General features: G+C 41.2%; 1 protein-coding gene across 1 annotated transcript; it reads right to left on the reverse strand.

The window, feature by feature from the left end:
- Positions 1-3,315: 3,315 nt before the first annotated feature.
- LOC135476350 (mucin-2-like) lies at positions 3,316-38,003 on the reverse strand. Its single transcript, XM_064756348.1, has 9 exons — positions 37,532-38,003; positions 24,671-24,812; positions 22,726-22,831; positions 15,380-15,467; positions 8,753-9,052; positions 8,252-8,377; positions 6,767-7,825; positions 6,042-6,216; positions 3,316-5,002 (listed from the first exon to the last, which is right to left on the reverse strand). The coding sequence occupies exons 1-9, from the start codon at positions 37,593-37,595 to the stop codon at positions 4,891-4,893; spliced, it is 2,172 nt and encodes a 723-aa protein (XP_064612418.1). The 5' UTR covers positions 37,596-38,003; the 3' UTR covers positions 3,316-4,890.
- Between the last annotated feature and the right edge of the window lie 12,855 nt (positions 38,004-50,858).

Raw genomic sequence — 50,858 nt, forward strand, 5'->3', positions numbered from 1 at the left:
TGCGTAAAATTAGAAGCAAGCCCATGCAAAAATGACGTCCTGAAAAGCATTTGACCAGCGGGGGAGATAGCTATGTCTCATCCCTCAATCGACGTCCCGGAGAGTAGAATATATCCTTATGTGACTAAACGTGACGAACTGTACGTCTAATCCTTCCCAGGTGTAGGTCTAAACTTATCTTCGGCTTGAACTAAATGCGCTGAGGTGAAAACAATGATGCCTGTGAAGACATGAATTGCTTTTTTTCTCTTCTTACCCCGTATTACAAGCTCGCAACACACACTGCCATTGCAAGTCCATGACGAGTTAAAATGTGTACACAGGAAAACTACAGCCAACATCACACACATATGTTTTCCCCGCCGGCTATTCGAATTCTGTGCCGCATAATGCGTCTGTCTTTCATCATGTCTATAAGAATTGGATATTTAAAGAATATAAAATCACATCTGCTGTTTTTATTTTAATTTTATCGTGTCTACATGTAGATAGTTTTACATTTTGTTGCTCGCAGGATACCTGGATTGGTCAGTATTCTTTTTGTGAATGATTTAATGTTAAAGCCGAAACTTTGCTGAGGCAAGGTAGATTGGGTCAGACGCTATTACCATGGTGACGCACTGTATAGTTGCTAGACGTTACGCTAGGCGGCAGTTACGACTGTATTGCAAGACTTTTTGACGGGACTGAGATTGACCAGTAATCCGAGATTTTGAGGTCTTATGCACGACAAACAATGTCACTCCACACATGGTGAGACACAGAGGGCGCGGGTTCAAACCCGGGCTTCGACAGGGTAATTGTGCCCCCCTCCCCCCTCCCCCCTCTAGGACACGTCGAAGAACGTGGACAAACATAGATTAGTTCATAATTAACATGTCACAGCTCGGTAGTTTCTGCCATCCATGAAAGTGGCGACCATCGCATAAAATTTCTTAAGTATGGTGTTCAACAAAATCAAATGAAAGAAAACAAATGGAAGGTGATGCCTCAAAAAAGTGTCATGCCAACGTCATCAGACAGGACACCTCGTCTAGCCTTAGTATACACTGACACCCGAACTATTTCACAAAGCGGCGATACATTTTTATATCGAGCATTTGTCGTACGATATTTTGTTCGTAAGTATTAGCGTACCATTGTGTATATGTGTGATTATCGTACATGTACGATATCTTTGTGAAACTGGGCCCAATGTCGAGTGCTCTTTGTACGTATTTAATTGTTTGTTTAATTGTAATTTAACACCAGACTACGGCGGTCATTGCAGTTTTATGGGTGGCGGAAACCCAATGTCCCCCGGTATTAACCTCAGACCTTGGGCAAGTTAATGGGGAACTTTCAATCGGGTACCGGCCCGGATAGCACAGTTGGTAGAGCGTCCGCTTCGGGACCGGTAGATCCAGGATCAGTCCTTGATCGAGTCACACCTAAGACTTTAAAAGAGGAAGTTGTAACCTCCTCGCTTGGCGTTCAGCATGAAGGGGATAGTGCAACGACTGGTTGACCCGTATCAGTATAATGGCTCGGGCGGGGCCGCTTACTTGCCTTCGGTAAGTCGTCTCAGTGAAGCAGCACTAAATAAAAGAGCGGTGGTCCGCTACAAGGAGGCACATTACACGTACATGCACCCTAAGGATTCCTTCGTCGTCATATGACTGAAAAATTGTTAAGTACGACGTTAAACCCCAAGCACTCACTCACTCACTCAATCGGGTTATGTTTGGGCCAATCAGGCGCGAGTTATTTCTATAACTGGAGAACGCGTCTCTTTCCGCTTACGTCACTCGAACTCTGCTTTGCATTTCACCCTATGTGCGTGAGGTAAGAGTGACAGTGGGGTAAAAGTGACGGTGGGGTAAGAGTGACGGTGGGGTAAGAGAGTTACAGGTTTGTAAGAGTGACGGTGGGGTAAGAGTGACGGTAGGGTAAAAGTGAACTTAGGGTAAGAGTTACGGGTTTGGTAAGAGTGACGGTTTGGTAAGAGTGACAGTGAGGTATGAGTGACGGTGGGGTAAGAGTCACGATGGAGTAATAGTGACCTTGGGGTAAGAGTGACGGTGGGGTAATAGTGACCTTGGGGTAAGAGTGACGGTGGGGTAAGAGTGACAGTGGGGTAAGAGTGACGATAGGGTAAGAGTGACAGTGGGGTAGAAGTGACGGTGGAGTAAAAGTGACGGTGGAGTAAGAGTGACGGTGGGGTAAGAGTGACGGTGGGGTAGGAGTGACGGTGGGGTAGGAGTGACGGTAGGGTAAGAGTGACCGTGGGGTAAAAGTGACGGTGAGGTAAAAGTTACGGGTTTGTAAGAGTGACGGTGGGATAAGAGTGACAGTGGGGTAAGAGTGACGGTAGGGTAAGAGTGACCATGGGGTAAAAGTGACTGTGAGGTAAGAGTTACGGGTTTGTAAGAGTGACGGTGGGATAAGAGTGACGGTGGGGTAGGAGTGACGGTAGGGTAAGAGTGACGATAGGGTAAGAGTGACGGTGGGGTAAGAGTGACGGTGGGGTAAGAGTTACGGGTTTGGTAAGAGTGACGGTTTGGGAAGAGTGACGGTGGGGTAAGAGTGACGGTGAGGTCAGAGTGACGCTGGAGTAAAAGTGACAGTGGAGTAAGAGTTACGGGTTTGGTAAGAGTGACGGTTTGGTAAGAGTGACGGTGGGGTAAGAGTGACGATGAGGTAAGAGTGACGGTGGGGTAAGACTGACGGTGAGGTAAGACTGACGGTGGGGTAAGAGTGACAGTGAGGTAAGAGTGACGGTGGGGTAAGAATGACAGTGGGGTAAGAGTGACCTTGGGGAAGGGTGACAGTGGGTTAAGAGTGACCTTGGGGTAAGAGTGACGGTGGGATAAGGGTGACAGTGGGGTAAAAGTGACGGTGGGGTAAGAGTAACGGTACGGTAAGAGTGATGGTGGGATAAGAGTGACGGTGAGATAAGAGTAACGGTAGAGTAAGAGTGACGGTGGGGTAAGAGTGACCGTGGGGTAAGAGTGACAGTGGGGTAAGAGTGACGGCTTCGTAAAAAGTTCTTGTCAGAAGTTGATTTATAGAGCTAGAAAGCACTGGTTTAGGTCTGTTTTCACCCCTCTTCCTAGCTCAGGTTATATTATTTATGGTCTTTTCCAGTGCAGCTTTTGAACCTAAGACCAGTGCCGCAGGTTGAGACTCACCGCTCATTTTACCACTGAGCATTGTTCCAGTCTTCCTTTTCCTAACACATCCTTAAACGTCAATCAAGAAATCTGTTAATCCCTGGTAGATCAAGGGCAAGAAAGAGGCGAACACAAATATACAGTAGTCAGAATTTCTATGGGCACAAAAAGAATCAACAACGTACATGTACATTGTCGCTGATATTATATACGTTATAAGGGCATGCGAAAACAGGATGTAGTCAACTTCACTTGTACCGATTTAAGCGAACGAAACGGCCCAAAATTCGAATTGGTTTTGTAACTTAAAAACTGATTCGTGACTGACTAACGGACAAGGTGTAGACCCAGGCTACACTCTCCTTCGGTTCTGGGTGGGAATTACAATATACAGTGTTAAGAACTACAACGTGCAAGCGTATGTTCATCACATCATTTGACTACGCTGATTATTTGATAATTTAAGGGTAATGAGGGTACAAGGTTATAAAACGTAGTAAACGTGTTAACGAGGGATACACAAGGTTTTAGCACCGTTCAATACATATATAAAAAAATAATGGGGGTTGCAAAACCTCGTCTTTAGTTATAGAGAATTACTGGACTTGTAAACATCATTGGAAGAGAACAAAAACCAAATCGCAATGGAAAATCTTCTGCATGGTAATGCTGACCAAAATTATAGCGCGCTGATCGTTATCCTCAAATGAAATCTTTTTTACCAGCGCTAGGATTCACGGTGTAGTTTTTCTCCTGTTCATTTGCTATCTGTTGTCATTAACTCACTAATCGTCAAATTGCGGTATCAATGTGTATTTATCTATTATTTGTTATCATCTGTCATTTACCTATTTTTGTTGTCGTACGTTTCAAGGTGTACTTTTTTACGTTTTGTTGTCAGCTGTCATGAACCTAAATTTTGTATTTTTGTCTGTCAAGGAATACTTTTCCACTGTTTGCTAGCTGGTCTTTGTTGTATTAAAAAGGTACCAACGTGTTTTGTTCAGACACTCGTTCAGACATTTAGGACATGAGAATGATTTTTGATCATTTGAAACCAATGATAAGTCTACATGCATTCCGTATCTTACTCTTGTAAGTCTGCACGCATTCCGTATCTTACTCTTGTAAGTCTGCATGCATTTCTTATCCTACTCTTACAATGTGTATAAGTCTGCATGCATTCCTTATCTTGCTCTTGTAAGTCTGCATGCATTCCGTATCTTACTCTTGTAAGTCTGCATGCAATCCTTAATATACTTAAGTGATAACCGGACCAACACTCTAAGCACACGTCTTCGATAAATCCATCGACAAGTTTGCATTTTGGTCTGTTGTTCTTTGCAGCCAAATCCGGATTTATCACCTCAAATGTGATATGAAATCTTTCATTTCCAAAGGCAACGGACCCATGCACTATTTCCAATTTTCATTCCTTTAAAATGTAAATAAAACACAATCTTCCTTAATCCGTAGATTAAAAACGCAGAATAATACATGTAGCCTAATAAGGGGACAGATCAGCAGAATCAGCAATAATGGTGCAAAATCAGGCAGGAAAACGATTTCCAGTTCTGTAATGACATGTTGCCCTACAAACACTTTCCTTCTCTTGGAATATTATTTCACAACTGGAGTAAAAATCTATTTCCCAGCTCGTTGAGCATATCCCACAGATCACAGTTCTTGGTTAAATAATTTAAATTTCTAACTTTTCTTTGTGTTGGAATTTCTCGTGCTATCTTGGAACGCACTGAGCAATCATTGGATAAGAGTTGGACGGGACAGGAACTGCTGATTGGCGAGTGACGTTTGCAGGGGTGGTAACCCCTGCATGACCAACTTTGGATCTGGAAATAAAAAAAGTAAAGCATAAAAACTTCACCACATACACTACCTATAAAATGAAATGAACGATGACCAGGTGATATTTATTTATATATTTATCTGAATAGTATTTTTTTTCCTTTGGATGTCGCACTAAAGAATAATCTACTCATACGGTGTGAAGCCGGTGGAAATACCCGACTGTCTACTGCAGGTCGTTGATAGACCTTCTCACGCACGACCAGTGAGGATTTTAGCAAGAGCTTGAACTCACAGCGTCCGCATTGATGAGAGACTCTTGATTCGTTGTGCTTCTCTAGCAAGCTTGAGGAAGTAGGCTGACAATGAGACAATTACAGCTTTGCTCTTCATCGTTTATATTTATATAAATAAACAAGTTTTGAAAGCTCACAGACAGTACACAGGCCTAGTGAACCTATAATGGACCATTTTCCTTCGATCTTCTGCCTGTTTCATTGCTCTTAGAACATGGATACAGTGAATCAGAACAGAACGGCATAAATAACAAAAACAGTACTACATGCTGGATCTGCCATATAAACTTCATAATCCGGAAGTTTGTTCACGTTTCACGACGAAACATAAATTCGACTGGTAGAGTTATGTCCCTTGCAATAGGGCCGTATGTTGGCCATAACAATGTGTTGTGTACTTGTGTGGGGTTCTAAAGAAATATAAAAAAGATATAAAATCAAGATGTTTTTATTTGTTTTTCCGTATTATTTGCGAGCAAAAATAATATAGCTCTGACGGTATTAAACATTACGTTACAAAAACCTCACCAAATAGTTCGGGTCCTGCAATTGTTAAATCAATGTGTCTTTCTTAGCAGGCATAACAATTGAGTTCCAAACAAGAAAAGAGTTTCTGTTTTTACAACACTGATAAAAATAACATAAACAATGGCGGCGTCAACAATTTTCGGAAAAGATATAAATTAAACGTACTGGTACAAGAGTTTCCCTGTTCAGCTAGAACTTACTCAAATGGCACTCACAAAAACGAAAGATCTGTATAGATCACAAAATCAATCATTCTTACTTGATTACTGCGCAGTACACGGACACGATGACGACAGAAATGACAACTGCAGCAGATATGCAAATGAGGACAATAACGTAAACCGGAAGCACTGGTCTGCTGCCCTCCCTTATTGCCCGGACCGGATGGTGCTGATTGGATCGCGTAGACGGATTATGATCTTGTGACGCCGAGTCTGAAAAGATACTGCAGTAAATTTCATTCAGTCAAACTTTGCGAGTTTCTTACTATAGGCCTATACCGACAACAACTTCAACCCATCGTATTTCAAAATTAATTTCTTCTCCAGAGTCCATCGATTATATTCCTTTAAAATAAACGGCAATCTATTTTATGACCAAAACACCCTTTGTAAGTCAACAGGTCATACAGAGGCTACTCAACTCAGATTTATTTATTTATTTGATTGGCGCAAGAATATTTCACTTATACGACGGCGGCAAGCATTATGGTGGGAGGAAACCGGACAAAGCCCAGGGGAAACCCACGACCACCCACAGATTGCTCGCAGACCTTCCCACGTATGGCCGGAGAGGAAGCCAGCATGCGCTCAACAGAGAAAAAAAGCATATCAGTTAATTTAAACCAATGTAGCGACGACTGATCGGCTTGTAAAGTACATATACATGTACTTGTATGAGAAATCTTCGTCCTGTGCGTAAAATATTAGTACAGGTAAGCTGTGAAAGCTATAAGTACATTTTCCTAAAATTTGAAATGCTAACCTTTTTGAATAATACGAGAACGAATAGTTACATCCAGATTCATCTTAGATGACTGGGTAGCTAAACTGGCCACATCATGATCTGGGAGCGACTTCTCTTTCGTAACATGTTTTGAAGCCGCCACTGATGTTCGCACTTTCTCAATCTTTGGATATCCGTTGTTGCTTGTTGTGGCTGGTGGAGGTGATGACGTTGTTGTTGAAGAAGTTGTTGTCGCCGTGGAAACATCGGTCGTCCGTGTTCTCTGTGAGGTCATTCCAACATTGGCATCGTTGAGAATTGGTTTTGTAGGAGTGGGTGATGGTTTTTTTCCCGTTGTTCCGTGTGTCTGCAAGCTTCTAAGTGTAGTGAATTTGTGTAAAGGCGTATGATGAATTTCTCCCTGTTTTTTCGCGTAACTTTTCGGCGTTAAAATTACAGGTGGATTTCTTTTGGGATTTTGCCAAGGGCGCGTAACCCTATGCTGGTAAATTGGACTTGGTCGTGTGCGATTTTCGACGGATGCCACAGCTGTCGTCTGCTCCCTCCAGTTGCGTCTTGGTGGATTTGTAACAGAAAAGTACCTCTTGGAATATAGCATCACTGTGGTTGATTTCGTCGGCGTTGTCATGGTAGTCGTGCGGCGTCTCGGATAGGGATGGCGGTGTTCAACGGGCAGCCTTAGAAGTGGTCGATAGGTTGCCTGGTGGCGGTAGTACGTCGGGCGCGGACGTCGTTGACGCCAGTCGTACCTGTGACGCCTCTGAGTTGTTGGATAAGAGGCGTACGGCCGACGAACGCGTGGCGTTGGTGAGGTTGTTGGGCGATGCCACTGTCTGGTGTCTGGAACCCACCAAGTCCTAGCTGCGGCTGTCAACTTCATTGGCACCGACGTTGTCGTAGGACCAACCTGTGTACGCTTTTTGGCGACGTAAATTGTTGTCAATTTGGCGGACTGTGGGATAGTGTTAAAGGGATGTTTTGTAGGAGAGGAGGTGATCACTCTTTGCAGTGTTACAGGTGATGACGTGACCAATGAAGAAGTATATTTGTTGAAAAGTCTTAAAGGTGTCGTAGTTTCTACAAAAATGAAGAAAAGAAGAAAATTATCCTGTTTGCAGTCAATGTATATAATTATTGAAATCAACTATAGGCCATCTGAACGATCATACTAAGCTACATGCAAAATGGTTTTCTAGATTTTCGTTGCCGATAAAATGCAGAAAAGCCGTGATAATATGGCCAAATGTATGTTGAATTCAGGTGCTAAAGTCGTGTTATGCAATTTAACTTCCTACCAAAGAGTTTGGCTGAGTTGTTAATATACGTTTAGCAACAAAGTTGTTCAAGTGAAACATAAGCCTTACAACTTTCTCGTATCTATACTTGCATTACTGGCAATCGTATTATTAACCATAGTATAGCCTATTAACCATAGTATAGGGCACATGTTGTTTATCGAAATACACTTTATTGTCATTTTCAGTGCTAGCCTTCACTTGTTACCTGGCAATGACGTCAAGATCAGCGGCGGAAGTGTCATGCTGAATCTCACTGTCGCGTTTTTTTTCCCGCGCTTTCCAGCATTCGCGTATAGGCCTACTGTTGGTACAGTTGTGGTGGACTCCGTGACTGAAGTGAAAGAGACAGGATTAATAAACAAGCGACAAGAGTGATTCGAGTCCTTTTTATTTTTGTAACTTGCTTTCTTTAATGGGGGAGTCTTCAAAAGTCAAGTATTTTCACGGGCATACGCAAAAAAATAATCTCAGTGACTTTCAATGCCTTTAAAATCTTCGGTCAAAATTAAAATAATTTCAAGGATTTCGAGGACCACTGGAAATCCCGCTATAGCCTATAACTCGCTTATAGGCTACCACTGGACTCCAACAAAGCCTTCATATGCAATCCAGGGCATGCTGTCATCTCGGTGATAAAAAAAAGCCCAGACCTAGTATCTATCCTGGCGAGTAATCAACGGCGATTGGCGGATTGCATTCGAGTTACCTTTTCGTGTCGTTGTTGTAGATTCGGTCGTCATTTCTGTAGTTGCCGTTGTCATTTCTGTCGTTGTTGTTGTTGTTGTCGCTTCTGTCGTAGTTGGTGCCGTCGTCGCTTCTGTCGTCGTCGAGGTCGTCGTGCACTCTTCTTCAGCACAGGGTTTCTTCTGTTTGATACTCCCAATACACCCCTGTCCCCCACACCCAGGGGGAGGCCTGTCACAGCTCCGCGTTCGAACCCTCAAGCCACCCCCGCACGACAGGGAACACTCACTCCACGGGCTCCATTCACCCCATCCGCCATGAACTGAAGAATATAGACAGGTTGTAAACTGACTAAGCAATCCATTGATTGTAAACATTTTAATCAGCAACAATGTTACTGTTACTATGTATAACATCTTTTTATTTATTCCCCAACGATGTTTTGGTGTAGGTACTGTAAGTACCAGTATCAACCGTGTTGAGCATATGTAATAGTTAACATGAAACACATACATACATCTATTTAATTTATTTATTTTCACGTAATGAAATTTATTTGTTTCGCTCACTCAAGAATGTCTCGCTTTTTCGGCAGTGGTCACGTTTGGAGGAAAGCGAAGAACCCTTCTTGAGTCACTCTGCTTCACTAGGTAGGCCTACCTAACAAACCATCTGACTTAAAGCGGCAGCCGATTAGATCCTGCGGCCTCAATACATGGATGATATGGTGTGGCAAGGACATCTCTTTAGTGGAATGTGGCTGCGAAGGTTGCTGTTATGCATTTAAATTGATATGTTAAATACGCAATGTAGCATTTACGTACACACACAGAGAACCATGTTAAAGATACATATTTCTTTTTTTTTTTTCAAATAAAAAATATATATATATTTTAGTATAAACCTAACTTTTTATGAACTAACGGACCCTGCTCCAACAAAGCGTTACGGTCGATCGTGCATACATGCACGGGCGAATGAAGAGCATCGTGAAATGCTACAGTGTCATGTTTAAGATATATCCATGAAAGCCGAAGGTGCGAGTAAAGGAGTGTTGTGAGCCGGAGGTGAGAGTAAAGTAGTGTTGTGAGCCGAAAGTCCGAGTAAAGTAGTGTTGTTTGCCAAAGGTCCGAGTAGAGCAGTGTTGTGAGCCGAAGGTCCGAGTAAAGGAGTGTTGTGAGCCGAAGGTTCGAGTAAAGGAGTGTTGTGAGCCGAAGGTCTGAGTAGAGCAGCGTTGTGAGCCGAAGGTCCGAGTAAAGTAGTGTTTTGAGCTGAAGGTCCGAGTAAAGCAGTGTTGTGAGCCGAAAGTCCGAGTAAAGCAGTGTTGTGAGGTGAAAGTGCGAGTAAAGCAGTGTTGTGAGCCGAAGGTCCGAGTAAAGGAGTGTTGTGAGCCGAAAGCCCGAGTAAAGCAGTGTTGTGAGCCGAAAGTCCGAGTAAAGCAGTACTGTGAGCCGAAGGTCCGAGTAAAGCAGTGTTGTGAGCCGAAGGTCCGAGTAAAGCAGTATTGTGAGCCGAATCTCCGAGTAAAGCAGTATTGTGAGCCGAATGTCCGAGTAAAGCAGTGTTGTGAGCCGAAGGTCCGAGTAAAGCAGTGCTGTGAGCCGAAGGTCCGAGTAAAGCAGTGTTGTGAGCCGAAGGTCCGAGGAAAGGAGTGTTGTGAGCCGAAGGTCCGAGTAAAGGAGTGTTGTGAGCCGAAGGTTCGAGTAAAGCAGTGTTGTGAGCCGAAGGTCTGAGTAGAGCAGCGTTGTGAGCCGAAGGTCCGAGTAAAGCAGTGTTTTGAGCCGAAGGTCCGAGTAAAGGAGTGTTGTGAGCCGAAAGTCCGAATAAAGCAGTGTTTTGAGCTGAAGGTCCGAGTAAAGCAGTGTTGTGAGCCGAAAGTCCGAGTAAAGCAGTGTTGTGAGGTGAAAGTGCGAGTAAAGCAGTGTTGTGAGCCGAAGGTCCGAGTAAAGGAGTGTTGTGAGCCGAAAGTCCGAGTAAAGCAGTGTTGTGAGCCGAAAGTCCGAGTAAAGCAGTACTGTGAGCCGAAGGTCCGAGTAAAGCAGTGTTGTGAGCCGAAGGTCCGAGTAAAGCAGTATTGTGAGCCGAAGGTCCGAGTAAAGCAGTATTGTGAGCCGAATGTCCGAGTAAAGCAGTGTTGTGAGCCGAAGGTCCGAGTAAAGGAGTGTTGTGAGCCGAAGGTCCGAGTAAAGGAGTGTTGTGAGCCGAAGGTCCGAGTAAAGCAGTGTTGTGAGCCGAAAGTCCGAGGAAAGGAGTGTTGTGAGCCGAAGGTCCCAGTAGAGGAGTGTTATGAATGGAGGCATGAAAGCTTTCCCATGTAGAAAGATCGCTTTACACGGTTTCCAATCTACCGTAGAGGTCCGCAGGCAGCGCAAACACGCGTCCCTTTATTCACGACCTTAAAGTTTGTTTTGACAAGGAAGACCAGCTTTGGAGAAGTGATACGACGAATCTGACAGAAACAATGGGGGACGTATATCGTTCTCACACCCTCTCACGGTTTGTAGATAAATAAACAGTACATAGGGACTGGTTTTGACTACGGCATGGTGTACTCGGAAGAACCATTATACTATTTTCCTTCTCGTCCGTTTTTGTTTATTTGGAACAGTAGCCAAATGTGAGAGTAACATTTTGCTTCACGCAGATTAAAATCGAGTAATATTATAGTCCGACATCTCACTGGGACATGAAGGATCCGACAAAAACCAGCTGCAGTTTTGTTACTTTGGTAACCTCTAGAGGAGTGGGAAGTAACAATGACAAAAAAGTTTTTAGTTCTATCCAAAACAGGCAAAAATCTGAAATTTATAGTGCATCAACAGCCAAAAATGCCTGTGTGGCAGTATTACCCAGTCAGCGCACTTTCCCTCTTCAGTTAGGAATCAAATCTTGGACCCAACTGCCCGAATTGCGCGAATGGCGCATGTGTAACCTATAGGAATTATTCTTGGCATTTTACAGCCAACTATATATAGGTCTTCAATGCATTTCATAAAATTCCAGCAAGAAGCTTCTGTTACTGTAAATCAAGTGAAAAAGTCACACAGAAGCCTAACAGACTCTACGCTATTGTTTAAATCTCTCACATTTCATCGACGGATGAAACCTTGGAGATGAAAGCGGAAGCTGCAACTTTCAGACATGACTGTTGCGAACTCTCTGATAGTGGATCGCTTCAAAGACAGAAAATACCGCCTGCGCATGGCGACATCAGTGTTACCGGAAGTTGTGGAGAATTATGGTTGTAAACAACTTAATCACCCTTCAAAGGATCTGACAGTTTAACTCGGGGAACATGTCGGTGTGTTTATAGGAAAGTACCCAGCCTCAATCCTCTCCTGAGGATGTTTTCACCTACGTTGTACACCCTGGATGGTTAGCAGCCATCTTGAATTACCAAACAAACAATCACAGGCCCGTTGACATGTTCAACATGGACATCGAAACTAAAACACACCGGCATTCTCCAAGAAATGAAGCCAGGATGATACGGGAGCCACAGGATCTATACAGCTCAAATGGGGCTTTCGGGTTTCCGATTTCGAACACCAGTGGACATCTGTTTTCTAGCCTCTGCTGTAGATCGGTGATAACGAGGCGTATATGTCATGTTTTTTAATTTGTGTGGGAGTCGTGTGGGTGGTGGGGCGAAATAATACCCTTAAATACTGGACAGATTTAAATATTTAAACGTCATGTTAATGTAGTGCATGTAATGTAGGGAGATCAATCTGTAGATATGTCACCAAGCTATACCACCAAAATTATTAAGTGATATATATGCTTATTTTGGAGTCGCATTACGCACAGTGTGTTGACAGGAGACTTGTTTAACACCCACGGCTCTTCGCTTATAACAGCGGACACTGCACGGTTACAGTTCCCGACCATTACAGATAGAGACAAATTTTCTTATGCCGCTAAACAGGGATTGTAAGTTCACTCAAAGCTTTTGAATTTTACTGGGAGTATAATTGTCTTGTAAGTGTATTTGGAAGGGGTGACGGACACACTGTATGTTTCACAGTTGTGTCTAACTCGGCTTAACCTGGGAATATAGGCCTCGGGCACAGGACAAGGGTACAAGTCACATGACAGCCTTGGGCACAGGACAAGGGTATAAATCACATGACAACATTGGGCACAGGACAATGGTGCAAGTCATATGACAGCCTTGGGCACAGGACAAGGGTATAAATCAAATGACAAAATTGCACTGGACAATGGTGCAAGTCACATGACAGTCTTGGGCACAGGACAAGGGTATAAGTCACAAGACAACCTTGGCCACAGGACAATGGTGCAAGTCACATGATAGCCTTGGGCACAGGACAAGGGTACAATATGTAGCTTTAATATTAAAAGTTCATGTCCGCCTTAGATTTACTTATTCATTTGATAGATGTTTTACGCCGTACTCTAGAATATTTCACTTATACGACAGCGGCCAACATTATTGTGTGAGAAAAAATCGGGCAGAAGCCGGGGGAAATTCAGGACCATCCGCAGGTTGCTTGCGGATCTACCCATGTATCTGCCTTCGACCGTAGCTTTATAATGATTACGGCATAGCCATGTCATTGTGACTAGTTAGAAACTGGCAAGCCAGCTGGGTAAAACTGTTCGGTTAGAAATTCGAAACGCCTTATCTACTAGGTATGTAAGGGGTCAGAGAATACAATTTACCGTTGAGTGATTTACCACAGCTTTTTTCCGCTAAAGCTATTCGCCACTCATGGTCCTATCTCATGGAATCTGTGAAATGGAATATAGCATCCTGCCTTTCTCCTTGAGTTTTGAAACCCTCGGACAAAGTCAGAGGGCGGGTGTGGCATTCGTGAATGTCGCTTGGAAGTCAAACGTGCTTATCGGCTAAACAAAAGCACCCGTTACCGACGGATTAAGTAGGATTCCGATAACAACGTTAAGAGGAGCGGCACATACCCCGGCGCATTCCTTGCCCCTCAGGAAGGCAAGCCGGTGCAGTGGGGCATGGGGAAGGGTGAAATGCCGACTGACGTTAAATAATGATGTTGACAGTCGTTTTTCAGCCTTGCTCTTCGGGTCCAAGATAAGCCAAAGTTGACAAAAGACTTATCAAACGCCTCGTCTAATGGACTACATAACCGGCTGTCGGAGGGTGTTTTGGGAGGGCTTGCGAGCCAGCGCGAGGCGTTTCTCATATCGTTGATAGTTGTGTAATTTATAGTAGCGTGATGCCGGCATTCCGCGCACGTATAATCACTGCGTGCTGGATAATGTTTAATACGAATTTGGGAAACAAATTTATATAGGTTGTAGACACACACTCACGCCAGTATCACAGCATGAAACGATGTTATGCCTTTTTTGTAGCCCTCTTGTGTGTCTTCACATCATTACCATCTTAACAGGTAACATAGTTCTTAACGGAGAGTATTCCAAAATGAGCGTTTAGACTGATGGAATTTTGACTGTAGTCACAAATGGACTCTCAACTCCAAAAGCTTACAACACAAGGTCGGACAAATAATTAGACTATACTTGTTTTAAAGTAAACTGCCACGTGCATAAAGCTAGAATATTACCAGCAACTTCAACTGTTATTATTATTATGGAAATGATCTGTTTCATGTTGAGGTCAACATTTCACAAAAACTACCGTTTTACGCTCTGTGTTGTCGTCTTTTATATTATATTACGAAGAGCACTGTAACAATCAGTCAGTTGGATAAATGGATATAAGGGATCCGGTCGACTGTTTTAACCAGTATTAAAGTATTTGCTATATGTGTGTGGAGAATAACACTGAAGATATAAAATATGCTAACACTTCATACAGCTCATCAGTTGGAAAGAACAATCCAGTTCTATACTAATTTTGCAAATGTCAGTCAAAGATTGACTGATTGATTGGTTGATTCATTCATTCATCACTGTTTAATACTGTATGTCCAAGAGCTTTTCACAAGACGATGAGGAAAAACATCACCACCCATGGCAAGTTACTGATGAACTTTCCTACGTGTGGCATGCAGGTATATGCACATTATATTGTTAGGCGACCAAGTTGTCTACAAAAGGTACCGGAGCGACGTCGACCGCTTATTGTCATAGCGCCCCTTATACCAACATTGAGAGCGGAAGAATCAATGATATCGCAACTTGTACATTATACTACTTGATCACTTGTTAATCTATACACGAGTCTAGAGCGTCCGCTTCGGGACCGGTAGATCCAGGATCAATCCTTGATCGAGTCACACCTAAGACTTTAAAAGAGGATGTTGTTTCCTCGCTTGGCGTTCAGCATGAAGGGGATAGTGCAACGACTGGTTGACCCGTATCCGTATAATGGCTCGGGCGGGGCAGCTTACTTGCCTTCGGTAAGTCGTCTCAGTGAAGCAGCACTAAATAAAAGAGCGGTGGAAATCCGTCCTGCAACAAGGAGGCACATTACACGTACATGCACCCTAAGGATTCCTTCGTCGTCATATGACTGAAAAATTGCTGAGTAAGACGTTAAACCCCAAGCACTCACTCACTCACTCACTCACTCACTCTATACACGCGTCGAAGAAAGCCTCAGACACTTCACTTCTAGCTTTAAACAGAACTTAGCCAACTGTTAACACATGAACGGATGAATTAAGTTTACACGTATACTTACTAACGGCTGACGCATTCTCTTCTTGTCGCATCCATTTGTTGAAGTTAAAGACGGAATCCCCGCTGGTAACATTGTCATGAAGAACAATCTGGATAAAAAGGGTAAAAATAAGAAAATAACCGTTATCTGTTTGAACTGTTCCATGCAATCAACATTGTGTTGAGGTCAGACCGAATGTTTCAGCCTGAAGTTATTCTATTTGGCCCAGTGAAATTCTTGTCTTGTCATATGTAAGTGCTTTACGTTACCACAAATTCTCATCCCAAATAATACGAGCCCGAGGCCGATTCTACAAACGTATGTCAAAATTTAAAGCATAGCAATGATCAGGGGAAAAAATTTTATTTTCTAAAAGCTCAAAATAAGTTTTGAGACGGTATTTCAAATTTTGATTTAATTCAGAAATGGATTTGTGGAATCGGCTTCAGGTGTTGTTATAAATGAGTAGTTTTAAATACGCTCATATTCTCAACGAAATATTAAAACAGATCATGCTATATACATGTAACATATATGACAACACCTTGTTTTCTGTTCACGGTATACAAAAAATCCCCTCAATGTTTTGAAGAACTATATTAAGTGTATGGTGTGATTCGTTTCTAAACTTCACATATATCCATATTAACCTGCATTTCCCCTCAAAACTTGGTCGCCAATGATATACGTCGCACGTTAAAAACTTCTTGACTGCGGCATTAAAGAAGAAAGAATTGACATGAGCTATAGTTTTATATAGTGATAATTAGAAATAGGGTGGAAGTTAGCGTAAAGATCAGCGACAAAAAACACACACGTTCACTGAGAACGATTAACAGTGAATTGTTCTTAAGAGATAGGAGTAGCCATAAAGTTAGCGCATTCCGATGTAAGGCGGTGCAGGATAACAAATGACTGAATAAATAACTACAAAAATTAAGTAGGCTACATTGAATTGAATTGCAGTATGGACCAGGTAATCTACAACCATGTCGTGTACTGTTACAAGCTTAAATCAACCATTACATCAATCAACCATGACGAGTCAGTTCAGATAGTCATGGCGTTCGTTTAACAGCCACTTTTGTTCAATTCATCTATAATAATCAGTTTTGGAATTAATTAACAAACCGTAACAACTTTCAGCTACAGGATGTACTAACTTAACTTTTAGTGTCCTTAATATCTTAGTCTCCTTGAAACCTTTAACCCTATTGGGACCTTTAGTCTCCTTGAAACCTTCAGCCGTTTTGGAACCTTCAGTCTCCTTGAAACCTTTAGCCCTAATGGGACCTTTAGTCTCCTTGAAACCTTTAGCCGTTTTGGAACCTTTAGTCTCCTTGAAACCTTTAGCCCTATTGGGACCTTTAGTCTCCTTGAAACCTTTAGCCCTATTGGAGCCTTTAGTATCCTTGAAACCTTTAGCCCTTTTGGGACCTTTAGTCTCCTTGAAACCTTTAGCCCTATTGGAGCCTTCAGTCTCCTTAAAACCTTTAGCCCTATTGAGACCTTTAGTCTCCTTGAAACCTTTAGCCCTATTGGAGCCTTCAGTCTCCTTGAAACGTTTAGCCCTATTGAAACCTTCAGTCTCCTCGAAACCTTTAGCCCTAATGGGACCTCTAGTCTCCTCGAAACCTTTAGCCCTATCGGAGCCTTTAGTCTCCTTGAAGCCTTTAGCCGTTTTGGAACCTTCAGTCTCCTTAAAACCTTTAGCCCTAATGGGACCTTTAGTCTCCTTGCAACCTTTAGTCCTTTTGGAACCTTTAGCCTCCCTCAAACCTTTAACCCTATTGGAGCCTTTAGTCTCCTTGAAACCTTTAGCCCTAATGGGACCTTTAGTCTCCTCGAAACCTTTAGCCCTATCGGAGCCTTTAGTCTCCTTGAAGCCTTTAGCCGTTTTGGAACCTTCAGTCTCCTTAAAACCTTTAGCCCTAATGGGACCTTTAGTCTCCTTGCAACCTTTAGTCCTTTTGGAACCTTTAGCCTCCCTCAAACCTTTAACCCTATTGGAGCCTTTAGTCTCCTTGAAACCTTTATCCCTATTGGAACCTTTAGTCTCCTTGAAACCTTTAGCCCTATTGGAACCTTTAGTCTCCTTCAAACTTTTAGCCCTATTGAAACCTTCAGTCTCCTTGAAACCTTTAGCCCTACTGGAACCTTTAGCCACCTTCAATCCTTTAGCTCTATTGGAACTATTAGCTTCCTCGAAACGTTTAGCCCTATTGGAACCTCCTGTCTCCTTGAAACCCTTTAGCCCTATTGGAACATTTAGCCTCCTTAAAACCTTTAGTCCTGTTGGAACCTTTTGTCTCCTTGAAACCCTAGTCTCCTTGGCAATGTGTTGGCAGGCCTATGTATGTAAATACATTTCTAATTTTGGGACTAGTGCCAATAATGGGGCCTCTGGACAAAGGAAAAATAGAATTCGCTTTTTATGCGGAAGTGAACATACTTCAAAACACATTTTTGGAATTCGATACCGCGAGAGAGTATGGGAAATCTAGAAACATGTCACCACTACGAAATATCAGGGAGAAAAAAACATTTTATGTGTGAAGGAGCGAATAAAAAATGATGATGATAATATAAGCGGCTGGAAACAATAGCTAGACAGTGGATAGAACTGCCAGATAAGTATACTTTTATACTAAGGTTCGGTGAGTACATTGGCCACAAACACATCTAGACCTATAGTAAATTCTATACAAAGCCATGTGGCGAAATACTGCTTCTGTGACATATGGCCTTCAGCAGGAATATGAGCGAGATTTATAAAACGTTAAAAAGGGATTAAATAAACAAAAGTTTACACATGATGGAAAATAATAGATTATCAACTACTGGAAAAGTCATTTTCTTGGAAAGCAACGCAACTGTGAGAAAACTGGAAGATTTCTTTGTTCGCTGTGTACGAATAAGCGCTATATAATAACATGACATAATATAGTTTAAAGTTTTTTTAAACTCTAAATACGCACTCAATCGTTTCAAAAAGTTAGGCAACACGTTTGTTCAAGCCCTGATTAGATGATACTGCCACGCAGACATTACTGTTGGATGATAAGAGTGTAATTGTCTGAATTTATACTGTCTGAATCTAATTTCGTCCAAGCTATACGGGTGGTATGGCATGAATGTTTTGAACATATTAGTTGAGTTGACGTTGACATATTTGCTACATCAATCGGAAACAAAACAACCGGCATTTGTAACCCGAAACAAGGCTGAATGACCCGGAAGAGGAATGTTGCCTTTCATCGAGTCATGTGTGGAATGGGTGGGCGCACTCCCGGGGTGTCAAACATAACCCAGACACGTATGTAGGCTGTGGGAAGTAGGTAGACGTATAGAAGCCTGACAAGGACACAATGGTAAAGCGCCCTGACCGTGAACAGTACAGATATACAGGCGCAATTTCATACGTTAGCCTATTATCCTTGCGGGTTCAGTCCAGGGCATGGACAGCGAATTTGTACATCCACCGGCCTTTACTGTTTACGGCGCCTTGGTACCAAAACAAGTGATCGACAAGTGGTCGTTCACGAAAGTTAGACCGCACAAACGGTAAGCCGAGCGTCCACAAATGTAGTGTGCATATGTGGGTCAAACGTGGGCAAGTTCGCCACTGACTTAGCATAGGTCGCTGGTTTATTTCAAGCACTCCCGCTTCCTACACTTAGGAAACTGACTATGCAATAGTGTGAATACAAGCAAAACTTTCTTCAAAATGTCATTAAACAATGACCAAATGAATAAATAAAAACAAATATTACAGAAAGGCTGTAAGTCACAACAAATTTGATTGATCCGATGAACCTATTAGCATATGCTAAATATACAAGGTAGTTTACTGTAAAGTTGTAATGTTAATAGACTTCAGGAATTTTCAGCTAAATACTACTTCGCGCACAGCGTAGATCTGTAATTCATAGCAATTTTAGTAACGCTTATAGATGTCACTCAACCAGTCCATTTTATCTCCGTGTGTAAAGACAACAGTCGATATACCTAAATCAAAGTCGTCCTTTTAAGCTTCCGTACATCGATATCTTTCCGCATACTGCTTTCCACGTATATGCCTAGGTTGACCTCGAATCGTAGGTTCCCTGAGGTACAGTCGTACGGTGTTCGCATAATTCACTCACGCCAGATTTTTGATGCTGTGAGAAACTTAAGGTCTCCGCTGTGTTTTGCCAGGTGTTAATAATTTTGAGCTGTACACAGTAAATCCTCAGCACCTCTAGCCCTGTTGTTATTTTTCTTGTTCAGATCAGCGTCTGACATTTCGGGAAAACGTCCAGAGACTCGAGTATGCCTCTTAACATGCCATAACAATGCACATTGAAATTGAGAGGCGCACATTGAGACTAAAGTGTAAACCAACTGTTTTGATTTCGCCAGACTTCAGTTTGATATACTTCGGACTGAGACAAAACAACTCCCACTAAGGCTTGTCCTATACCCATCTAACAGAACAAGACAGCGCCCCCATCTCATCCTCCTCTATTTCCTTAAGAGTCACCTAAAGTTCAACAAAATACATTTTCCCGCCTTTCTAGATCGAGTGATTCAGGCCTATTCACAGAAATCATGAGTTCGAATCCAGTTCCAGCGGGACTGATTACAGCTTTATGCTATGAAGTTTGCAAAAATTTCTATAAAAAAGCATAACACAAGACAGGAAAGCATCTACATCTCCAACAACAAGCCTATCCCCAAATTTTATTCCTTACTGTTTTCGGATATCAATGTTTCAGTGTTAGTAGGCCTACTAATGCTAATAAACTTTCTCAAATTTACTCATATTAAGGTGGTTCCTTTGACAAGGTTACGTTGCTATCGTGAAATGATAGCTGTTCTCCATTAGAGTACTGGCGTGTGTCAAAGCCCAATCAGCGCTTTAGGGGTCCACTCAAGTTCACGTAAATATCGGCGACGCAGGTGGGGGCTCTCGCAAAATATAACGTAGATAAAAGATTGTTAGATTGAATACATCTATGCAAAATAACGTAGACAAAAGATTGTTAGATTGCTAGATTGAATACATCTATGCAAAATTAGGTAGATAAAAGATTGTTAGATTGTTAGATTGTTAGATGGAATACATATCTATCTTTCGACTCGACGGCGCCGTTGGCGCCTAACGTAAAGTCACGTCTTTTACCTGAGGCAGCTTGTGAGAGCCCCCATCTGTCTCGTCGATATCTGTGTGAACTCGCGAAACCCCTGAAACGCCGACTGGGCCTATTATGGCACGACTCCTACAAATTCCACTCAGAAGTCATTTTATGGAAAGAGTAATGCGGTACGTAAATTGTAACTTAGTCTTTATGTGTTTTAATTATTGACTGAAGTATTTTGATTATTTGATCATTTATTTATTAATTCTTAAAGGTGCATCTCATCTATGCTTGAATATAACGTTTGTTATCGTGCTATGGGAATCTGTGATTACAGCTAAAAAGTACAAATACTTTATCGTGACATAGGTAAACACAATGCATTGCTCGAAACAAGCGTAAGATCAAAGCTGCTGTTGTTTAAGCAGATTTTTCCACTGGAACCTAAAAAGTGACAGGTTTCACGCAAGGATTCCCTCTGGTGGATTTTCGCCGGGAATCCATGACTTCTCCGTCTCCTGGTCCACAAGTTCATTAAAAATCCAGTTCCTCAAACCTTGTCAATGTTTTTGACACAAGACAAACTCACCGCAGCACACGTGGTGTGATTCGCGGTGACTCCTAAAACTGTAACTTAATTTAATGCAGATTCGAGCGGTACACTCAAAATCTGTAACCATATATAAAGAACCGTAGCGGACCTGAACGCGACAGCACTATATGTTAATCATTATTAAAACGAATAGGCGTGTTTCCGTATTGACACTGGCGCCTGCTCCTAATTTGACATATGTACAATAAAACCTAACCTAGTCTTTTTTCAGATTAGGTTAATGCCTTAGGGTGTTTATTTTACAAAAGGAATACACGGGACACTGTGTCTGGACACTGACCTGTTAACGACGTTTTGAGAAGGTCATTATAACATCTGCATGCATTCACGAGAATGGTAACTTGCCTGGATACCAACAAGTTCTAAGTAAGACGTCACTTCAGTTTTAATGCTATAGACAAGAGGCCTGACATCACTGGTTATGCGTGACCATTTGGGGGCTATCACGCTGTCGTCGCTGCTCTAGGCTTACTCTTTATTGATGTGGATATTTTTTATAGTACCACAAAACCACATTCTTATGAAACCATTATGAAATAAACCCGACCATATAATTCATTTGCGTGAAATAATATTCATGTACGTCAAAAATCATCACATAATCAAATATAAACCATATCAAGCAAATCGGGATATAGCTTCTTAAGGATAAGTAAAAGATAAACGTTCAGCGTTGACATGATGGAACACAACTATCCGATGTAATAAAACAATTAACAAGACAAGTTTTTCATTCCATGTCAGAACAACTTTGAGATTCAATTATAATATTTTAAATCAGTCCATGATTACTCTCTATGCCATTTGACGGGCCACCATTGAAGCGCTACGGGCCACCGACAGTTAGGGGTATTTCGTGAAACGGCCATCAAACACAACCGGCGCTTTGTGGAACGACCGCTCAAAGTTACGGTTTTTTTTTTTTCTGGGAAGGGCCATCAACCCCCTAGGGTGCTTTGTGTAACGGTCCTCAAATGCTAAGGGTGCTTTGTTGCATGGCAATCAGAACACTTTGTGGAACGGCCTTCAAATCCTACGGGCACTTTGTGGGACGGCCATCAAACACTACAAGTACTTTAGCAGAAATTTGTATGTATTTATCACTGACGTTATCACCTTCAGCAGAAGTGATAAATATGCAATTTCTCCAGAAGACGAGTCTTAGAATTTTTTTGTTTTAATGTTAAATTGGATGTCTAATAACCTTCACCAAACGTTATAAGACATTCGTGAAATTGCAATTAAACGCCACGAGCACTTTGTGGAATAGCCCTCAAACCCTACGAGCACTTTGTGCAACGGCCCTCAAACCTGCGAGCAATTGGTAGAACGGCTATAAAACGTTACGGGCTGTTCATACATGTATGTAGGCTACAATGTCTCACAGAAACGCAACACAGAGGACACTTGGCATGACGCTTTACACCAGCAACAGCATGATGACCCTAAAGGCAGATTTCCCCTAGCCGGTTATGCAGATTGCCAAGTCAGAGATTTACGAGAAAATGCTCATTTTAAAGTAGTCCATTATATAGGCTTGCCCTGACTCGGAATTTAACTCGAGTCGCCTGTCTGTAGGTAGTTGAAATACTTTCAAGTCATTTTCTCTTTAATGTAATTATGAGCAAACTCACCTGGTCTAGCTGCCAATCTACAAACAGCCCGCCTTCATTGATCATCCACACGGTCAGGTGACAGACGGCGCCGAGGTAATCCGAGGGCAGGGTGAAGTGGTCCGTGCTAAACAGAGGATTGGATAATTGATTGAGCGATTCATGAATTGCTTGAGCGAATGATTCATGGGTTGGTCGACAGAGAAATTTATGGAGTGCTTGACCGACACATGGGTGTATGATGCATGAATTGCTCGAGCGAATGATTCATGGGTTGGTCGACAGAGAAATTTATGGAGTGCTTGACCGACACATGGGTGTATGATGCATGAATTGCTCGAGCGAATGATTCATGGGTTGGTCGACAGAGAAATTTATGGAGTGCTTGACCGACACAAGGGTGTATGATGCATGAATTGCTTGAGCGAATGATTCATGAGTTGGTCGACAGAGAAATTTATGGAGTGCTTGACCGACACATGGGTGTATGATGCATGGATTGGTTGACTGAAGGATTCATGGGCTGGTCGACAGAGAAATTTATGGAGTGCTTTACCGACACATGGGTGTATGATGCATGAATTGCTTGAGCGAATGATTCATGGGTTGGTCGACAGAGAAATTTATGGAGTGCTTGACCGACACATGTGTGTATGATGCATGCATTGCTTGAGCGAATGATTCATGGGTTGGTCGACAGCGAAATTTATGGAGTGCTTGACCGACACATGGGTGTATGATGCATGAATTGCTTGAGCGAATGATTCATGGGTTGGTCGACAGAGAAATTTATGGAGTGCTTGACCGACACATGGGTGTATGATGCATGAATTGGTTAACTGAATGATTCATGGGTTGGTCGACAGAGAAATTTACGGAGTGCTTGACCGACACAAGGGTGTATGATGCATGAATTGCTTGAGCGAATGATTCATGGGTTGGTCGACAGAGAAATTTACGGAGTGCTTGACCGACACATGGGTGTATGATGCATGGATTGGTTGACTGAAGGATTCATGGGTTGGTCGACAGAGAAATTTACGGAGTGCTTGACCGACACATGGATGTATGATGCATGGATTGGTTGACTGAAGGATTCATGGGTTGGTCGACAGAGAAATTTATGGAGTGCTTGACCGACACATGGGTGTATGATGCATGGATTGGTTGACTGAAGGATTCATGGGTTGGTCGACAGAGAAATTTATGGAGTGCTTGACCGACACATGGGTGTATGATGCATGAATTGCTTGAGCGAATGATTCATGGGTTGGTCGACAGAGAAATTTATGGAGTGCTTGACCGACACATGGGTGTATGATGCATGAATTGCTTGAGCGAATGATTCATGGGTTGGTCGACAGAGAAATTTATGGAGTGCTTGACCAACACATGTGTGTATGATGCATGGATTGGTTGACTGAAGGATTCATGGGTTGGTCGACAGAGAAATTTATGGAGTGCTTGACCGACACATGGATGTATGATGCATGGATTGGTTGACTGAAGGATTCATGGGTTGGTTGACAGAGAAATTTATGGAATGCTTGACCGACACATGGGTGTATGATGCATAAATTGCTCGAGCGAATGATTCATGTGTTGGTCGACAGAGAAATTTACGGAGTGCTTGACCGACACATGGGTGTATGATGCATGGATTGGTTGACTGAAGGATTCATGGGTTGGTCGACAGAGAAATTTATGGAGTGCTTGACCGACACAAGGGTGTATGATGTGGGGGTGGGGTGTGAGGTTAGGGGTCTGGGTGCCTCGATTCAGCTACTGACCTTTGGTAAGTCACTGACGTGTACATGTACATATGTACACCATTTTGGTGGAACACGATTCGGGTCGAATATTGTTTTGTAACCCATTCTGGCCCATCAATTTGAAACTGTAAATCGTGTAGTTTTCCTTCTTAATTTATTCACTTTCAATCACGTGAAAAATATAACTAACATACCCTCCATGTTCAAAGTTGTTCCGATTGTTTTTAAGTGGTGTGATCTCTGACCAATTGCCGCTCTCCGCACCGAGCCTCACCTTCACCGAGGCGTCTGTTCCCGCACCCCAGGAGAGTCCCGTTTTCACAGTCAACGTGTATTCTGCAACAAGAAAGTACACGTATCGATATATAGGGTAAAAATATTAGTAATATATTCCGTTGTATATGAGGTATCTAGTATATCAAAGCAAAGAAATCATACGTGTTCTACTTTACAGGGACACGGGAAGCTTGAATTAAGGACAGAATTGTATTTCAGTCGAAAATTTAGAAAAGAGTTGTTTATTATTGCGTTGATTAAATCACCTGCCCTCCCCCCTCCCCCTTTATATCCATGAAATCTTGACCAATCGAGAGCAGGCGTTTTGCCTTACCCACGGTCAGGAAGACACAAATACACGCAGGAATACAATCAATCAAGTAGCCATTCGCCGCATTTGTCAGCCGGCCAGCAGAACTAAGCCTCTATGCCAGCCCCATCGGTCATCTGGAGTATACCATGTCTGTGATGTGTTTACGCTTCACAAGCGCCCTGCTCTAACAAACCAGTCAGTGTATCTATCTTTTTAAATTAGGTGGTCAGATCGAGTATATGTACTACGAGATATGTTCCTCTCAATCTAAGCTAAACTATATCCTCTTTCTCTAACTGGCCTCTGTGAGATAAACCAAACGGCACTCAAAAACGTTCTGTCCACTTTATACCGGGAGTTGCCACCTTTAGTTCTACATGTGGCTCATGTGAAGCGAACTTGATAACATGTAGATGGGTCATATTATGGTTTAGCTAGACCGGAATAACATACGTCACTAAGAGTTTATTACGGCTAAGCTGTTTAAAATTACCTAAGTCTAAATCGCCTACCTAAGTTATAAATCGCCAAGAATTAAATGTCAATAAAGACCAGATAAATTTGCAAAGAAACATTCAACATAAACCGTCAAATATAATGAAAGACTTACGGCATAGAGAGTAAGACCAGAACAGCGACGACAGTCTGATAGACGTACAGCATATAGAGTAAGACCAGAACAGCGACGACAGTCTGATAGACTTACAGCATAGAGAGTAAGACCAGAACAGCGACGACAGTCTGATAGACTTAAAGCATAGAGAGTAAGGCCAGAACAGCGACGACAGTCTGATAGACGTACAGCATAGAGAGTAAGACCAGAACAGCGAAGACAGTCTGATAGACTTACAGCACAGAAAGTAAGACCAAAACAGCGACGACAGTGTGATAGACTTACAGCATAGAAAGTAAGACCAGAACAGCGACGGCAGCGTGATAGACTTACAGCATAGAGAGTAAGACCAGAACAGCGACCACAGTGTGAAAGACTTACAGCATAGAGAGTAAGACCAGAACGGCGACGACAGTCTGATAGACTTTCAGCATAGAGAGTAAGACCAGAACAGCGACGACAGTGTGATAGACGTACAGCATAGAAAGTAAGACCAGAACAGCGACGGCAGTGTGATAGACACACAGCATAGAGAGCAAGACCAAAACGGCGACGTCAGTGTGATTGACGTACAGCATAGAGAGTAAGACCAGAACAGCGACGGCAGCGTGATAGACGCACAGCATAGAGAGCAAGACCAAAACGGCGACGTCAGTGTGATTGACGTACAGCATAGAGAGTAAGGCCAGAACAGCGACGACAATGTTTAAGCTGGCAGATGGTCACACGTAACCGGTGAAATACGGCCTCTTGTCAGTCTATCTCAGTCAGGGTTTTATTCTAACCGTTCATGTAAGTGCATAAATAGTAGTAATTTACACACACCCTTGCGCCATGGGTCAGACAGAACTAGGTAAAAATGTGCAGTGAGACGAACTGCAATTTATTAGGCGTCACTGGTCTAGAATTACTCAAAATGCTGTGTGGCCATCACATTTAGCCTACAATAAGATTAAAAGAACTGAGAAAGTATATATGAAGTAAAACATTAGTATGGGTTCTTTCATACAGTTCTTAATGGTGACGGAAATGACCAAGGAATGTGCTGTAAGCTAATTAATTAAATCAGTATTCTAATCGTAGAGTATACCAATTTATAGCTATAGTCGTTAATCCAATAAATCTATCTCAGTTGCACGTTGGTTTCAACCTTTTACGTATCCAAAGTGCCAATATTATATAGGCTAAAACTATGCATATATAAGCCCCAAGCCCCGGATTATGCAGTATTTCATACAATTATGAAGCGGATCATTTGGGATTCTAGACACGTCGTCCACATTCACTCCCAAAAGAATTTTTTACTCTTTGCAAAATGTAAGAAACTTGAGTGGAAGAACAGTTAACAAATTGGTGATACTTTAAGTATCCACGAGCTTGTGTGGAAGCGCCATACTTCCTGCAGTGAACAGAGGCATTTAGCCTTGAACAGTGAAAGATAATATCATAGCTCAGACAACTTGACTCGGATTATAAAAATACAAGTTTATCTACACCACACTCGTGACGCCCGTCTGCCTCAGCTTCCGGGAACTTTCCCCTTTCCTCGAATATTTACTACGGATTTGTCTTTCATCTGTCACAGACCACCCCGCAGGATTCATGGAGAGTAAAATAAATGATCTGTTCCGGGTCGACCGGACCTGGTGAATGTTTACATATCGTCCTCGTGCAGTAGAGGTGATAACAGATATCTGTAAGCACAGATAATGACCGCTGATCGCGGCAAAGATTTCACTAGTGGCGACAAAGGATTGGAGGGAATTAATAGTTTAAAACTATTTGTTGGAGTTAAATAATACTATCTTATAAGCTTCCATGGTAGCGAATCGGTATTGGACATGACTGCCTAAACAGTCAAAATTCCAGTCAAAAGTCCAAGAATATATTTAGTTTTTTCTTATAGATTTAAATTTTGCGCTCATGCAGCAACTTTTTGAAAGCGTCTATCCCATGTGTAGTGGTCTTGCACCCAGAACACAGACAGTCAGTATTATCTGATATCGCATTTAGAAAGATCATATCACAACAGTTTTAAAACCGTTATTTCCAATGTCACCATAAGTGAATAGTTTCCTGCTTCTGGTGTTAACCCTCTGCATGATTATCCCCACACATTACATAGTTCTGGGCTTTCCAAACTGACAAAATGTTCGCTCCAAATGGCGAGTTTTCATCCTCTTTTTTGAGTAATTCTAGACAAGTGACTTCTAATATATTGCAATTAACATCACTGCATATTTTTATTATATAATTTGATACTTTTTAAGCATTTACATGAACAGTCAGAACAAAACCCTAACTGGGATAAATTGACACGAGACCGTATTTCACCGGTTACGTGTGACCATTTGTCGGCTAACACACTATCGTCGCTTCTTTGGGTTTACTCTCTGTGCTGTACGTCTTTAATTATATTCCAAACACTCCAGTTTGATGTACTCTCACTGTTGTAAACGTTAGTGTAGGGAATTTTTAAAATGAAAGTTCCCTGGATTCTTTATAACAAAATAAAATGAAAATATCATCCATAAGTATTCTAGAGGAAACAGTGAAATTTTATTTTCCATGCAACGCTTTATATTACAACCTCCCATCCAGGTACTGCATCATCAGCAACGTTAGGTTATCGGAATCAATACCTACTGTTACGATAGTTTGCCCAGAAAGACCGAGGTTCGATCCCGAAACTGGTCAAGTCCACGTCAAAACTGTCACGCTTCACTTTTCAGCTAAAGCTTAGCATAAAATTCAGGTTAGGCAGAAATCAGATCGCCACGGAATTGCTATACTACTAGTAGGAGGGGAGACTTATCAAGTATATTAACAGCTGTGTCACAGCCTTAACCTCAGGTCTTTCTTAACCAGTCTCTCTTCCTGTACTAAGATCTAAACTTTCTCTGGCGTGATCATGGAAGTTCGAACATCCATTTCTCCGACTTGTACTCGATGCATGTACCATCAGCAGGTATTTTTTTTATAGCACAGCATAACGATTTGCCTAAACCGAAGTTCTCTTGAATTTTTGTAAAGATGGGGCAGTAAGCATCACATTTTGCAGCCTTCCCTTTATTATTATTCTTATGATTGTGATTGCTTAGCTTCATAATTATGTCTGGCTGCCTCTCCGGCCGTACGTGGGAAGATCTGTCAGCAACCTGCGGACGGGTTTCCCTTGGGCTGTGCCCAGTTTCCTCCCACCATAATGCTGGCCGCCGTCGTCTTGAGTATGGGGGAACACACCAATCAAATAAATAAATACATTAATAAAATAGATGCTGTATACTGGACGTCACTTGCCCAAAATTACTCACGATTGTTCCTAAGGTACACCCTCTTAAATCAGTGACTATGACTAAGAAACTTGCCTTGTACCTCTATATATGAGAGACAGACTTTGCCCTAGCCGCATGACAAAACAATCTCCTTCTCATATCGTGCAGCTGAACTTTGTTAGATTTGATTGATGCTTAACACCATACTAATGTTGGAAGGACTTAAGATATATGTCACTCCTCTCCGGCCGTAAGTGGGAAGGTCTGCGGCCAACCTGCGAATGGCCGTTGGTTTCCTCCGTTCCACTGTTTTCTTTCTTCCCACTATAATGTTGGTCGCTGTATGTTGGTCAATGTGTAATATATATCTTACGTCTTCATTCGCGGGCAACACATTATTCACTTCTCCACGTTTCAGACATCGATGTGTAATATATATCTTACGACTTCATTCACGGGCAACACATTACTCACTTCTCCACGTTTCAGACATCTAAATGTAAACACACAATAGTGATAATTTTTTTTATCGCCCAGTTTTTATTACGCAGTTAAGGATACGTATTTGTTTCTTAAATATTTTGTGGTATCTGCTGAACTCAGCATAGCTGATAATCTATCGCGCAGATTCAACGGACAAGCACGGAAGCGAAAACGGACTTCACTACTTATCCGTACCACTTGATTGTCAGTTCGTTTTTGTTATCAGCTGATGTTATCCACAATGCAGTCTTGTACGGTATCTGTCCCAAACATGTAGACCGGAAGTAGGTAAAGAGGACTTTGCATACCACACTTAACTTCGGAATAAGTATATTGCTTTATTTTTAGTCCTTTGTTGTAATCTGAGGTGACAAGCGGTGTACATAGACCTATATAATGTAATGTGTCAAATTCGAAAAGGCCAAGTTTGCAGAGATTGAGGTCAGGTAAACATGCAGATAGAAAACATATCTCTTGTTGACAGCCTTCTCCAAAGCATGATGTGTAGTAAAACATGTTCATTATTACTTAAAGTCAATAGTAAATACAAACTGTTGATGGGGCTCTAATGAGTATTTTACAATGAATGTCAAGTACCAGAACTTATATGAAATCATGTACTGACTTAATTTATTTATTTATTTATTTGATAGGTGGTTTACGCCGTACTCAAGAATATTTCACGGCGGCCAGCATTATGGTGGGAGGAAACCGGACGGAGCCCGGAGGAAACCCACGACCATCCGCAGGTTGCTGCAAGACCTTCGCACTTCCGGTCGGAAAGGAAGCCAGCATGAGTGCAATGACTTAAGAGAACATAAATACTGTAGGTCGCTCTGGAGGCAAATAAAGAGAAAGCATAGTTTTATACACCAATTAACGGTACCAATTGTTTCACTTGAAAATTTTTCAGGAAAATACCTTCAGTGAGGTTTGGTCTCCATATAGAAAACAAAACTTCGTAATTTGAGCAAATTCTAAACAGTTGTTGCATGTTTTTTTGCCAATTTAAAGTTGAACCCGTATATTATTTGGACCACAGAGATATTGGTAATAGACATTATGTTCATGATGACGGGTCCAGATTTTAATTTTAGAAAATCCAGAAGAAACTGGTTCACTGATCGATTATATGGTTGAATGATTTGTGTTCGTCGTCGTATTTGACAATTTTATACATATACATGTATTCGTGGAGGAAAGAAATCACAATGATTAAAGCAAACCATAGACCGTCGGTATCATCGACTGTCGGCACTATCGACCGTCGGCACTATCGACTGTCGGCACCATCGACCGTCGGCACTATCGACCGTCGGCACCATCGACCGTCGGCAAATACAACACCACCTTTCGCACATGTAGAGCAGAGAGAGAGGGCCTGGTGTTTTCATACACACATGTTTCCATAATTATAATTTGTAAACCACATATACATTACATTATGCATTTCTCATGTTTCTTCTGATTCAGATCTGCTGCATAACTACAAGAAGGTTTCGTGTTTGCCCACTTTATATATACCTGTATGATAAACTGACTCACCAGGTTGGCTATGATCTGACAAACCATAGCAAAGCCGGAAGCCAGATTGTACTAGTTTACACAGAATTATCTCCTCTTGACAGTACTATATTTCACCAGCAATAACCAAGACAGATGGATGTGTCCATAAATTGCTGCTAACAGGACGAATTAAATGAAAGTGAATGACTGATTTCATCTGGAAAATGCTAAAACTGAAAGAATGATAAAGAACGAAGATTGACAAGGACGTGGGTTTCGTCAACTTCTATCGCACGCCCAGATATGGACACTGTAGCACAATAAGCCGAATCGGCATTTTATGTTCACGTAGGTTTAGCCGAAATACAGAGGGGAACTTGCAAGCTAGAAGACGCGAGTTTGCTTACATAGACCACAACCTGCTACACTGTCAAGGTCGCGACACACGAAATGCCAAAAGGTTTCTATCTGGATAAGCGGCGTAATGTTTCAAGTTTACACGTGCTGCGGTAACTGTTTCCAGCCAGCGTAGTGATCTATTTGTACCCACCGATTACGTAAAAAAATAACAGGGCACAGATCTGGGTAATTGTAAATAAAATATCCCCACGCAACATATGGTCTTGACTATCAATTCTCAGTAAATTGGCCCCGTGTTCCTCTGCCATCTGACATTAAAAACAACTCTGGGAGAATTTCGGATTGTTTATCACCGACCTGGCTGACAGGACGTACATCTGTCGAAAAAGAAGGTGGTCGACGGGATAGAGCGATTGCAGCTTATTGTGTGTATGTCAGCAGAAAAGATAAGGCTTGACGAGACCGAGGTAAAACAGTTATCATGAGAGAGACGGGCACATATATCCAAACAGGGACTGTAAATTGAACAAGGAGATAATGATGCAACAGTTTCTAATTCTAATTGTACTGTTATTCAATTCACCTCCTTATGGGGTCATTGAATATAAACTTTTGACATTCAACGATCGCGTGAAACAAAAGCGATACTGAAATTTTTGTACTCTTTCTTGCTTTTTGGTTAACAGACCTTTTAAAGTTTTAACATAAAGTGTTGAGGACCACTTAACGGATTTTTTTAGATGCTATAATTTTATTAATGAAACTGGTCTTTGCGAAATTTGACTTTGAATATTGTTCACGGCCTGGGTTGTGATTTTGATACTTCACTTACTTGGCCAGAAGACTAGGTCTTCATACACCCTTATAACAAGGCTCTGTCCATGAGGGTCAGGCATTATTCAGACACCATTTATTTATTCATTTGATTAATTTTTTGACTAATTGGTTGATTGTTTGTTGATTATCTTATTCAAGACTTTTTGACAGATTTATGGACAGAGAAACTTGAGTACCCGGGGTGACCCCCAAAGTTTGGCGTGATGCTTACTATAAACATTGCCGGACGTGAAGACTTGTACGCCATATTGGTGGAAGAAGTACGTGGTGCTCAGAAGGTCAGAACCCACAAACGGCCATACTAGCGTTGTCGACTGCAGTTATCACAGACCCCACAAGCGATGAGGGTTAAAAAAACTCTACATCCTCTTGGTGTTATACGACGTATAATCAAGAATATATTGCTTATATTGGTATAATTATACTGATTTAATTTACTCCTGTTTTATTTGTAATTATAATTATTTTGCAACCGGATCATTGGCAGGGGGAAACTGGACATAGTGGTTGGAACCTATGGTATCTAAGGCCAACAGTAGATGACTTCAAACACCGAGATTTAATTGGTCTAATGAACTCTGGTGGACTCGAAGATAATTAAAATTTTGGAGATTGGCTGGAATGTCACTATGCCGTAGCTTTAACATTTATTTAGCACCCAAACAAGGTCAATGTCGGTGGAAATCGGACCATGTCAGCAGAAACCACGACGAAAAGTTGAAAAACTTCACAACAAAAATGCTGCGAAGAAACCAATAGCAGGTGAATTCGAACACGAACTGGGCAATTACGGGCTGGTGGACACGAGCAGAATTAAAAACTGACGACGATCTGAGATAAGAAGAATAATTGTGTTGTATATGTATATACTGTCAGACAACTCAGCCCTAAAACCATTTGAAGGCGTGACATTGCAATGAGGAGCACAACAGGTGCGTCACAAATGTCCCTCATAATACACACCCGAGCCAGACGTAAACCAAATGCCTACCAATATTAACAGCGCACGTGGGAGATATTAACAGACTATCATATGACCTTGCACATGCTGTGTACACGGCGTCAAGTCCACAAAAAAGGCTGATGGGAAGAATGTCTGACACTCAATCCAATTTTACCCGGCCATTATATTCATCCTGCCCGACATCGCTAACATTTTCACAGTCGTTACACAAGTTGTCTGACATTTGCGGTGTCTGACAAACGGCACGTTCAGAAGAATAGATGACATGAAACAATATACGAAGATAAATAAATACATCTGCATTTATACGCCAGTAGTATAAATGGTTCTTTTTGCGTATTTGTGACAAATTCTAAGTTAAAAAATGACAAGTGAACGGTGAACAGTATACTTAAAAAAATAATCTGTGAAAATTAACACAAAGTCTGTTGTCTGAATGGAGCTACAATATATTCTGCTATTGCAGCTGATTATGTTGTTCAATATAACACACATGCCATTAATTCAACATAAACATTCTATTAGACTAACAGGATATTATGTTAATATGACAAAGTTTTACGTTATAATAACAGAATACATTCTAGCATCACTCAGACAACAGACTTTATGTTAAAATTAACAGATTAATTTTTTCAGTGTATAAAATCACAAGTCTGTATAACTGGGAATATACATTATTTTAACAGGGGCGTTATGCCCGTGGGAAGCATTCTGTAACGAATGTAGACAAACATTTATCCACAAAATATAATTAGAAATTAAATGTACTTGCACGACACTAAGACAGTCGCAAAGAGGAATCAAATCGTTCCATACTGATCATACATGTCATTAAAATCTTGATACTGCCTGGCTTCTCTAGCCTGGTGCTCAGTCTAAGGGATCGCTACAATATAGTTGAAATACTGCCAATGTGCCGTTAAACCCCATTCATTCGTTCATTCATTTTAACGGAAGAAGCCTAGTACTTGTCATTCAGTGTACAGTGACTGATCGGTTCGTCATGCCTGGTATTTTGGCAACATCCGTCAACACTGAGGATGTCATGTCTGGTGTTTTGGCAACATTCGTCCACACCGATGACGTCATTCTGCACGTTAAAACCGCCATGATACTGGATGAAACAGATGTTGACATCAGCATGAATCCTAAGCAAAGAAAGAAAGAAGAGCATCCCTAAATCAAGTAAATGTCAAATGATTGGTTCAGGAGAGTCTCGAAGGATTTGTCTACAATGAAACGGTTTCCAGTGATTGGTACAAATCTGTGCTCAGTGATTGATACAAGACTGTGTCCCAATGATTTGCAAAAAACGGTGTCACTGACTGTTACAAAACATTCTGCAGTGACGTATAACACTGTGTCCATTTGTTGGTTTAAGGTTGTTATTTTTTAGTCTTTTACCCTTTTATCAAGAATGTATAACTTATATTACGGCAGATAACTTTATCGGTAGGAAAGACCACTATTGTCGTGCATGCTTTTCACCACTATCAATTATCAAGACGCTATCTGAAAGGTATATTGTTTACACTAAAAACCGGATAAAAAAAATCGTTCTAAAAGCGACGTAAAAATCCAAAGCAAATAAATCTAGAAGTTATGAGGCACGGATCAACTGTATTCAGCCAGAGAAATGGGAGTCTTTGATGGCATGTATATATACCGTCAGATATACTGAACGCTGTTACACCTCACTGCTGAACCAGATCTGGTTCAGCAGTGATACCGGGCGTCTGGCGATCTCCACGGATCTATCTTGAATATATTCCACTACATACACACTGCCCCGGCCCCGCTTCCTTTTATCACCCCACGGGGTAGGGTCTGAAGGAAAGGAAAGCCAAACGCCTGGAGTGACCCAAATATGTTTAATTTGGGGTTCACTGAACTGGCGATACTCCCAAGCTCGTTAAAAGTCATACAGTCACACAACTTAGACAGCCCTACAGCAACCTGCGGACGGTCGTGGATTTCCCCGGGCTCTGCCCGGTTTCTTCTACCATAATGCTGGCCGCCGTCGTAAAAGTGACATATTCTTGAGTGATTCGTAAAGCACCAATCAAATAAATTTACGACCCTCTGTATTAATTATTGATAGGGTCGCGAGATCGAACCCATCTCCCGCTGATTGAGATATGATTTGATGTCAAGAAGATAGTTAGACATTGAATTTGTCTGGTACAGCCCTTTTACTTTCTTAAACTTTACCGTTATGAAAAAGGGTTGAGATTTGTTCAATATTTACTAGAATTATATATTTATGACTGACGAAATGACGAACTGTCCATCGTATGACGTGTATGTATGTGCACCATATTGGTAAAAGACGACCGGTCTTCTACGAAAGTTTGACTGCGCAAACGGCTACACGAGCGTCCTCGACCGCTTATTTTCACCAACTTATACAGGATAAAAGTCAGGGCCGGAGAAATATACAAATTCCCGTTCGAAGACGGGATTTGAAACCTGTGTCCTGGCGATAGAAAGGCAAGCACCTTTAACCAGGGATCACGCCTCTGTACTAAAATCAAGGTAGGCTATGCCTATAAAAGTACTGAACGACGGTACGACTAGAGACTGGACTTAAGCCAATCATGAATGGCTCAGCACTCACGCCATAGATACGCACAGTTCAGATGAGTCCAAAGGCATCAGTTCCTCACATATGGCAGGATGTACACATGCATCGTTATAAACATTGCTAATTAATTTTCAGACTTGTTTACACTATAACTGTATTAAGTGTTCGGGAAAGACGTCTTGGATAAAATTTCGGTGTACGTTATTGATATCAGTTCTATGTAATGAACTGGTTCTAAATCGTGCACAGAAATAAACCATAGGGCTTACTGGAATGAAACTTGGTCATGGAGTTCGGACCTATTATACCATTTTCATGACCTCATTTTAGCAGCCATTTTGGGGGGCAATGTTGCTATCCCGGCTGATTTTAATATTGCTCCAACATGGCTGACACAGCATATTGTTTAACGAGTCTCATGACTCCATATACATGTATGAATACATGCCTCAAAATAGACCTTCCTATTCAAGGACGTTCCGGGTCAACATTAGCTAGGCCAATTCCCAAAACGACGTTCAACAAACTACCAGAGAACGTTTAACAAACTACCAGAGAACTAAGAAAGTATATAAAGTACGAAGTACAAAGAGAAGTAGTCAACAGCTTTGAGTGATGTAGGAAAGACGCAAGGTATGAGACCTGCCAGAAGGGATTTTTACGTACTACTGTGTGGAACCCTTCAAACTGTGAACAAAGGTAATGTGGTATGCCAAAACTTCCCTACAGCATTCTAGAGGGGAGAACTTTTTATGTAGATTCCCTACGTTCTAAAAATCATTGTGAAAAGGACTCTTTTGTAGAAAACAAATTAAAGCCCCTGTTCCTGGCAGGATTATCTGTTTCATGCATAGGCTTATGTTTTCAGTACTGATGTCAACTTTACTTCCCGCATTCAACATTGTCCACGACTTTCTCATAAGCAACACAAAGATAGGCGTGAAACAAAATGTATTATGTTAGTTTTTTCAGATTATATTTGCCCCAAAAGTCCCCAATATCTCACTGTGTATCCACAATGAGGTATATTGTTGAAGAGGACCGGATGGGACGAATGGGTTTAAAACTCCGCTCCTCCTCCAGAAACCCGACAAACTTCCGAACACAGTCGACTGACACATATACCCTTTGTTACTGCGATGATCCTTACAAAATTTTAAAAACATGACTGAACGTCTATTCCAGGGAAAATACCCTGTCTTAACGACCTTAAGAACAGTAAGGGTACAACGTAAGCCTACGTCACGACAATGTCCCTTGTTATACATCTAAACAACAGTATCGGTCCATTTAAAAGAAAATATGAACACTGAACCTGAAATGCGATGACAAAAATCCGGCAAATTTAAACCGATTGTAATGGCTAGATGTATGTAGACCTCCATAAAATATAACATGTCCTATCCCGTCCAGGAGAAGTTTACAATTGCAAATATAAGGTAGATACATACAAGCCTGTTGTTGTGGCAATGTTCACTGTAATAGAATGACGTTAAAAAGAACATTTTCCATCTAGTCCAGGAAAAGCAAATAGCTAACCTCAACATGCACAACGATTTCAAAACATATAAGGTAGATAGGCTTATATCGTTGTGGAAACGTTCCTTATGCATGACATCAAAAGCGTCATTTCTCTCCATTGAGTTCGACGAAAAGCGAACATCCCACCGTTGAGGTCGATGTCAGATAAGCCTATTGTGAGGTAAATACTCCCTTAAGAAAACACTAATATATATATCTTGGCAAATACAGAGGAACTAATAAACTATAAATAACTATATGAAGCCACATTATTTTCAAATGAAATGATCTATAGCATGTTAAGATGTACATGTACTTACGTGTCTCCGCCTGGTAGAGTTGGGAAATAATAAGTAGGAACAACAGCTGGTAGTACCACACCATTCCGCTGGTATACTACTCAAGCCTTTTGCGTGAATACCAGCTACTACCGGACACAGGAAAAAGTATCTTTCCTTCTGCCTACTGCATTTATTCAACGGCAGCGAAGGCCACTTTGTATATATAATGTACTCCCAAGTATTTTCCAGGGTCACATCCTCTACATGAGATAGTAGCAGGAGGATAGGAGGAGAACCGAAATAACCGCGGTCTTCTCGAATGGCTCTACCGATAGGGGGGAAACTCAGAAACAAAGGCCTTGAGTCCCGTGAAGACTGTCTCCGTAACAGCTTCGACTACCGACTGACACACTAGTGCGGCTCAGCTATATCCCTATTGTATCGGGGAAAATGATATAGCTATGGACTTGGAAACCTCACCGCCCTGTATTTAACAGCTCTCTCCCTCTGCCTCTCTTTCCCACTCTCGCATCGCGCCCTGAAGCCAAGTGTATATATGGTCCCCGCCCGCCATCCAACGCCACATTTAATGTATTTACTACTCTAAGTTCACGTGCTGTTATTTTAGCGCCTTTTGGAAAAAAATAGACGATGTCAAAGAAATTTGGTCCTTTTATGTAGGGAAGCCCAGAGTCCACGTGGTGCGCAAATGGACCTTGGAGACAATTCTAACCACCAGGAAGTAATTTTTAAGAAACGCAACCGATCGTATATCATATTTACAGTGAAACAGGACCTTGCACATTTTTGGAATAAAAAAAAAAGAAGTTAAATCAACTATTTATAGGTTTCAGTTTGTTTTAGTGATTTAAGTTTAAAGTCAATGTAAGTTTTACCATAAGGCTATTACTAGACTTTTGATTTTATGGTAAAAACTGATATATGAAACGAATGCATTCAACAGCTTCAGGTTTTGAATCAACTATCTCGTTATGTAGGAGGTAATGCATGTAGTTATCTTCAGGTCCTTTTACCATATAACCGAAATGTTCATGGTTTTAAAACTGAATCAAATAACAAGGTAAATGAAGAAAGAGAGTAAAGAAACCATCAGTCAACTAAAGGAAACAAATATGGGCGATGTAAATCGATAACAGTCAGTCCATTGGCAAATCTGACTGGATGAACTGATGGATATACTGAAGGACCAGTCAGTATCATTCAACAAATCTGTTATCATAACAAAGTCCGCACGTTGAAGACACTAAGAGTACCATTTATTTCATTTGTTTGTTGTTTAACATCATAGTAAGTCACTAACGACCTTTGGTCGTGGGTTTCCCCAGGGCTCTGCCCGATTTTCCCCCACCATAATGCTGGCCGCTGTCGTATAAGTAACATATTCCTGAGCACAGCGTAAAACACCAATCAAATAAATAAATAAACACAAAGAACGTTTAAACCCTGTGGCGTACGGAAATACACTCAATACACTCTATACTGGTGGCCCTCAACGAACCTCGCAAACGGTCACACTGCAATCGTCGTTCATTGTCACCAATCAATTAAGCCACCCCCCCCCCCCCCCCCACCCCCACGCACGGACAATGAGAGCGGTACAGCTATACTTCCGTGTGTGTTCGTTATCATACCAGGCCGTTGGAGGAGAAGAGAAAACATCGACAGTGTATTTAAAAACTGAAGCTGTAAATACTTAGTCAGGGTGTTTACCACTAAATGTGAAAGACTACATTAAATATAAAAAGATCTACCGCCGATAACGTGTGTACTTTGAGAAGATGAAAGCAAAATTTGCTTTCTTCACCAACTGAATTGTTAGCAGACCGCCAGAAAGCTGAAAGTCCTGGCACACGCCAGCTTTTGTAGCTGTGATCTATTTAATATTATGCTTTCCATGTTCTTATTACATTTGCGTGGCGGTATTTTAAATCGTCTGGTATACTGATTAATACACTGGCGTGTGAAAGAAATCATTTGTTTGTTCTGCATCGGCGTTGGTGTATTAAAATTTGATTGCCTTTAATACTGCGGTGGTAGAGTGATCTATAGTGTTCTCAGTTTCAAAGACCTTTGAAACCCGAACCCGTCCATGTAAACAACTTTTGAAAAGTAATCCGGCCATTCACAGTTTTGAATGGATTAAGTCGAAGCAACGTGTGCCATGTTTTGAATTCGAACTTCCGCCAAGTTTATTGAATTACGGGGAAATACACATGCCAGGATGTATTGTGCGCCCAGGTATACCAGTTGTATATTTGACCGTTTCTAAATAACGGCTTGAAACAGCGTCGCTTCGGCCTAACGGGATTAATCGCTGATTTGAACGTATGTCTTAGCCATTTTGCTTTACTCCTGCACCAAATCTATCGTGGTTTGGGCGATGTAGTGTATGCGCTGTTGCTGAAAGGCAAGTAGTTTTCGCCCAGGAATGAAATACATCATTCAAGATAAGACTCTGTGTCAGTTCAGCACTATATGACTTGTTTTATAGGACTACATTCTACAGTAACTAAAACTATAGAGTTAGACATTATATATGTCACGGTGACCCAATTCAATCAACGAGTCATTCCTATACAAGTCTTCACATTTACTTTAGTACTGTATATTTTTCGCAGCTAAATCTGTCGGATTCTCACATATGCTTTTTGCTCAGCCCGCGGAGTAATCCATCTGTAACAGCCTGACATATTTAAACGCCTTCGGACTGGAGGGAAATTCCCTTTCGCCTTGCACGTGGTAGAAACGTGGAATCGGGACACCAGAGATCGCTGATTCAAATCCCCAGTTGGTAAGCCTTGCCACACAATTGTGTGTTTCCCATTCAAGACAATCATTCCTTGATATAGTTAAGGTCGAAACTGATATATGCCTTTCTGGCACTACTTCAAGCACCCAAAAGTTTGCTACCAAACAGCCGATACCGATCTGTTGCGATAAAATAAGTTCATACTTCATGTCATTTACCCCGTCTTTCGCTGTCTGTTTGAAACAATCAAATAGACGATGACAGAACCACACAAGTTTGCGATTACAGAAGTACAATTGCAGTCTGCATGCGTGGAAAGTGTGTTTACCTTGGCGATAAACATAGGCCTACGTCATGCGATGAGGTTCCACCGATAACGCGGACCGCGCAATGGTGCGAAATCGGACACTTTGTGGTCAGATAAAAGTCGGACCTAGCGAGAAATTCGAAAGGCCTGTCGTCTGATATTTCACACTGACTGACTGTTTGACAAGTGAATATAATAATCTGAAAATATGATTAGAGACGTGAAACTTGATTAGAGACAAGATATGCATCATTAGAGACACATTAGAGAACGGGACATGGCCGAGTGGTTATAAGATGTTTGCTTTAAAACGGAAAAGTCACACGAGATTCGGGTTTAAACCCGGTCTTGGACAGAGAATTCGTAGCGGCGGACAGCGCTAAGTGTGGCCATTAGAGCAGAATAAAGTTCGTTGATGACAGCTTGTCTTCCACCAATACGGGTGCATATCTAGAGCCTACGTTAACCGTAGGAAAGTTCATCAGTAAATTGCCCATGCAATGTCCACGGTTGTCGGGCTCTCCAGTGAAACTAATCATTCATTAATCTATCAATCCGGTCATTAAAGACGAAAGAAATCAGCCAGCCCATGGAAGTTAAACACGAATCAATCAATTTTAAGTTCTCAAAAAAGGCCAGAAAGTAAAAGAAACAAACCAACGAACATTTCCTCAATAAATCAATACGTGAATACTAAATCATTTGGTTTAAAACGTTCACTATTCCAAGGGAAGTAACTCTCACACCTACGGACTCAGTATGTTCTTTTCTGTAATATATGCTCATGTACGTCTCTGTTTCGGTATAGTTGGGCACGTGTGTGCCTATAAATGAAATGTGATAACAATACTATGGTTGTGTAATTTGCTATTATTTAGGCATTTACTTGAATAGTTGGGATAAAATTGTTTAGAAAAGTAAATTTACAAGAGGCCGTATTTCACTGGTTACGTGTGACCATTTGTCAAACGTCACACTGCTGTGGCTGTTCTGGTTTAACGCTTTGTGTTGTAGTGGGGGGGGGGGGGGAGGGGTTGCTAAGCAACATAAGACAATATCCCGGATCGGGGTTAAGGGTATAATTGCTCAAAATCTAGTCCGGGTCAAAAAAGATATTCGTAAACCAGACAACCAAAACCAATTTCGAAAACAACGTTCAATACAAACCACTTAATAACTAAGAAAGAATATAAAATAAAATGAATATAAAATGAAATTGGTATGGGTTCATGAAGAAGAGAAGTAGTGAACAGTTTTGAATAATGACAAATCGCGATAGTACCTTGGTGTACTACACTTCCGAGTACTGTCGGGATTTAATATTAGTCATCACGTGATGCTGTTGTGTTATTTGGAAAGTATAGCGTGCACATGTATTTGTAAAGCTGAGAAAGCCATTCGCAGTTTACTGGACAGCAGAATAGTCATGTGCATGGATAGAGGCCTATACTACCGTCCTAAAACAGGAGGCCTTCTTGAATCGGCAAACCTAAAACTTATCAGGGCCATCAAGTTGTACACTATAACAAGCCCTGTAAACAGTCACTTCATATGTTCGATATCTTCAAATTTGATTGGCATATGTACTATATGGCATATATAGCGTTATGGTGGCAGAGTCAAGGGGAAACCCAGGACCACCCGCCAGGTTAATGAATGCCTTAGTTGCAAAGCAAGTGGAATGGAAAAGATTTATCGTCATACAATACAGAGTAGGCCTGCTTTGCTACTTTTAATATAAGAGTTATTGAGTAAGAGTAGATTGATTACTCGTGCAGAGAACACTTCATACAGCGAAAAGTCTCCGATCTGATGAATATTAGAGGCACAAATACCACGATTCCAATCACAGACAGCACTAAACAGACCAAACTCGTTCCAAATTCACACTTTCGTCCATAACAGAAGCTGTCGTCGGGCCCAGTGACGTCATCAACCGTCAGCTGAGTATGTACATATTCCAAACCAACGATAAAGAGTGATTTCATCAGCAGAAGTATGCCAATATTCCTAGCCAAACGCTCGTATCCAAACATCTGGCACGTTAGCACAACGACCTCGAAGAAGCAGACGCCGTCCATGATACCGGAAATGACAAAGAAAGTTATCAGTGAAAACTCGTTCCACTGAATGAACATCATGAAATGACCCATCATGCCTACTAGTTTTAAACAAAGCAACGCCATGTAGACGAAAAGGCGTTCGTTGTAAGTGTCAACCAGGCAAGCCAAGGGAAATCTAGTCAAAATGGCCGCCAACGAGTAAACGCATGACAATATAATGGTGTAGTCATTTTTGACAGTCGGAATGGCGGACGAATGCGGAAGCGACAACCTGCTGAACTGCGCAAGTGCGAAGAATAAACCGGAAGACCATATGACGCATTGGTATTCGAATGTCGCCAAAAGCTTCCAAACAGAAACTTCGCTTTTCCACTGGAGTATGTGGGTGCTGCTCAAAGAACTGTCGATTTTTCGCGGGTGTGGACATAAATTCACAGCGCACATCAGTCCTTTTGCATCTACCTCGTCCATCTCTCGAGACTCTTGGAATTTTTTTATACAAAGCAAGCTGATGACGCCCCCGAGGAGCGCGATGCCAAGTAACGTCAGTGTTAGACGCGGCATTACGGTATCTTCTCCTGCTCCAGCGTTGTTTTGGCGCATGCCAAATCCGTAACGGCGGAGAAGCTGTGTTGCCTGTGTGCTAGTCTCGTACACCAGACCGAGAATGGCGCACACCATAGCTTTGTGGCGTCTGGTAACGTTGTACAAAGCTGTGGTTATTCCAGTCAGAAACGACATTGCGGATCCCATACCTGAAATTAGGGAAAAATGACAGTGGAAATCGGTTTTAACAACTGCTTTTCTTAAAAGTTCGATTTATGAAAACAAGAATTTATTAGTAGCTGTATACAGGATTCATTTATATTTCAAGCCTACTAATAACGTGTGTTCTCGAGCATTAATTGAGGGATCTTTCCCAACTCATTAGTTGTTTTCTGCTAGTTGTGATGTATGCATGCTTTTACGTCGTACTTAACAAGTTTTCAGTCATATGACGATGATGAGTCATTATGTGTGTGTACATACAATGTGTTGTCTTATGACGCGTAAATGCTGCCGCAACTGTAATATCATGCCGAAGACACCAGACATGACACCCCACCCTATCACATTATACTGACACCAGGCCACCCAGTCCTGTTTCCTTGGTCTAACCTCTGGGTGCTGAGCGCCAAGCAACAAGTACCATTTTTAAAGTCTTTATGACTCTACCCAGGTTTGACCCCAGGTCACCCGACTTCGAGGTGGATGCTGTTACCATTGGGCCACCGAAGTGGTCAGTGGGACAAATCTTAGATCAGTCCATTCCAAAATAAAACTAAAGAGCCGCATGTGTTTTAGCCAGTAAACATACAAAAAAACTTGATGAAGTTTGTAAAGTTTGTGGATGTAACCTTGAGGAATAATTTTTTAAATTAGAATTCTAATTTAAACGATTTGATAAAATCATGGCTAAATTTGACCGGAAGCCGTAAGTGTCCGAATGGTTAAAACGCTTAATTGTTTTTCAAGGACACATGAGCTGCCGGTTCAAACCAGGTCTTAGACAGAGAATTAGCAGCTCCCCCTGTTTCGTAGTAGATTTCACTGATCACACTTGGCCACAATTATTAAGCGATCGACGATGCACATGTTGTGGTGAGCAAAGTCTAACATTGGTTTAAGACCATTTATCGGCGTACGTATCGGTATATCACACGTTGGATTATTGGAAAGTAACTTAACACAAATCTGTGCTTTACCCCCTACATTCTCCAACAACTATCAAATAGATAAATAGTAAAATACATAAATAAACTATAGCGCACTATCAAAACACATCTGTTAAATTTAACAGAAAGTCTGTTGTATAAATGTACTCTATTATCGCATCAAATTATTGTGTTCAACATCGCACACAATTTCTGTTAATTCAACATAAAGATTGTGTTGGACTAACAACTTAAGATATACTATGAACGTGACACAGTATTATGTTGTCATAACAGAATACATTCTAGTTTCACAGGCTTTCTGTTAAACTTAACACGTTTTTTTTTTTTTTGTTTTTTTGTTGTTGTTTTTTTTTGTTCATTGTAGCGCAGGTTATACTGACTTGCAATGAAGAAGCTGAGTGCCAGGACAAGGTAATGAGGTTGCTGATCTGATTGCACGATGGACCCCGCCCATATCGATATCAGACCGAGGCTCGTGACAGTGATTGACGTAACCATCGACCACTTGGCCCCCATGTAATCGTGAAGGTAAGCGATTGGCAAGCAGAACGAGGATCCGATGATACCAGCACTAACAACAAATTGCTCTGGAAAAGAAGAGTGAAAGACGATATATACATTGTACCTTATACATCTGGATTAAGAAAATAAATTGCTCGACATTGGGAGTGGACGTGTAGACCCATATCCATCATTTCAGGTTGTTTGGGTTCCAGTGCATTTTCTTAACTTTATAAGTAACTTGTTCCATTAGGAATTTGAGCAAGTGGCGCTTTCAGAACTTTGTGAAGAGTTAGCATAATTATGCGAAGTCAAATGCGTGTACTACTTGATTTTTATGCACACTATGTTAGACTGAACATATGTATGTGCGTTTCGCCCGTCCTGTTGTTGTGCGGGAGATAGAGAATCATTGGCGCGTGCACCAGTTTTTATGACGGTTAGGCTTCATAGCATTAAACATCATATGCACTGTTCCTAATGTAAACATCACTAATGAAATGGGATGGTCACTCATCCGTGACGTATGCATAAATGTTTAAAAAAAATTCAAATGCAGCGAATTCTCCTCTGCTTTGAAATTGAAACAGACAATTTTTAAACGTGTTTGTATTAGAGACCGTATGTAAATTTAAACATGTTTATTTTGTTATATACTGAAACTTAATTATGCGTTTATGTCCCGACTATTTCAAGCTTTATAGTCTTATCGAGTCCAAATTCATGAAATTTTACAGAAATTTCTCCGTTAATATATTTACTGGATACGGAGTTAAACCCTATAAGCACTCAATCACTCACTCACTTATTTGTTTGCTTCATTTATGTCGTATGCCCTGTACGTAAAGATATTTCACTTTATGGTATAGCCGTCATGTTTATACGGGCATGCAGGGAAGAGCGGACACTGCCTAATGGAAACTAGTCTGCATCACATGGTACCTGACAAACCCGCTGACATAAAGCTGCATTTGACATTTGAACAGAATGGCTTTATCTTGGTCTGTCGTCTCCAGGGCGAATTTTTCAAACCACTCGGCCATCGAATACCTTCTAGTACTAGCCCTCGCCAGTTGAAAGGCATATTTGTAAATTATAGTGGGTATGACTGATGTGGCGTTAAGCCCCAATCATCCATTCTGTGTGTCTTTTTTCACCGTCTCAAATTGCATGTCTCATCACTGACATTTTTATTGTCAAGGTCAATCGACTCCTGAACAACGAGGTTGCAGTCTCGAATCCATCTATAGCGTTTATTTCTACAAACATTCTTACTTTTGACCAAAAGTCTATAAAGTAGCACTTTATATACGTTTAATAGAACGGACTTAAGCATGGTGAACTATTGCCTCTCGTATTATAAGCGTATACTTTATACGGTGGTTTCGTGAGACCATGTATTCCATTATAGTCTTTTATGCAAGCGAAAATTGATTAAAAATTAGTAATAAAATAATAAATATTATTTAATATATAAAAATTATGCCTATCGGAGGTACATGTACTAGACAGACGTTCTGACTTAAAGATGGAGTTGAAGCAGCCAGTTCGGGATTCGGACCTGGAAAGCGATGATCTCAAACAGTCAATATTAATTTTCTGTACATTTTCGATATGCATTGGATTAGTCAAGAAATAGGATTATTAGAAAAAAAATGGAAAATTGTTGCATGGAGATATTGGAGATAATTGTTGCATGGAGATAAGGCGTTTGCACAACTACACTCCTATCAGTGTGCATGTATATGTAGTGCAAACACATCAGTTATTGTCAGTTGCATTTTTGGTCCTGGAAACTGATATGGTCAAGTAAAAGACTGATTGATTAACTTAATTGATTATGTTACACTGAACAAAACAGATAATTATGATTTAAACACGTAATAAACATCTCTTTGCAACAGATAATAAGCGTGCTTAATGTTAAAATGTAACACACTGAAACATGTTTATCCAGCAACTGATAACAAGACCTCTTTACCATGTTTATCATATCCACTGAAAACTTTAAATCACCCAGGTTAAGCCAATAAACCCATCCAGTGTACTATATAATGGTTGCATTTATACCATATATGTAAGTATTTACAAAATATTGCATGTCTTTATGAAATAAATCCATGTATCTATGAAATATTTAAAATATATAGTATATATAGTAGTGTTTAAAAATAAACACATCTTGAACATGTTAAACGTATGCAGTTATTACAGCTTATAAACTGAACTTACCCTGAGAGTTCGTTAAGACAAAATGCCTGGCTATGTACCCTCTGTACAGCATGATAAGCCAGGCTAAACCCCCGATAAACACAGCTGCTAGGCATCCCACGTAAGATAGCACACGCTTCACTATGTAAGTCTCCATGTTTAAAAATTTTAAAACTGATAGTATTTTTTTTTTACTCAGTTTGCTGAGAGACGTTTACTCGATGGATTCTACACTTAGCAGCCTACATCTTGATCAGCGCCCTTCACTTCGTATTATTTCATCATACTTTCCCCTGTGATCGGTGGGTGAGGGTTCATCCCACGGTTCCCTCCTGAGATGTAATGCTCGTCCCCAGGAACTTAAACACTTTAGTACGATACAAGTGTATGACGTGCACGGGTACATGACACCTCGATGACAGTCTAAGTAGCCTGTATATATGGGGTTGTGTGTGTAGAAATGTGGATTTTCTCCACGGTCATCTGAGCACCTATGCAGCCACCGCATTTGTACGACTCGACATAGTCTCGTATATAGCATTAAGATAAAACGAATGAAACGCGTGGGCATGCTGCCCTACCTTATAGTGAAAACATATATATATTTATACATCCATGGTCGATCAACCAACCGAAACCACGCGAACTAAAGATTTGGAAGGAGCTTTTAAAGGCGAAATAATTTCTCCCGCTTGGAAGCTGTAACAATAGTAACAAAGCTATAAATGTGATTCAGCCGAAGGGGTGCAGAAGATACTAGCTAAATTTCGGAGAGACGTTGACCTTATCTTGATTCTAGTTGAACTGGAGGTTAAGGTCAGAGTAAGAGACTTACGATATGCTTACAGGTGTAATGTGAATGCACGTCTTCTTTACAGCTTGACGAGAGTTTAAAATCATTTAGTGGCAGCTTTCCTGTTAACACAACAAGATGCTGATGTTTTTCTGTATGTCCTAGATGATTTTCTAGACATTGGTATTGTTCAAGTATAATGACGAAAGATTTTTAAAAACTGTTGGTTTTATGTATTTTTTTCTCAAATAATCGACATATATTTTGCATTAATAATTTACAAAAAATAGCCCTTGACCGATGTAATTTATTGCAGCCCTTTGAATATGCGCCGACCAAAAGAGTAGTGCTCATCACAATCCATTGGCGCCTGACCACGAGGTCAGAGTTTCGAATCCAGCGAGCGTTTCGCTTTTTAATCAGGTTTACCAGGTACCTGGTTAAGGGCGGGTTTTTCTTGCGCTCTTGACCGTTAAACACCAAAGTAACTTTATGGCTTGCCTTATGGAAAGTGGATACACCAAGTCTGGAAATTTGAAGTACAATTGTTCGTGACACGCGTTCAAATAGAAAAAAAAAACAGCGCGAAGCCCGTGTCGTTAGCTATATGGTGTTTAAGTATAAGTCTGGGTTATGCTGGGAGGGTTCCTCCGTGGCTCAGTTGGTTAGCGCTAGCGGTCGCTGTGAGTGCAAGTCCAGCTCATGCTGACTCCCTCTCCGAGCGTAAGTGGAATGGTCTTGCAGCAACCTGAGGATGGTCGTCGGTTTCCTCCGGGCTCTGCCTGGTTTCCTCCTACCGTAATGCTGGCCGCCGTCGTATAAGTGAAATATTCTTGAGTACGGCGTAAAAGACCAAAATAAACCAAATAAATAAATAAATGGATATTATGTTGAGGAGCAGTGCATTGGTGCACAAGAGGTCACACCGCAATTACACGGGGTTAAATCCTGGTCAGGCCAGCTATAATTAAGATTTCTCTTAACTGATGTCAACGTACATTCCTTATCAGTAATAGGACTCAATTTGGAATTCATTGTTTCGATATGATTTTTTTATTTATTTTATCACTTTATCAAGGTTGCTAAATGGACGTCTACTATCCGTAATAATGTATTGCAAACTGTTTTTATTCCCTGCTATACCTGTGAATATATATCTTATATTGCGATTCAGCAATATTTGTCCACTTTACATCCACATTCTCAGATGTGATATACCTCAGATATGAAGACACGTCATTCCTCAATCACGCAGGCGAGGTCGGGAGACCTGGGATCAAACCCGGGTCGCATCATACCAAAGACTTTAAAATGGTACGCTACTTAAAATTGCCACCTCGCTTGGCGTTCAGCTCTAAAAGGTTAGAGTAAAGAAAGAGAACGGGCTGGTATGATACTTCAGTGGCGACAGCACTTTGGCTGCGTGGACTCCTTCCACAAGAAGACACAGTACATGCACACAGGCCTAACAGAAAACTAACTGGTAGTGGGCTGTGGTCTTCTGCTTGATGGTGTCATATGGCTTACGCGATGGCGTATAAGGTTCTTAATTTCAATACATCAAGAATCATTCACCTTTGTTTTCACAAGAAAATGGTCATTTTCCACATAATTATAAATGCTTTTTTGATTGATTTATTTATTTATTTGATTGGTGTTATACGCCGTACTCAAGAATATTTCACTTATACGACGGCGGCCAGCATTGTAGTGGGAAGAAACCAGGCAGAGCCCGGAGGAAACTCACGACCATCCGCAGGTTGCTGACAGACCTTCCCACTTACGGTGCTTTTTTGATGTATCCGTTTCAAGTATTACTAGTATCACTTTAGGTAACCTTTAATTTCTTTTAAACAGATCTATCATCTATCGATTTGGAACACGCGTCTTAGCCACTGTAGATTTTAATCCTCCATTAAGTTGATCATTTGTATGCGAATTTTAAGTTCGACGCTTCATCGTGTTCCAAAACATGGAACATTTTCAAGTGGATAAATATCAGAGCCCATTGGTACACCAGAAACACCAGAGCCCATGAGTACACCAGAAACACCGGAGCCCATGGGTACACCAGAAACACCAGAGCCCATGGGTACACCAGAAACACCAGAGCCCATTGGTACACTAGAAACACCAGAAACACCACAACACTTAGTCTGCACGCAGTCATCTGTATTATACCTTTCATAGTTAGGGTCAAGATACACATTGTCTTTACCATGCCGCTGATTCCAAGCAGTCAAGTTGTTAGGCACGATATACAAGTTTGATAACGAGAGACAAACGTATGCAATCACCGATAAGATTAAGTTCTCTCTATGTAAACAACTTGTCTATCTCTCCTATACACCCATGCCATTTACTGGCCTCGTTAGAATGATCATGAAGTAAAGTGTACCATTAATATTTATGTGCTTTTCGTCTTAACTTTGAAGCTGATCTAGAAATAGACAAAGAACTCCAGTGAGTTCTTTCAATAATGTATAACGTCCACGTCTTGAACATGCATGTTAGCTGGGACAAATTTAAGCACACTCTCTGTCTTCAGAAGTTCGCAGGCTTTCTACATATTATCTCAGCTCATACCGATAGATGCAGTTAACTAGTCATCATGTAGCCACACGCAACACTTTAGTCACATACACAGTGCCAGTAAACGCTTTAATACGGTTTGAGTTTTTCCCAGAAGGCAAAGACCTTTTTCGCATTTTCACAGTAGAGACAACCGTACTGTCGGCATAGTTTCACAGCATTTGTCGGTCAAACATTACAAGCTTCCTTGGCGAAAGTCTTTCATTTGCTATCTCTACAAAACTCCGTGGAACCGAGGCTTTAACAGGTAAGTACAAATCTCTATAACGCGAAAGAACACCCCTAAGATATGTAAGCATCTGAGGAAAGATCATTGGACACTGTATCTAAAACTATCTTTTGCTAATTTCTACATTTTCACTATAAAATGCCACTGAAAGCGTGGATTTACGGTGGAATTTATGAATCATT

Source organism: Liolophura sinensis, chromosome 10 (assembly GCF_032854445.1).
Source record: "Liolophura sinensis isolate JHLJ2023 chromosome 10, CUHK_Ljap_v2, whole genome shotgun sequence".
In the NCBI taxonomy this organism is placed as follows: Eukaryota; Metazoa; Mollusca; class Polyplacophora; order Chitonida; family Chitonidae; genus Liolophura; species Liolophura sinensis.

Bases quoted from the DNA above. Each gene is read 5' to 3' on its own strand.
- LOC135476350 (XM_064756348.1), bottom strand. From the start codon at position 37,595: ATGGTGTGGTACTACCAGCTGTTGTTCCTACTTATTATTTCCCAACTC. The intron at 9,053-15,379 runs GTAAGTATACGT...TATATTCTTCAG, and splicing joins AGAGAATGCGTCAGCCGTTA to TTCATGGCGGATGGGGTGAA. The intron at 8,378-8,752 runs GTAACTCGAATG...CTTTCACTTCAG, and splicing joins TACAACAACGACACGAAAAG to TCACGGAGTCCACCACAACT.